The sequence below is a fragment of the Muscardinus avellanarius genome (genome assembly GCF_963383645.1).
Source record: "Muscardinus avellanarius genome assembly, chromosome: 16".
Lineage (NCBI taxonomy): Eukaryota > Metazoa > Chordata > Mammalia > Rodentia > Gliridae > Muscardinus > Muscardinus avellanarius.
Window position 1 is genome coordinate 67741087 of NC_137802.1, and position 69351 is coordinate 67810437.

Genomic DNA, 69351 nt, shown 5'->3' on the forward strand with positions numbered 1-69351 from the left:
GAACCATGAAGGAGCAGCTGGATATAAAAATATCCTCAAGCCAGGCATGTTGGAACACTCCTGTAATCCCTGTACTTGGGAGGCTGAGACAGGAGGATTGCAGGTTTGAGGGCAGCCCTAGCAAGTAGTGAGACTCTCATCAAAAGGTTGAATGCCCAGTACTTAGCGAGATCCTGTTTCAAATTTAAAAAAAAAAATGAAGCCAGGTATGGTGGTGCATGCTTGTAATTCCAGTTCTTGGGAGGCTGAGATAGGATTGAAGATTTGTGACCAGCCTCGGTAACTTAGTGAGGCCCTTCACAACTTAGTGAGACCCTGTGTCAAAATAAAGTAAGGCTGGAGGTATAGCTCAGAAACAGAATTCCTCTGGGTTCAACCCCAATACCAAAAAAAAAAAGTATCCTCACCCCCAGCACACAAGGATCCTGAGGTCTCTGTATCAGCTTTCAAATCATCAGCCAGGCTGCCAGCCCCGGGAGGACCCAAAGGGACCACAACCACTCAGCATCCTCGCCCATGGCTGGAAGAAGGGGCAAGCTGCCCTGGGGCCACTGGCTGCAGAGAAGGCAGGAAGCCAGTGTCCTAGAGACTCTGAGGTGGCCTGCAGGCAGGGCACAGGCTCAGGAAATGCCAGGGAAACAGAGGGGAGACAGGAGCAGACAGACAAGCAGACAGGGACAGAGGGGGGAGGCAGGACTGGATGAGCACAGGCGGGCACTGTGTGGAGTCAGCTTTGGAGGCTGAGATACGGATCCAGGGTAAAGTCCAAGCCTTTGGGGATCAGAGCTTCCAGGGAGCATTGGCCAGGAGCAAAGAGCTCCCCCCATAGAGGTCCTGCCATGACCCAAAGGACCCCACATCCCATAAGTTATGGGGTTAACTCCCCCAAGCCCCATCTAGCCCACTCCCTCACCCTGCACCCCAACAAGGCAGGATCCCTGCCCAAACCCTCTGCCACTCCTACAGGGGAATGGCAAGCCCGCTGACTCTGCCACCAGCCTCTCTGGGGACCCCGGCCTGGCAGAGGGGCCCATGAGCCACTGCACACCACTGCTGACACTAAGGGTCACCTGTCACTCATGCCCAGGCTGCTATCTGCGCCTCCTGATTTATGGGCTTTAATTTCTCCAGATCCTGAGCCGTGCCCCTTCTCTGCCTCCGGCCTGTCAGGGCGTTTGTCTCCAGGCCCCCTTCAGCCCCTCTCCCCCTCCCTGTTTTTTTAATTTGAAGCATCCGTCTGGCGCATCCTTGGAAGGGGGGAGCCTCTGCAGCACTGAATGCATTAGGTCGCTGACAGCTCTATTGATTTCCTCTCTTACACTGCATAATGCAAGATATATACAAGCCGATAGGCTGGCCCCTGTCCCTTACTTTGAAGGGACGATGCCCTTTTCCTCTCTCACTCCACTGTCCCCTCACCCTGGCGCAGGTTGATATATAGGAGGGGTGCCTGTCCCTCTGCACAAGATAGATTCTCCTCTGCCCCAGTATTACTTTCCCTGCTGCTGGTGGACGTGGTCTAATCCATCCTTTTTACCGTAGCAATCGGACACTGAAGAAGCAGCTCATGGGGGGGGGGGGGCGCGAGTTGAAGGCGTCATCTGTCAAGACCAACCCCCCCCCCACGGCGGAGGTCCTGGAGGTCTCCGAGGCGCCAAGGTCTGGACCTGGAAGGGGCCCAACACCCGGCCCGCCTCCTCCTCACGCTCCTGCCTCCCACTCACGTCCCATTACCAGCCAGAGCCACCTGCTGGGCTAAGCACCCCCATTCCTCGAGAAGCCTTCCGGAGTCTCAGAAGCGGGGTGGCTACAGACGATTCTACAGGTTGAGCACGGTTGGCCCCAGTGCCTGGTCCACAGGAGGAATTGATGACACGCCTCCATAGAAGCCAGGGCCCAGAGTTCTCAGGGTATTGAGATCTCCCAGCCACACACAGAACGTGAACTCAAGACTCCAGGAACAGTGCTCCTCTCATTTATTACCACCGCCTCCAGGAAGACCACCTGGATGGAAGCAACCTGCTAAGATGGCTCCTTGGCTCTTGTCCCCCCGGAACTTCTCTGGTGTGAGGGTCTGAGGCTCTGGCAAGTTGCCCTGCAGGGGCTGAGTAGGTTCCCAGGACAAAGCAGCAATCTACTCTTGGGGACTGAACCCAGGGGCATTTGACCTCTGAGCTATGCCTCCAGCCCTCTTTATTTTTTTATTTAAAATAGGATCTTGCTAACTTGCTGAGGCTGGCTTTGAACCTGTGATCCTCCTGTCTCGGCCTCCCAAATACTGGTATTACAAATGTGCACCACCACACCCAGCAAGATAGTCTTTATCATAAAGAATCATCTCCTGGAGCCAGACGTGGTGGCACTTACCTGTGACCCCAGCAACTTGGAAGACTGAGGCAGGAGCATCGCTAGTTTGGAGAACAGCCTGGGCAACTTAGCAAAACCCTGTCTCAAAATAAAAATAAAGGCCGGGCGTGGTGGCACAGGCTTCTAGTTCCCGCGCTTGGGAGGCGGAGACTGGAGGATCACACAGGTTCGAAGCCAGCCGCGCTGGCTTAAGAGACCCTGTTTCCAAATAAAATATAAAATAGGTCTCGGAGTGTAGCCCGGAGGTAGAAGGGTTTCCAGGAACCCCAGTACCACCAAAAAAATAAATTAAATAAATAAAATATAAATAAATAAATAAATAAATAAATAAAACGGCTAGGGGTGCAACTCAGTGGTAGAACGCCCCTGGATTCAATCTCCTATACCACAAAAAGAGTAAAGAAAAAAAATAAAAAGAGCTGGGGATGTGGCTCAGGGGTAGTGCACTCCTGGGTTCAATCCCCAGCGCCACCAAATAATAAAATACCAGTAACAACAACAAATAACAAATTAATAAATACCAGCATATTCTTTTGGTTTGTCCTCCTGTCCCAAACAGGTGGGCAGTGCTGCGTGGAGCGAGCCCACTGCAACCTAACCAGCTCTGCTCCGTGGCTCTAGCGCCACGGCTGGGCAAAAGCAGAGCCCACCTGCCCCTAGCGCCGCCCAAGGGTCTTAAGGACTCTGGGGGCTGGCGAAGGCGGGGTGCCCAGTGCCCCGTTATTCTCACCATCTTGCATTCCAGCGAACCAGAAGCCCCTTTTGCCTGCACGCGCTCCCAGGCAGCCAGGCTCAGCGAGCCAAACCCCAGACTCCGGCCCTCGGGCAGAGCCCGCGAGGATCCTGAACGACTCCCTTCAGAGTTGGCTTAAAGGGCAGTGCTGCTGACGGCCAAAGGCATGGGCCTCCTGGGGCCTCTTGGAGATTAAATGAGATGGTAGATATGAAAGCACTCCGCCAGGTATGAAATACCATACAAATCCCACGTATAATTTATATCCACTATTCAGCTTGGGTGATCAGCTTTGGGGACAGAAGGGCTGCTCTGGGTCCTGTTCTCAGCGCCCCCGTGTGGCGACAGTGGGCACTGCACCTTAGCGAGAGCTTGGGACAGCGTTTTTGTTGTTGTTGTTGTTGTTTGTTTGTTTTGTTTTGTTTTGTTTGGTAGAGGTGATACTGAGGATTGAACCGAAGGGCATTCTACCTTCGACCTACACTCCTCGCCCTATTTTATTTATTTTATTTTATTTATGTATATTTTTTGGAATGTAGGGGCTTTCTACCTCCAAGCGACACTCCCAGCCCTATTTTTTATTCTTTATTTTGAAACAGGGTCTCACTGAGTTGCAGAGGGCCTCACTAAGTAGCTGAGTCTGTCCGCGAACTACGATCCTCCTGTCTCAGCCTCCTGAATGCTGGGATTACAAGCGTGCGCCACCACGCCCGGCTGGGACTGTTTTAAAATAAAGAATAAAAAAATAGGGCTGAGGCTGTAGATCAGAGGTAGAATGCCCCTGGGTTCCATCCTCACAACCACAAAAACAAAACAAGGGTCTCACTAAGTTGCAGAGGGCCTCACTAAGTAGCTGAGGCTGGCCGAAAACCTACGATCCTCCTGTCTCAGCCTCCCAAATGCTGGGATTACAAGCATGTGTCATCACACCTGACTTAAAATATTTTTTTTTTATTTTTTGCAGTACTGGGGACTGAACCCAGGGGTGTTCTACCTCCGAGGTATACCCCCAGCCCTATTTTTTATTTTTATTTTGTTTATTTATTTATTTATTTATTTATTTGGTGGTACTGGGATTCCTGGAAGCCCTTCTACCTCCGGGATACACTCCCAGACCTATTTTTTAACTTTTTAATGTGGAAACAGGGTCTCTTAAATCAGTGAGGCTGGCTCCAAACCAGCGCTATCCTCCTGTCTCTGCCTCCCAAGCTCAGGGATTACAAGTATGTGCCACCATGCCCCGCCTATTTTTTATTTTGAAACAGGCTCTCACTACATCGCCGAGGGCCTCACTAAGTAGCTGAGGCTGTCTGCGAACCACGATCCTCCTGTCTCAGCCCCCCAAATACTGGGATTATAACCATGTGCCAATGCAGCCTGCTCAGGGAAGTCTCTGCTCTCATCCACAGCCCAGCTGTGCCAGGGCAGTGGGTAGGCTGCCCACAGGCCAAAGACAGTGCCCAGAGACAGCATGGGAGCCGCGTGGCGGATAGGGACGGTTTGCAAGACATCAGCGACCGCTCCCCGCAGAGTTCCGTGGTGACAGGCTGAACCAGGAACACTTCACTCCTGATGGTGCCAAGAGGACCTCCGCCCCTCCCAGTGTCTTGTCCAGGGGCAGCCGGCTGGACAAGCGACACATACCCTCTCCACGTGCCCTGGGCTCCACACCTGCCCTGCTCTGTTCACGAGTCAGGGTTTTCTTGGTGTCTGTTGTTAGGCAGTGAGACCAGCAATAGCAGCCTGCTAGGCTTGCCTGTAGGAGCAGCATCCCTGGACCAACCATCCTAAGGAGGAGGGGGGGGGATTGGGAGGAGGGGGAAGAGGAGGGGGAGGAAGAGGAGGAGGCAGAGGGGGAGGAACAGGAGGAGAAGGAAGAGGGGTTGAGGAAAAGGAGGAAAAGGAAGAGGAGGAGAAGAGGAGGGGGAAGAGGGGAGAGAAAGAGGAGGGGGAGGAGGAGGGGGAGGAAGAGGAGGGGGAGGAGAAGGAAGAGGGGAGGAGGAGGGGGAGGAAGAGGAAGGGGAGGAGAAGGAGGAGGGGAGGAGGACAGAGAGGAAGAGGAGAGGGAGGAGAAGGAGAAGGGGAGGAGGACAGAGAGGAAGAGGAGAGGGAAGAAGGGGAGGAGGAGGGGGAGGAAGAGGAGGAGGGGGAGGAAGAGGAGGGGGAAGAAGAGGAGGGGAGAAGGGGGAGGAGGAAGGGGAGGAAGAGGGGGGAGGCGGCCACCAGGACAAACTCATGGACAGGCCCCACCCCCACGCCCTGCTACCCTCCTCCCTGGCCTTTCCCAGCCCCACAGTCCCCAGCCTCCATCTTGTGGAGCCCCCATCTTGCCCTGTGTGGGAATGAAGTGAGCTCCTGTCCCATGCAGCCGCTGGGGCTCCTCTCAGAGGGGGAGGCTGTTGAGGGCAGGCCGGGCTTCGGTCTCTCCTGTGACTCCCCAAGCACACCCCTCCACCCTCTCTTCCCTCGTCCCACCTCACCGCTCAGTAGCTGCGGTTTATTTTGTTATTGCCCCCTCTGGGGAGCTGGAGGGCCTCAGGCACTTGAGCAAATTTGCTTTTGTGTTTGTTACTACACATCCACGTTCTCCTAAATTATACAATTCAAGTAGGTGAACATCTGTCTCCCGGGATCACTGCCAATAGAGGCGCAGCCCCTCCTCCCGTCCCGTCCCTGTCCCGATGGCCCTGCCCTAAGGAGAAGCACCCGTCAGTCACTCAGCAAGTGTGTGCTGAGCACCTACTGTGTATCGGGCATTGCTTTGGGAACATTAGCCCCTACCTCTTTCTGGACTCCACCCACCCCTCTGTCTCTGTCTCCATCCCTCCATTCACTCCTTCATTCAGGGGACACTCTCAGAGGCTGCATCCAGCTTGAGAATCCTCTGATGTTGACATTGAGCACCTACTGTATACATAAGTATTGCATCCTAGCAGTTATCCACAAAATGCCCAGCCTTGTCCTTGTCTTCAAAACAAAAAAGTCAGTGCAGACCCAGCGTGGTGGCACACGCTTGTAATCTCAGTACTTGGGAGGCTGAGACAGGAGAATCACAGGTTCACAGCCAGCCTCAGCTACTTAGTGAGACCCTAAGTAGCAAGATCCCGTTTCAAAATAAAGAATAAAACAGGGCTAGGGGTATAGCTCAGAGGTAGAATGTCCTTGGGTTCAGTCTCCAGTACTAAAAGAAAAGTCAGTACAGATATATGTGAAGTTGAATGCATAGCCTGTCGGCAATGAGCCAGGAGCGATGGGAGTCAGGGTGACAGATCCTCCCAAAGGTGGAGAGGCCGAGCTGAGCTTTGAAGGAGGATTTGGGCAGCATCCCAGCGGGTCAGGACAGCAGGTCTGAAACGCCTGAAAGTGGAGGCCCTTGATTTGGCCGAAGGGGCGGTTGTTTTTAGAAGAGATAGGAAAGACCGGAGAGAAATCTTCCATAGAGGACGGGGCATTGGCCAGGGCTGAGAAATGGGGGCTCTGGTCAGGCGGAAGCACCCAGGAGCCTCTGATCACATCCAGACCTGCAGCTTCTACCAATGAGCTCTTCCCACCTTACAGTCAGACACATTTCTAGTTAAAGAAACATGGTTGTATCTTTAAAAGACTGTCTAGTACCACGAGAGTCCTTTGTGGTCACTCTCCAGCAAGGACTATTGGTTCCTTCCTCCCTGATTCATCAGCTCCCACACAGGGGCCCAACCTGGGCTGTTCACCCGGAGAGAGGGAGCGAGGGAGGCAGGCTAGGAGGAGGCGGAGTTCACAGCAGAGCTCAGTGCAAAGTGAGCCTTCTGCTAGGGAGGGCTGCGGGGTGGTAATAAGCACGCAGCAATTACATTCTGTGGTGTGGTTATTAAATGCGGGGGAAACAAATATAATAAAATGTAGACATGTGTAGAGAGTTTGAAAATAACGGAAAAGTGGAGGATAAAAATAAAATCAAAGCCGGGTGTGGTGGCGCACACTTGTAATCCCAGCATTTGGGAGGCTGAGACATTAGGATCGCGGTTCGCAGACAGCCTCAGCTACTTAGTGAGGCCCTCTGCAACTCAGTGAGACCCTCTTTCCAAATAAAGAATAAAAAATAAAGTTGAGGTGGAACTCAAGAGGTAGAATGCCCCTGGGTTCCATCCCCAGTACCACAAAAATAAAATAAAATAAAGTCGGTAACCTGTAAGGGGTATAGTTGAGAGGTAAAACAACCCTGGGTTCAATTTCCAGTAACACACACACACACACACACACACACACACACACACACACACACACACACACACACAGGAATTCTCTGCCTACGTATCCAATCTACACCGGTCTAGTGAATCTCAAATAAAACCTAGCAAAGCCAGACTGGGTCTTGAGGAGCTTGAGCGTAAAAAAGCAAATAATAGAGTGGAGGGAGTTATCTAAAGAGGACATAGATGCAGAAGGCCGGCGGAGGAGAGGGAAGAAGGCCAGGCGGAGGGTCAGCAAGCAGCGGGGCGGTCCAGGGCTTCATGAGCTGCACTACCAACCTAGACCAGAAGGGGGCAGGGCTGCTGAAACAAGAAGGGCGAACGCATTATATTTCTTGACCCTTGGCGGACACCGTACCCAGTTTCCTCTGTTGGGAAGGTTTAACTGCCCGGAACCGGAAGTCTCGTTCTTTTCCGTTCCTTTCGGTTCTTGGCGCCTGCTGTGAGTGTCTCTGTGGCGGTACTCGGGGGAGAGGGGCAATCCGGGGTAATCCACAGCCAGGTGCGGTGTGGGGACCCCAGGTTTCCATCGAGGGTGCTGGGGAGGAGGACGGAGTGCGATGGGGCTGGTATTTCGGTGCCGGGAGGGGAAGCTGGGTGTGGGCCGCGCCCTGTTAACGCCGAGCTCCGTTTGCCGCAGGTGCCTGCCCGCGCTGCACGCCCGTCGCCATGGTGAGTCCGGCCTCTTCCCGGGGAGGCCCGGGGCGAGGGGGGACGGCCTTCCCAAGGGCGCCGTGCCTTGGCCCTCACCAGGGTCTCTCTGTAGCTTACTTGCCCCCTTTTGCTTTGCAGCCCCGGAAGATTGAAGAAATCAAGGATTTCCTGCTCACGGCCAGGCGGAAGGATGCCAAGTGTAAGTGGAGGGCGAGGCGGGTCAGCACGCGGCGGGAAGCCCGCGGGCCGGTGCGGAGGGGAGCTCAGTGCTCATCCCCTTGTCTGCGGTCGACTGAAGACCCGGCAGGGGCCACATCCCAGTAACCCCAGCTACCGAGGCAGCTGAGCCGGAGGACCCAGCCACAGCAGGGGCGACTTTGCGAGACCCCGGTCTCAAAATGCAAAGGACTGGGGACGTAGCGCTGTGCACAAGGTTCTGCGTTCAGGGCCTAGCATCGGTTTTTTTTTATTATTATTACTATTATCATTTTGTATATGGAATAGGTTTTTCTTTTTTCTTTTTGGTGGTTGCACTGGGGATGGAACCCAGGGGCCTTCTACCTCCGAGCTACACTCCCAGACGTATTTTATATTTTAATTGGAAACAGGGTCTCTTAAGCCAGGTGAGGCTGGCTTCGAACCTGCACCATCCTCTTAGCCTCCCAAGCGCAGGGATTACAAGCGTGCACGCCAGGCTCTTTTTTTTTTTTTTTTTTAATTGTGTGCTTGGTGTCAGTAGAACCCTGTTGGACTGGCCTGTTGGGGTGAATTGAGCACCGGCCGTCTCTGGGGCTGTCAGTGGCAGTAGCAAAAGATGGTAAGCAAGGGAGAGGGAAGTGACAAGGGCAGAGAGAGGGCCAGGTGTGTGTGTGTGTGTGTCCCAGTACACAAAACAGGCTGTTATCTTTGCTCCTCTGGTACTGCATGAACTGGAGATAACCTGTGGCAACAAGTAACATCCAGTGGGAAGAAGAATCCATACCCCTGGACATGGGGACAGCCGGTGATGGTGTGCTTCTGCGTATGGTCATGCTGCAGAGAGACTGTCAGTCAGCTCGACGTTTAACTCAGCTTGTCACTTCACGGCCTGCCAAAGTCCCAGATCTACCAATACTGGGCTATTCTCCTGAGTTAAATATGGTGCCATCTTTAAAACTGGCTGTCAGCCCGGCTTGGTGGTGCACACCTGTGATCTTAGCTACTCCAAAGGCTGCGGCAGGGGGATCATAAGTTAGAGGCCAGCACGGGCGACCTGGTCTCGAAATAAAGAGCTGCTAATGTAGTTCCGTGGTAGAGTGAGCGCCAGCTCATCCGCATTGCCACAGAACTAAATAAATAAATGCAGTGGCGACGGGAGCTGCATCTTGTGTTTGTGCCTGGCAAGATCGGTGCGTGAGTCGGGTTAGATGTGACAGGTTAAGAGTCGGGTTAGATGTGACAGGTTAAGAAATATCAGTTTGGAGCCGGGTGTGGTGGCGCACGCTTGTAATCCCAGCCAGCATTCGGGAGGCTGAAACCAGAGGGTCACAGTTCGCAAACAGCCTCAGCTACTTAGGCCCTCCGCATCTTAGTGAGACCCTGTTTCAAAATAAAGGATAAAGGTAGGGCAGGAAGTGTGGCTCAGAGGTCAAATGCCCCTGGGTTCCAGACCGGGAAAAGAAATATCAGTTTGGGAACCTTGTTTCAGGTAGTGGCTTATGAAAATGGGGTTGTGGTACAAAAGATGTTCAGCCGGTGTTAAATAAACCTTTTTAAATATAAAATACAAGAGAGTTTGCTCTTGGCTCTTTGGTGGGTGGGGGAGCTGGAGATTGAACCCAGGGGCATTCTACCTCCAAGCTACACTAACCACCTCCAGCCCTATTTTACTTGTCTTACAAGGTCTCACCAAGTCGCTCAGGCTGGTTGGAACCTGCAATACTCTTGTCTCTTTAAGCATAGTTTATTGGCATTAGACACATTCACATTGTTGTGCAACCAGCATCCTTGCCCATCTCCAAAAAACTCATCTTTTAAAACTGAAACTTGGTCCCCATTAAACCCTTAACCCCCGTGCCTTCTGTCCTTACCAACCTACTCCCGCTCCCCCGTGCTGGGAGTGAACCTGGGGTGCTCTGACTGCACTACATCTCCAGCCTCGGGGCCTGTGCTCCTCCTGTCTCAACCGTCCAGCTGTGGGGGTTACAGTTGTGCACAGCTACGCCAGGCAGCACTTTCTATACCTGGGTTTGACTGCTCTTGGCCCCATTGGCGGCAGCATTTGGCGTTGGCCTCTGTGGCTTATTTCGCTTGGCATGATGTCCTCGGGGTTCATCCCCGTTGCAGTGTGTGTCGCTGGACGGGTGAGTGGTCAGAGTGGATCGCCAGGCTTTATTCCACATTCACCAGCTGGTGGGCTGGGCTGGCTGCTTCCGGGGTTTGGGTGTTGATCGTGCTGCAGTGGACGTGTGTGCAGATGTTTCTCTGGCCGTTCTTTTCAAGTCTTGGATATATATCTAGAAGTGGAATTGCTGTGTTGGTTCTTCGGCGTGGTGATGCTGAATAGACACTTTGAAGAGAGCCATATGTCTTTAGAAATGGGGTTCAGCTTAGTTTTCAAGAGTGAAACAGCTGCTGGAGGCTATGCATTATGGTAGGATGCTGGAACGAATTGGCTTGAAGGGAATTCCAGGTGTCTGCATTCATTAAAAATATGGGCCAAGGCCACCAATGGTTGGCGGGCTCTGGGCCACGTTTCCGCTTCTTGAAGCGCTGCGCCTTCAGCAGTTACTAGCAGAAGTGGAGTTGCAGGATCGCGGTACAAGTTAATCTGCTTTCATGAGGGTGAGTGCTGTCTGTTGGGTTCTTGGGTTGAAGCACTGTGCACTTCACTGCTTTTATAACACTGCGCTGCCGCCGCGTCTTGAGTGGTTTTTAAGGAAGTTGCAACAAGGGATTTGACAAGTACATAAAATGGCCAGCTCACTCCTGGGAAAGCAGATGTCCCCCAGCAGCCACCTCGCTGCCAGCCGGATAGAGGGAAACGCAGGCTCTGCAACTTCAAGTCCTGTCCCAGGGGCTTGGGGGTGCTTGTCTAAGCTGTGATCCCGTGGCAGGATTGAGAAGCCCTGTGCATGCAGGTCTTCCAGAAGAAGAAGCTCAGTGTTACTGCCCCAAAGTGTCAGGTACCTGCAGACCTTCCGGAGGGGAGTTAGTTATCCCCCCAGAGAACTGGTCTCCTTTCTTTATGAAGTATTCTGTCCCTTATTAAAAAGTAACATTAGATCAGTGTGGAATGTTGCATGATACTGTTTTCAATGTCCCAGGTGCACCTGTTTTGGGGAGTTCTTGTGGGGGTGATACTGAGGATTGAACCCAGGGCCATGCTACCTCTGAGCTACATCCCCAGCATGATTTTATTTATTTGGAAACAGGGTCTCATTAAGTTGTATAGGGCCTTGCTAAATTGCCAGGGCTGGCTTTGAACCTGTGATCTCCTGCTTAGCCTCCCAAGTACTGGGATTACAAGCCAGGGCCACCACGCCCAGCTGTGCCTGTGTGTTTTTGTTTGTTTGTTGTACTAGGGATGGAACCTCTGGGCTACACTCCCAGGCTATCTTATATTTTATTTGGAAACAGGGTCTCACTAAGTAGCTGAGGCTGGCTTCAAACTTGACGGATCCTCCTGTCTCAATCTCCCAAGTACTGGGATTATAAACATGCACCACCACGCCCCGGCTGTGCAAGTGAGTTAAAGTTGAGTGAGCCAGGCGCAGGAGTGTCAGGGGGGGGGGGGAGCGAGACTGGAGGCAGAGGGGCGGGGCAGGTGGGTGGTGCCTGTGACTGGCAGGGGTGTTGGCCAACCAGTTGCCAGCACCAAGTGCTTGCGAAGCCTGTGAGCTGTATCTATTGAAACCTGTCTTCTCTGATAGTTTTTCATTAATTCTGATCTCCTCGATAGCTGTCAAGATAAAGAAGAACAAGGATAATGTGAAGTTCAAAGTCCGCTGCAGCAGGTACCTGTATACCTTGGTCATCACAGACAAGGAGAAGGCAGAGAAACTGAAGCAGTCGCTGCCCCCGGGTGAGTGTCAGGCCCAGGGGTTCTGTGTGGCCGCTGTGGTTTAGTGCGTGCTCTTGTCGACGGTGCAAGGGATGGGTGTTGGTGATCCTCAGGTTAGCCTGGTATCAGAAATGGCTTCCCTTGCTAGAGGAAGTTTATGCCCCATTGAATTCTCCTGGCCAGCTGAGCGTGGTGGTGCACGCCTGCAATCCCAGTACTTGGGAGGCTGAGGCAGGAGGCTCATAGCCTCGGCAATGTAGCAAGACTCCGCAACTAGTGAGACCCTGTTTCAAACCAAAGAGTTGGGATATAGTTCAGAGGTAGAACCCCACCACAAGCAAAGAGATTCGGGGTAATTCTTGTGGCTGCCTTGCACGCGGGGTGCTGGTGCTGGCGGTCCCTAATTGCCAGCTGAGGGAGCCAATTAAATCTGGGCCAGGTCTGGGAGTGTTCTTATCAAACGCCAAGTTAAAGTTCTCTAACGCGCCCCTTTGTGTCTCCCTCTAGGTTTGGCGGTGAAGGAGCTGAAATGAGCTGATTTGAACTGTATTAAAAACTTTATAAAGTGTCGGGTGTCCTTTGTCTTTGGGAATGGGAAGGATGGTGGGTCCTGATTGCTTCCTCCTTGTATCCCTGGATCTTGGGCTGGGATCTCAATTCAATGGACAAATAAAGCTGCTATTTCTCTCCCCCCCCCCCCCCCCCAGTACTGGGGATAGAATGCGGGGCATTCTATCTCCCATCTACACCCCTCAGTCAGTCCTACTTTTATTTTGAGATAGGGCCTCACAAAGTAGATTAGGCTGGCCTGGCCATGAGCTTGTCTCAGCCTCCCAAGTGTTGGGATTACAAGCGTGGCCATCATGCCCAGCTAACAGCCAGCCCTTGGTTAGTCTAAATTTGAAAGTGAGCAGAAGAGCAAATGACCCTGGAAATAAGCCATAAGCACCCCAAGACCTAGAGGTAGTTTAGAGAGGATGAGCTGCCCTCTGGGGCTGCTGAGAGCTCTTGGCGAGCAGCTGCACGCTGAGCTGCTGCCCTTGGCGTCGGGTTGTGTCGAAGCCTCCTGCCCGGTTAGGGGCTGTTGGTTAGAGGCTGGCGATTCTCCTGCAAGATGGGAGTTGTGGGTTCAGTGTGGTGAAGGCAGGGCCGACAGGGAGACTCAGGGCAGCCCACAGCTCGGCTTGAAGGGCGCGGGCTCAGGAGCAGACACACCCCAGGCTGGGGAGTGGAGCTTAGAGCTGAGGGCTCTGCATGCTGGCTCCTGCTCTCGAGTCCCTATGGGGCCCTGGCCACCTGGCTGTGTGGTCCTCTTCCTGCTACTGGCCGATTTGTGTGACTTGGGGTGGTGGTGGTTTTGTGGTGCTGGGGCTCGAACCCAGGGGCATTCTGCCTAGCTGGCCGAGGCTCTCCAACCTGCCATGCCCAGCTTGCGTGGTTTTGAGATCTGCCTTCACCTGTCTCCTCAGGTGGGAGTAGCCATGTTAATACCTTCGTCAGTGGCCTCAAATGAGTTAATAAGTTAATCGTTTTTAAATTTGGGAACTCTAGGTAAAATTCTGATTGAGTTATGGTTTTTGCTTAGGCTGGCCACAAGGTGGCGCCGCGCTACAATAGCCCGCAAAGACTGGGAAATGGTGACTTAGAATTTACCTGAAAGTATACGTGCCTGTGATGGGTTTTTTCTTAGCTCTGATTTTAAAAAGTGCTAACCAGGTATGATGCTGCACCTTTATAATCCGAGGATTTGGGAGCCTGAGTATCAGGTTTGCAGCCAGCCTCTGCAACTTTATGAGACCCTGTTTGAATAAAAATGAAATTGGGCTGGAGGTGTAGCTCAGAGGTAGAATGCCCCCGAGTGTAATCTCCAGAACCACGGGTGATGAGCCATGTACCTGGTATTGTGTTAGGTGTTCAAGCCAGTTGTAACACTAAGGTGCTTCTGTAAGAGCTTCAAGGCTAGGAGGTTTTTTGATCCATTCAGACCTATTAAAAGACACCAGGTTTGGGCAGGGCATGGTTTATAATCCCGGTACTTGGGAGGGCAGAGACAGGTTCAAGGACAGCCCCCACTACTTAGACCCTCCACAACTTAGATCGGGCTGGGATTGTAGCTCAGAGGTAGAATGCCCCTGGGTTCTAGCACCAGAGGAAGACACTGGCTTTGTTTACTCCAGGAGAGGGAGCTCAGTAGTTTACAGGCCAAGATATAGCCAGCCATACCATCGGTAGCCCTCATCCTAAAGCATTTAGGAGTGTGTCCCATCTAGAAAAGGTACCCGTCCGTGCAGTCCTCTACCAGGGCTGTGCCCGCTCACCTGAGGCACTTTCCTGGTGGCCAGGACCGACTCCAGCGGTTCTGGTTAAGTGGGTGTTTTCAAACTCACTGGGCAGCCCTGCTCCAGAAGTCAGCTATGCCACGCCTGCCCCACCCCCAGTCACAGCTGCTACTGTCTCCTAGGGGAATGGCATCCTTGTAGCTCCAGTCTGATGGACTGGGAAGGTTTGTAGCAAGTAGGGCAGCTTTAACCTGTGTAGGCAGTGCTGGGAGGGCAGGGTGGCCTGTGACTGCATCCTCGGGCCCTGGATCAGGTGGTGCCCACTGTGGGCAGTAGTGGGGGTTAAAGGTCAGACCGTTCCCTGGAGCCTTCACTTACCAGTATCTTTACCCATCATTTCTCTTAGAGGTGCTTAATTTGAAAGTGAATCTACAGCTGGGCGTGGTGGCGCACACTTGTAATCCCTGCGCTTGGGAGGCTGAGACAGGATTGCACGGGTTCGAAGCCAGCCTCAGCTACTTAGGCTTTCAGCAACTTAGTGAGACCCTGTTTCCAAATAAAATATAAAAAAGGTCTGGGAGTATAGCCCGGAGGTAGAAAGCCTCTGGGTTCCACCCCCAGTACCACCAAAAAAATAATAATAAAAATAAAGTGAATCTACATGTGAATTCAAACATTTTGACAGGCATTCTATGAATTTTGTGTGTGTGTGTGTGTGTGTGGTACTGGAGTTTGAGCCCAAGGGCTTTTTACCTCTGAGCTATATGTCCCCAACCCTTTTATCCATTTTTGTCTTGTTTTGAAACAGGGTCTTCTTAGGTTGTTGAAAGTCTCACTAGGTTTCTAAAGCTGTCCTCAAACCTTGGGTCCTCCTATCTCAACCTCCCAAGTGCTGGAATTACAGGTGTACACCACCACAGCACAGTTCTATGAATCTTAAACCTTTACAGCTGTATAAACACTTCTCAATCCAAAGAACATTTCCATTACCCCCCAAATCCCTCCCCAATCCCTGACAAGCAGCCAGAGTGGTCAGGGCTGCCCTGCAGTTCAGTGTCCACTCTGAGTCCCCAGACTGGATTTCCCCAGGGTCTTGTTCCTCACTCTGCGAACCCGATCCCAGGATACCCTAGATGACCCCCTCCCCTCGTCAAATCATCTCACGGTGGTTCTTTAGGGAACTTCCCCAACCTCCTCCCCTACATACCAACACAGGGCTCTTCAAAGCACTTACCAGGTTTACAAGATCAGAACAGGCCTCCCTGACCAGACTCTAAACACCAGGTGGACAGGAATGTGTGCTTTATTTATCACCGTACCCCCTAAAACATGCCTCGTAAAATGGTGAATTAGTGAAAGGATCCCCAAGGGGAGAATGAGCCAGTCCTCGGCCTCCTCTGCCCCAGAGTTGATATGTGTGGGTAAGATGGCAGCTGTGCAGCATTAGGAAGACCTGGAGGAGGGGCTCTGACCAGGGCAGGCCTCTTCTGGCTCCAGGAACTATTTGTTTATATTTTATACTGGGGATTGAGCCCTGGGCATTCTACCTCCAAACTACACCCCCCAGCCCTATTTTTAAATTATTTTGAAACAGGATCTCACTGAGTTGCAGAAAGCCTCACTAAGTAGCTGAGGCTGTCCATGAACAGCAAACCTCCTTAGCCTCCCAAATGCTGGGATTACAAGCATGCATCACCTCGCCCTGCAGTATTTATTTTGAAAGGTCTCACTAAATTGCAGAGGGCCTGATTAAGTAGCTACGGCTGTCCGTGAACCGTGATCCTCCTGTCTCAGCCTCTCAAATGCTGAGATTATAAGTGTGCACCACCATGTCCAACTACATATATATATATATATATATATATATATATATATATATATATATTTTTTTCCTTTCTTGGTGGTACTGGGGTTCCTAGAAACTCTTCTACCCTGGGGCTACACTCCCAGACCTATTTTATATTTTTACTTGGAAACAGGGTCTCTTAAGCCAGCGAGGCTGGCTTCGAACAAGTGTCATTCTCCTGTCTCTGCCTCCCAAGCCCGGGTTTTAGAAGCGTGCGCCACCACGCCCTGCTACATATATTGTTTTAAAACAGGGTCTCAGCCAGCGTGGTGGCCCACACTTCTAATCCCAGGCTTCTAATCCCAGCATTTGGGAGGCTGAGACGGAAGGATCAGCTGCTTAATGAGGCCCTCTGCAACTTAGTGAGACCCTGTTTCAAAATAAAGAATAAAAAATAGGGCAGGGGGTGTAGCTCAGAGGTAGAATGCCCCTGGGTTCCATCCCCAGACACCCTCCCCCCCCCAAAAAAAACAGGGTTTCACTGGATTGTTGAGTCTAGGTGCTGAGGCTGGTCTCCACTCTGCAATCTTTCTGACTCAGCCTCTAGTGTACTGGGAAAGGCTACTGCCCCAGATCCCAGGCTCTTTGATGGAGTAGTCTGTGGTCTCCCCCAGCCCCCGCCCCAGCAGCGTTGTTTGCAGGGCACCTTCTTCCACCCAGTCGCCTGAGCTGAAGACCCCGGGGTCCCTCCTGGGTACCCTTTCTCACCGAGTCTGCCACATCTCTACACACCCTGAGGCTGGTTTTCCAGCTTTGCCTCCAAGTCCGATCCAGTTGAGACGCCTTGGCCTGCCCTCACCTGACCTCCAGCCTGAGCTAGCTCCGGTCACTCCAAGCTGTTTGCAGTCTGGGAACTCTGTAAGCAGACTGAAGGCCGAGGGCTCTAGGGGCCCCACTGAGCGTAACTGTCCCGGGAAGCTGCCCCACCCGATTCCGATTTCACCCAAAGCCCCCTCTAACCTAGCACTGACGAAGCCTTCCCGAGTGGGCAAGGTGCGCTGCCAAAAGAATCGAGCAACTTTCCTTGCTCGCCAAAACACCCGGTCCTCACTCCGGATGTCTTGCAGACAGACAGCTGGAGCCCCGAGGGCAGAGACCAAGGCTTATTTCTGAGAATTTAGGAGTGAGCCGGGCTGAAAGCCGCTCCCTCCCCCGTCCCAATCTACTCACCCTCTGACAAGCCCAGGGGACCACCCTGGCCTCTCAGGACTGCGGGGGGCACTCGCTCCCCTCGGCCCTGAGGTGTGAAATCTTAAGCAGCAGCCCCGGGCTCTCCCTCCTCTTCCGCCCATCCCGCCAGGACAGACAGACCCCAGGCTAGAAAGCAGCCGCTAGCTTCTGGGCTCAAGCCCCGCGGCTCAAAGGCGTCTCCGGGGCGGGGCCGGGGCGGGGCTAACTCTCTGGGCTGGGCGTGGCCCGGTCCGGGTGGGCGTGGCCCGGTGGGCGTGGTCTCGCGCGTCCCGGGCCGGCGGCGGCGGCCCCGGCGGGCGGCGGCAGTGGGGCCAGCCATGCCCGCGGCGCGCGTGGAGTACCTCGCGCCCTGGTGGGTCGTGTGGCTGCACGGCGTCCCGCACCTGGGCCTGCGCCTGCAGCCGGTGGACAGCACGTTCAACCCGGGCGACGAGAGTTACCAGGAGGTGAGTGCGCGCCGCGGGGAAGCCGAGCGCGCCCCGGAATCCTCCTTTGGAGGTTCCAGCGCCCCGCGCGCTCCTTCCGGAAGCGGGCGGCCCGGGAGAAGTTTGGGCAGAAAGTGTCTGGAGCCCCTGCTCCCGGCCCCGGCCCGCAGGGTTGGGGGCTCCTGCCCAGACCTCCGCCCCGGCCCCTTCTGGGAGGCTCCAGGGCGGGGGGCGGCGGGGGCCGCCTCCCTGAGAGCGCAGCCAGGCCACAGCCGCTTGGGTTGTGTTTGTGTTAGGGAAGGGAGGGAACGTCCGATCATCCCCATCTCGCGCCGTCGTCCTGAGTTCCCCCTTGGGTCGGCAGCCAGCCTCCTCGCTTTGTCCTCTTTTGGGGGAGCTGCCCGGTCCCTGCTTCCCCCACCCCCAACACACACACCCATAGCTTGGGGGAGCTGGAATTCTGGGGTCTTGGCTTATGGACTCCTTGCACTTTGGCCCTCCCTCTGCCGGTCTCTGCACCCCATAGGCAGGGCCAGGGCTCGGGCTCCTTCACCTCTCTGCTCCCCAGACTGAGCCGCTCCCCTGCCTGTCTCAGGTGTGGTCCAGCCTACCCTGGCCCCTGCTTCCTGCCTGAGTCAGTTCCTTTGATTGGGTCAGAGATATCCAGGGGCTGGGCAGCCCAGGATGAGGCCCATCTGTCCAGAGCTAGGTGTACATCTCAGGACTTTGACCCCAATGGCCTCTGCCTGCAAGGTCACGATAGCCCAGTCCCCTGGTGTCGGGCAGTGGGCCACGCTGGGCCTCCCTGGAGGCTTGCCCGGGAGTCCCCTGCTTGCCTCAGCCACCTCCAGGCCTGCTCCTTAGTGCCCAGGGATCCTAATCCGGCAGGGTGTCCACTGCCCGAGAGCCAGGGCCAGTGACCAGGAGTCTAATAATACCCTTGTGCCCCAGCTGCCTTCGGGCCCTGGCAGTTGGTGCCTGCCCTTCCAGGAGGAGGGTAGAATCGACCTCTTCCTGCTGATGGGAAACTGAGGAGCCTGGAGGCCCTGCAGTGGGCCCGCCCCTCCTCTCCCAGACCCTGCCAGGGGAAGGAGAGGTTCCCTGAGAATGTGGCTGCCTGGGGGTAGCTCCAGGGAATCTTCCTCTCCTGATGAATGCATGAAAAGAGGCGGATATGATTTCAGAGACAGCTGTGTTATGGGGGGGAGTCCCAGATCCTGCAGCCGGGTCCCAGTACTGTTTTTCTCCTCTCTACTGGAAGAAATCTACACTCCCAGCTGGGTCAGGAAGACCCCCGGGTGGGGGAGGGGTGGTAAGGACACTCCTGGCTTCACTACCCCCCAGCACTTGTCTTGCCAGCAGCTGTGGCTGGTGGGACCTGCCCCTGCCCTAGCGACCCTGAAACCCGTGAGTAGGTGGAGCTGAGCCAGAGAGACCCACTCACAGCCAGAGCCCTTGTGCTCCAGGGGGCATCCACTTCCTGTCCTCACTGCACCTGCTCCATCCAGGTCCTGCCCACAGTGGGGGCAGGCGCTGCATGGGCAGTGAGTGCAGTAGACCTGGACAGAAGTCTGGCTCTGGGTGGCTCCTGTCTGGGCCATTTCCCCTGTAGTCTGACCAGGGGTCTCTCCCCAAACGCGGGAGTCTGGAAGCTGGTTGGTTCCGATGCCCATGGAGCGCCTTCTGCTGTCAAGCATACTTGACTGGAGCCAAGACGAGGATAGAACTGGGCAGTGGGGCTGCGGGAGCAGTCGCTCTCCTGGGCACCGGCTGTGGCAGGGCCAAGGGGCTAGGCGCAGGGCTCTGCCATCCCACTGGCTGGATTGAATTCCAGTTCTAGCGCTGTGTAACCGTGGGCAGATGCCTTAACTTCTCTGAGGCTTGCTTCCCTTGTCTACAGTTACTGAGATATTCCACGTCACTTCATACAGAGGCTCTCACAGTGCGTAGGACCCATGGATACAAACCATTGGGTGATGCTGGCCCTGAGGCTGCATGTGTCCAACATAATATCCTGTAGGGAGAGAAACGAAAGAGCTGGGGGAAAAAAAAAAAAACACATGGAAGGGGATTCTGCTCTTGCTCCAAGTGTTCAGATGAACAGGACAGGCTTTTAAGTGTGCAGCAGAGAGTAGAGAAGATGGCGACAGGAGGGCATGGGTCTCACAGGTCGGGTAGTGGCTGCATCGATGGTCCGTGGGAGCACCAGAAGATGCCCTTAGGAGCAGGTGCCCTGGGGGGCTGAAAGGTCCCGACCAGGTTCAGTGGTCTGTAACCGCTTCCCGATCCTACCTCACCTGTGAGTTCGCAGATCACACAGGGGGAGCTGGTGCCTGGCCTGTCCCAAGCCCCTACGACCCCTGCGTGGAAAGGAGACCCCAGCCAGCCGTGTGGCCACTGAGCAGTGTTGGGGACAACAGAAAGGGCACCTGGCACTACACCCAGCTGTGTCTCCAGTGTCCACCTTGACCGGGTATTAGTGCCATGGTCAATCCTCAGCCCCCCAGGGGACTGGACCCCTGAGCTCCTGCACGGGGAGCCTTGGTTGTCCACCCATTCTCCGAGACAAGTGCCAGAAGGTGGAAGGAGATGTTTCTGTTTTGTTTTGGGTACTAGGGATTGAACCCAGGGGCATTCTGCCTCTGAGCTGTGCCCCCAGCCGTGTGTGTGTGTGTATGTATGTGTGTGTGTGTGTGTGTGTGTGTGTGTGTGTGTTTCTGGGGATGGGGATTGAATCCAGAGGCATTCTACCTTTGAGCTACAACTCCCAGCCTGATTTTTATTTCTTATTTGGAAACAGTTACGCATGTTTGCTAAGAGTCTCACTACTTGCTGAGGCTGTTCTTGAACCTGTGGTCCTCCTGTCTCAGCCTCCCAAGTACTGAGATTACAGGTGTGCACCACCATGCCCTGCTCTATATTTTTTATTTTGAAACAGGATCTTGGTAGGTTGATGAGTCTCACTACTTGGCTGAGGCTGCCCTCGAACCTGAGATCCTCCTGTCTCGGCCTCCCAAGTACCAGGATTACAGGCGTGCCCCACCATGCCCCATCTCTTTTCTATTTCTTTCTAGATGTAGTTTTTATACTTGGGCATGTGTTTTCCTGTGCCTCTGTGGGTGGTTCGGTTCATAGACCCTCCTGAGAGTCCCAAGTGTGGGGGCTGGTTGGAGAACTACAGAAGACCCTGCTCTGGCCAGGAAATAGATCTAAAGAGGACAGACCCAACAGCCCAGCTGGGACAGGAGGAAGCCCCATTCATCCAGTTCTGAGCACTGAGTCACCAGTCACCAGACAGTCACGCCAAGACCAGAAGAGGGCCTGGGGGGCGCTCTCTCTGGATGCTCTGGGCTCCCCGCCCCTGATTTCAACCAAGGCTTGCTTTCCCTGGGGCTGGGGCTGGGGCTGTTGTCTGTCTCCATCCAGTACAGAAGCCCATTGTGGTCCAGCTGCAGTGACCCCCGGTTGGTCCTGAGTTGGTGTCCTCCACTCTAGTTTTCTCCTTACGAAGTGACAGACCAGTAAGAACCGATGTAGCTTTGACATGGGGAGAGACAGACCTGAGCATTGATACCTCTGCGCACAGTGCAGGGGCTCTGGGGCCCGGCTGGGAGGTGGCCAGGGCCGCAGGGAGATGGTCTTTCCTGAGCTCTGTCCATCAAAGCAGGAGGGCTGTGAGCAGAGCTCTAGGCTCCCGCTCCCCCTCCGTGAGCATGGGGACTTGGGCGTTAATTAGGAGCCAGAAAATAATTGCCTATTAAAGAGCAGCAGGTGACAGGCACAGTTGGCTGGTCGGTGAGGCTCCCCTCCCTCCTCCTCGCTCCCCTTCCTCCCCAGCTTCAGGCTGGTCCTGGCTCTCCCAGTCAGCACCCTGGGAGGGCAGGGCTCCGGAGGCCCGCAGCTAACCAATTCTGGGTTTCCCTGGGCACTGCTGCACTGGGCCACGCTATCAGCAACCTAACTGAGGCTAGCCGCCCAGCGTGGAAAGGCCCCAGCCCCAGAACCCCAGGGCAGCGGCAGAGGACCAAGGAGGCCGGGCAGCCGGAGGAGGCTTGTGGGAGTCTGAAATAGACCAGCCAGGCGCAGGGACTTTGCAGGGGCGGGTTTGGAGGAGTTGAAATGACACCAACCTGCATCTCATCCTGACCACTTCAGGGAAGATGCTCGCTTGCTGGGTGGGACACGGGGCTTCAGCGGTGTGTCCTGTTGGGGGAGATACCAGAGTGGGGTGGTCCAAGGTGTGGGTGTTAGCAGGGTTGCATTTATTTATTTATTTTTGCATTACTGGGGATGGAGCCCCGGGGACATTCTACCTCCCAGCTACCCACTAAGTAGCTGAGGCTATCCGCAAACCGCAATCCTCCAGTCTCAGCCTCCCAAATGCTGGAATTACAAGTGTGTGCCACCATTCCCGGCAGCCCTTTTTATTTTGAACTAGGGTCTTGTTCAGTTGCCCAAGCTGGCCTGGATTTTTTTTTATCTTCCTGCCTCGGTCTCCTGAAGCACTGGGATTGCAGGAGTGTGCCACCATGCCTGGTTCCGTTTTTAAATTATTAGAGTCAGGTGTGCTGGCACATGCTTGTAGTCCCAGTGCTTGGGAGGCTGAGACAGGAAGATCACAGCTTCAAGGCCAGCTTCAGCTACTTAGTGAGGCCCTCTGTAACTTAGACCTGTTTCAAAATAAGAAAAGATCAGCCGGGCGTGGTGGCGCACGCTTGTAATCCCAGCATTAGGGAGGCTGAGCCCAGAGGATCGCAGTTCACGGACAGCCTCAGCTACTTAGTGAGGCCCTCTGCAACTCAGTGAGACCCTGTTTCAAAATAAAGAATTAAAAAATTGGGCAGGGAGTGTAGTTCGGAGGTCAAATGCCTCTGGGTTCCAGCCTCAGACCTGAAAAAAAATAATAATAAAATAAATAAAAAATAAAAAAAGATGGAACTGGGCCTCATCTTAGTGAGGCCCTTTGCAACTCAGTGAGACCCTGTTTCAAAATAAAGAATAAAAAATAGGGCTGGGGGTGTTTCTCAGAGGTAGAATGCCCCTGGTTTCTATCCCCAGTACTGCATGCAAAAAAAATTAAAATAAAATAATAAAAAATAATAAAAATTGGGGCTGAGAGGGCTCAGAGGTAGAATGCTCCTGAGTTCAATCCCCAGTACTGCAAAAAAAAAAAAAAATTGGGAATTTTTACAGAAAGACACACAATGTTAAGTGTGCAGCTGTGAATTTATTGTGTGTGTGTGTTCACACGCGTGTGTGACACCGTCCTGGTCAAAGCATACTTTCAATCTCCCACCATAGCTGCTGTAGCTCTGTCCGCACCCCTACTGCTACAGGTGACCCCTGACCTCACACAAAATATACTTTGAAACTACAGTCTCTGTGAGCTTGTTGCCCCCTCTTGAGACTCATCTGCCTGGTGTGTAGCTGCTATTCCCTTTTGGTGGCTGAGTAGTATTCCTTTGAGCTACCCCCAGCCCAGTTTTGTTCCTTATTTGGAAACAGGGTCTCCCTAGGTGGATGAGAGTCTCACTACTTGCTGAGGCTGTCCTCGAACCTGCAATCCTGCTGTCGCAGCCTCCCAAGGCTCACAGGCGTGCGCCATCACACCCGGAGCTGTTTCATTTTATGACACACAGCGTATATCTTTGTGTATGTGGGCAGAGAGGGTGCCGAGAGTCAACCCAGAAATGTTCCCTTGCTCTCTAGTTTTTATTTTGAACCACAGCATCTCACTAAGTTACTGTGACGCTGACCTCAGACCTGTGATCCTCCAGCCTCAGCCTCCCAAGTCCTGAGATCACAGACGTGCACCGCTGTACCCGCCTGGCGTGTGTCCAATTGGCGGGCATCCAGGTTGTTTCCGGGGTGTAGTAAAGCTGCTGTGACCTTCACGTGTGGGTCCTGGGGAGGGGGCACGAGCTCCCCTTTCTGTCGAGTGGCATTGCTGGGTTGCATGTACATGTTGCCCTGTACACGTTTGCAAACAGTTGAGGGGATCCCTGAGTTTTAGCAGTGGGGCCATAGGGCCTGGGCAGAGGTGGCCAGGACAAACGGGCCTTTCTACCCACTGAGGCTGTGTCTTGCAGGGCTCTGCAGAGCGACTCCATCTGTAGAAAAATTTAAGCTGCTGGGATACATGAAGAATTAGTGGACACTAATCCCCTGTTTCCAGACCTGAACAGGATCCTTGTCACCCTGCATTGAGACCCTGCATTGCTCCCAGGAGATGCAGGTGCAGGGGTCCCAGGCCAGGTTGCGCAGACCCCCACCCACGCTGGTCTGTCACCTTGGCCTGAGGAGGTGGGCTGGGGACCGGGCAGTGGGCAGCGACTTTCTGCTGTCACAGGGCAGAAGTGTCCTCTGTGGAGACAGGTTGTGCTAATGAGGGTCGGCCGTCCTTGCAGTTGCCCAGAGGCGGGAGCGGGTTCCTGGTGGTGAGAGCCGTATCTTAAGTCGAGTCCATCTGCGTGTTCCCATCTTGCCTGCCCTCTCCTGGGCTGACCTCACATCCCCACTCGTCCCTAACACTGAGCCACCTGTCCTTCCGGGGTGGCCATCATGGGGCTGGGCAGCTGAGCTGGCACAGGGAAGGGCAGGTGGCTCCTGCAGATGTCCCACCGCGTGCCCTGCCCTCCCTGGAAAACAGCCGCCGGCTTCAGAGGCAGCCGCTGGCACGCTCTGTGCTGAGGTCACTCTTGTGCAGTGTCCCTCTTAGGCCCCAGGTCTCCCACCCTGCTGACCGCCACCACCAGCATCCATGTGCCTGACACAGGCTGTCGCGATGGGGATTCTGGGTGGGGAACCGCTCAGGGACACGTGGGAGGTGGCGTGGAGGGGGCTGCCCGCTCAGGAGACTGACCTAAAGCCGGGCCGGCCCTGGCTAGCGGCCACCAATCCTGGGACCATCTGGTGTCCATCTGGCCAAATCAAGAGATTGTAGGATGTGGCGGGGGCTCCCAGGCCCCCTGACAGGCAGCGGCTCCCTCCTCAGGACACTGAGAGTGCTGGTGCTGGGTATCCTGAGGATTGCTGAGCTTGCCGCTGCCACTGGACACAGTGGGAGGGACACCACAGGCCGATCCTGACTCGCTCCCCAAGACAGGGCTGCTCCTCGAGGCTCTGGACACGCCCCAGCACCTACACAGATGGTAACGGGGCACAGCGAGGCCCTTTGCCGGGAGGCAGCAACACATGCACCAGAACAGTCGTCCCCTCCTGGCCCCGTCTCAAGCCCACTGGTGTCCAGGCCCTGCCCAGCTCGTCTCTTCCAGGAGGCCCCTGGTCCTCACAGACATTCTCTTTGTGTGTGTGAGTGTGTGTGTGTGTGTGTGTGTGTGTGTGTGTGTGTGTTACTGGGGTGGGACCCAGGGGCTTTTCTACCTCCGGTCTATATTCCGAGACCTATTTTATACTTTTATTTGGGTGTTTTTTTTTTTTAAGATTTAAAGAAGTTTATTAAAAGATAGAAATACAGAAAATAGAAATACAGCCCCATGCCAAAATAGCATGAGGGGGTGACTTGAAATGAATACACCCATACTTTTATTTGGAAACAGGATCTCACTAAGTTTCTGAGAGCCTCACTAAGTAGCTGAGGTTGGCTTCGAACCTGTGTGATTCTCCTGTCTCAGCCTCCCAAGCGCGGGGATTACATGCGTGCGCCACCACACCCGGCTAACAGACATCCTCTTAACTGTGTGTCGTGGCCCGGTTGCTCATCACCGCAGCCCCGGCTCCAGGGGCAGGTCCTACCTGGTCTCCTGAGCTGTGACTCAGCTTGTCATCAGGCAGGGCCACCCCTGGTCCTGCCCAAGTCCATGTGTGCGAACCAGCAACGTGGGCCAGGCTTGCGAGGCTCTGCTCCCTCCCCAGCCCTCAGGACAACCGAGCCAGCCCACCTGTTCTCCAACACCCCTGCCGAGCACTCTGCTTACAGAGTAGGAGCTGTAGTCATAGAGGACAGAAGGACAGAGGGGTGGGATGGAGGACAGACGTACAGTGCCACCCCTGCTCCCAAGTCCACGTGAGACGTTCAGGGCTGAGAGCAGGGTGCTCCCGTTCCAGGCGCTGCTGTTCCTGGGTCTCCTGGCCGCCGTGTGCCTGGGCCTGAACCTCGCGTTCCTCACGGTGTACTTGGTGTGCGCATGCTGCTGCAGGCGGGACCGACTGGGGCAGACCAAGCTGCATGGCTCCTGCTGTGTCACCTGGACGGCGGTGCTGGCTGGGCTCATCTGCTGGTGAGTGTCTCTCTGGGCATGCTGGGGGCGCAGCTCAGTCTGCGAAGAGACAGGCTGGGAGGGCTGGATTAAGCCACCTGTATTCTATCCACGGTTCACCTGTGGCCATGAACCCCCATGGCCCCCAAGTGTCCCATTACTGGCCACGTTCTCCTGACCGAGCTCCTGCTACCTGGATGAACATGCTTATCCCCAGAAAGAATGCTGTCCCTTTCTGGCCAAACATTGGGAATGAGATGCCTGAGGTGGGGGGGTCTACAGAGTGGTCTCCTGGTGGCCCCAGCACAGAGCCACACCCGGCCGCCATGCTCGCTGCTCTCTGGGTTGATGGGGTGGTGCTTCCCAGTGGGCCTCTCTGCTCCCTGTCCCTGTCCCCTCCCGCCTACTGCCCTGGGTCCATGATGTCAGAAGAAAGTCGGACTTCAGCCCTGATCGACCCATCTCCTTCTGAGATCAGTAGCGTTTGCTATCATTGGGCAGTTCTTACTTGCTTTGAGTAAGGAAGCATGAATTTCTAAGGTGGTGGAAGACACGTGTGCCAGCTGTTTGCAGAAAATACGGTGTGCTTTCCTAGGTGTTTTTTTTTTTTAATCTATAAAGGCTTTTCCAAATGCCTAGTGTTGCCTCAAGATGCTCCTGGGTGGCCCTAGGGCGGGTGCCCAGTCCTTGCACAGGCCGGGAGCCTGCCAAGGAGGACTCCTGGGTCCCGGTCCACAGGGCGCTCTTGAGCCATCCTTGCCCTGAGACAGGCAAGAAAGGCCGGAAGCGCGAGCCCAGGGAGGGGTGGGGCTGGCTGAGAGGGAACTTAGTCCAGGGCAGGAGCACGAAGACCAAAATGAGCCCAGCCGAGAGAGCAGGTGACAGCACAGGGCAGCCCGGGAGAGGCTGGACCCAGAAACAAAACCCTGGTCCCCGGCTTGGGGAACCCAGATAAACATGTGTGCACGCGTACTCGCACACCAGACTACAAAATACAGATCCAGAAAACCACCTAGACTTACGTAGGGTTCTGTCCCAATAAACCCACTCTAAGTTGAAAATACCATTAATGGCAAAATATAATCAAGCTGGGCGTGGTGGCGCACAGTTGTAATCCCAGGTCTTGGGAGGCTGAGACAGGAGAATCACAGGTTTGCAGCCAGCCTCAGCTACTTAGTAAAGTCCTCTGCAACTTAGTGAGACCCTGTTTAAAAAAAAAAAAGATAAAAATAGGACTGGGGCGTAGCTTGGAGGTAGATGCCCCTGGGTTCAATCTCCCCAGTACAGAAAGAAAGAAAGAAAGAAAGAAAGAAAGAGAGAGAAAGAAAGAAAGAAAGAAAGAAAGAAAGAAAGAAAGAAAGAAAGACCAACCTATCAAACATCCTAGCTTATCCCAGCCCACCTTAAACAGGCCCAGAGCTTTTTTTAGCACTGGAGAATTGGACCCAGGGGCTTATCTCTTAGCTACACCCCCAGCCCTTTTTATTTATTTATTGTGTGTGTGTGTGTGGTACTGGAGGTTGGACACAGGGGCATTCTGCCTCTGAGCTACACCTCTAGTCCTATTTTATTATTTGGAAACAGGGTCTCACTAGGTTGAGGGAGTCTCACTGCTTTTTAGACTGTCCTCCAACCCGTGGTTCTCCTGAGCCAGCCTGCAGTGAGATTACAAGCATTCACCGCCACACCCGCCACACCTGGCCTTTTTTTATTTTTAACTTGGGGGCATTCTGCCTCTGAGCTACACCCCTAGCCCCATTTTATTCTTTATTTTGAAACAAGATCTCACTAAGTAGCTGAGGCTGGGCTGAGAACCTTTGATCCTCCTGTCTCAGCCTCCCAAATACTGGGATTACTATCATGCCTGGCTTATTTTTCAATTTTGAAACAGGGCTGAGCCTGACCTTGAACCTTTGATCCTCCTAGCTCAGCCTCCCAGTACTGATTGGATTCCAGGTGAGTGCGCCATGCCCAGCTCCCTCTGAACTTCTGTATTCACCTGTCATTTGACATCTTATGTAATACAAAGCCTGTTCTGTATTGAAGTACAAGTACCTCATGTGATGTATTGACTAGCTTAAGTCAAGTTAACCAGAAGCCAGGCCCTCTGGTTAGCACAGAGGGGCTCCCCGGGTGACAGACGGCTCCGGGCCAGACAGCACAGTGGACACTGAAGTCTGCAGTAGCAGGAGCCGCTACTACTGCAGGCCAGAGGGACAGCACGGGTGGCCCTGACCCATGGCAAGGCTGGAGCCACCACCCAGCGGCTTCTGCAGAGGAGCAAGCACCCTGGCTCCTCCCCCCCTCCAGGCTCCCAGGGCCCCCACTGGCCACACCATGGGGACTAGCTGTCTGGGCAGCCTAGGATTCAGGGGAGGGACAGACTGAAGGTGCACGGCCCGGGACCAGTCTGGCTGGTGTGACTGGTAGGGGGCTGCAGGGCAACATGCAGCCTAGTAGGAGCGCGTGTCCTGGGCGGGGCATCCATGCACAGCTGGAGAAGGAGCTGCTGAAAGTTGGCCCAGGCTCTGGCTTCGTCACCTGGATGGGGGACGAGGTGCCACCACAGAGATGCAGGACATGGGCAGGAAGCCGGGCACAGATAGTCAGGTGCCTTTTGAAACATCCAAAGAGCCTGAGACCCTGTTTCAAGAGTAAAGAAAAAATATGCAGGGTGTGGTGGCTCCTGTTTGTCATCCCAGTACTTGGGAGGCTGAGACAGGAGGATCACAAGTTTGTGATCCTCAGCTACTGGGTGAGGATCCTCCCAGCCTCAGCTGCTCAGTGAGGCCCTCTGGAACTCAGTGAGACCCTGCTTCACTGAGTAAAAAAAAAACCAAAAAGAGGGCTGGGGATGTAGTTCAGAATAAAAATAAAGAATATAAAGAGTTAAAAACAGAGAGAGACAGACAGACAGACAGACAGACAGACCTCAGGATGTAGTTCAGTGGTAGAATGCTCCTGGGCTCAGTCCTCAGAACCATAAAGAAAAAAAAAATTAAGAAATAAAATGAGCTGGGGCTGGGCTGGGCTGGGTGTGGTGGCGCACGCCTATAATATCAGCACTTGGAAGGCTGAGACAGGAGGATCACACAGGTTCAAAGCCAGCCTCAGCTACTTAGTAAGGCTCTTTGAAACTCAGTGAGACCCTGCTTCCAAGTAAAATATTAAATAGGTCCGGGAGTATAGCCCAGAGGTAGAAAGCCCCTGGGTTCCACCCCCAATACCACCAAAAAATAAATTAATTAATTAAAAAATAAAAAGGAAGCCAGATGAGACACACACCTGTGATTCCAGTACCTGGGCAGCTAAGACAGGATGATTGCAGGTTCACGGTCAGCCTCTGCAACTTAATAAGACTCTGCTTTTAAATTTAAAAAAATAAAAGTCTGACCACGCAGCCTCAGTGGGCCGAGTAGGGGCTGCTTGTGTGGGGAGGCAAGCAGAGAGGAACGGAAGAGATGCTGAGGAAGGAGGAGGAGCGGGTGTGGCGGTACAGGCCTTTAGTCCTAGATTAGGGAGGCTGAGACAGGAGGATCACAGGTTCAAGGACAGCCTCAGCAAGCAGTGACCCTCATCCTAGTGAGTTGCTATTTCAAAATAAAAAATTTTTTAAAGTTAGGGCTGGGGTATAGCTTGGAGGTTGGGCTCAATCCCCCAAGAGAGGAGAAGGGATGGGAGGTGAAGCCGGGGACCCAGATGGGCAGAACATGTTGAATTCTGCTCCAAGGATCTGGTGGAGGAGGAGAGTGATCCATAGGGAATGTGAGCTGGGGTCCTGTGCTTGTGGCCCCCTGTTTTGTAGTAACAGTGGTGTTCTGTTTGGGGATCGTGGTGCCGGCACACCGAGGAGGAGGCAGAGTGACGTCATTTATCCTGCCTTTTCCCTTAAGTAGAATTTGTCCCCAGGTGGCCCAGCCAGGAGGGACCCAGAGCCTCTTGTTACTCAAGGCAGGCCAGGTGTGGTGGCACACACCTGTTACCTAGATGCTCGGGAGGTTGAGAGAGGAGGATCGCAAGTTCGAGGCCAGCCTGGGCAGCCGTGTGAGACCCTGTCTGAACATAAAAAAAATCCAGGATTACACACTTCTGTAATCCCAGTACTTGGGAGTCAGAGACAGGATCGCAGGTTCAAAGCCAGCCTCAAATACTTAGTGAGATTCTTAGCAACTTAGTGAGGCTCTGTTTCAAAATAACAAGTAAGCCAGGCGTGTTAGCACATGCTTGTAACCCCAGTACTTGGGAGGCTGAGTCAGGAGGATCACACACCGGAGGACAGTGTGAGACTCAAGTAAGTAGCAAGATTCTCAGCAACCTAGTGAGACTCTGCTTTGAAATAAAAATAAAATAGGGTTAGAGGTGTAGCTCAGAAGTAAAATGCCCCTGGGTTTCAATCCCTAGTGCTATAAAAAAAAAGTAAAAAGGGCTGGAGGTGTAGCTCAGAGGTAGAATGTCCCGGATTCTGTCGCCAGCACCGCAAAAACAAAACGCAACAAAAGACGACGGTACATGTAGGCACGCGTGCACCACCGCCCTGTCTCCCGGATTAGTGTTTGGCATGAAAACTCAGGAGGTACCTAATCAGTCTTGCTGCCTTCGTGAGTAGGGTGGGTCAGATAGAAGGTGATCGATGACAGGAGGCAGGATGTGAAACGATTTGTCCAGGCCGGAATTTTGGACTGAAACCAACCAGATGAAATTTCACAGAGATCGATTTCAAGTTCTGCTTTTGGTTAAAACTAAATAAAAATCAATACAGCAGTATAGGAAGGAGGAGAGCCCGCGCGTAATAGCAATTCCTGCAAAGAAATCCAGGCTCTGTCTGTAGAGCACAAGGTCAGCCGGGTGGGGAGGGGCAGGGCACAAGGTCAAGTCAAGAAGGAGAGGGGCTAGAGCTTTAGCCCCCTGGCTTGAGCTAGGGGAGCTTGAGTGCCCTACCAGAGCCTGCATTAAGAGGGACGCTGACCCTGTAGATATCTGGAGGGCCGCGATGACATACCAGAGTCGGCAGACCTTAGTCCCAAGGACATGTGTCTGGCTGAGGAGAGAGGGTGACCTGGAGACCACGTGGCAGAGGCCGTCGGTGTCCTGAAGAATTGGAGGACGAGCGAGGACCCTGAGGACGGGTGGGTGGAGGCTGCTGGAACCTTGTGGCGAGGTCCTGCCACCTCCTGGCTGCGGGGGGACATCGGGAAGGTGGACAGTGGCCTGAGGGGAAGAGCAGGGGTCAGCCCGGGCGTGTGTTCTCACTAGACCACAGCTCCTAGCCCATGGCAGTCCCCTGGGAGGCTGTGAAAGTGGGGGTGTCTGGGTCCCACCCAGACCTGGGCCTAGGTCCCCTGTCTTTCGTAGTGAAAGCCACAAGACAGCTTTTCCTGTTGCCCCATGAAACGCGCTGTGGAGGCCGGTCTGCTAGGGACAAGCCGCCTCCTGCTCTGTGCCAGTCTGTTTGGGGTCCCTTAACCTTCACTCCCAGACATTATCTCACCCCAACCCCAGAAGGAGTTCCTCGGCTACAGTCAGAGGTGTTTACAGCAGCTTTATTTACAATTGCCAAAACTTGGAAGCCACCAAGAGGTTCTTCAGAGGCAGAGAGGTAGATCCACGGATGCATCCGGTCCACAGCATGCCATTCGGCACGGAAAGGAGCACTGAGTCTTAAAGACCTGGAGAGCGCTGCCATGCCCATTACTAGGGGCAGAAGCCCATTGGGAAAGCACACACTGCATGGCTCCAACTGTGGTGTCCTGGGACTGCCACACCGTGGAGACCATGGAGATGGGAGGGGGCAGAGCACGGGATTTTTTTTTTTTTTTTTTTTTTTGGTGGCACTGGGGTTCCTGGAAACCCTTCTACCTCTGGGCTACACTCCCAGACCTATTTTATACTTTTTATTTGGAAACAGGGTCTCCTAAGCCAGCGAGGCTGGCTTCGAATCTGCGCGATCCTCCTGTCTCCGCCTCCCAAGCGCGGGGATTACAAGCGTGCGCCACCACGCCCGGCAGCCCATGGCATTTATGAGACAGTGAAATACTGTAATGCTGGAGGCCAGTCATTACACATTTACCTGAACCCACAGAATGTGCGACCCCAAGAGTGACCCGCTGCAAGCCGTGGGCTCTGGCTAGAGACATTGCATCCCTCTGGGCTCATCAGTTTAAAAAAAAAACGCACCTGTTGATGGAGGATGTCCGTAGCGGAGGAGGCCCTGCACGTGGGAGAGGAAGTGGTATATGGAAATTGTCCTAACCGCCCAATTTGGCTGTGAACCTGAAACTGCTCTAATAAAACGGTTTATTTTTATTTACTTATTTTCGGGGGTTATTGAGGATTGAACCTGGGGGCATTCTTCCTCCAAGCTACACTCTCACTCCTATTTTATGTATTTATTCATTTTTGGCAGTGGGGATGAACACAGGGGTATTCTACCTCCACGCTGCACCCCCAGCCCTATTTTACTTTTTCTTTTGAAACGGGGGCTTGATAAGTTTCTGGGGCTGGTCTCAAACCTGCAATCCTCCAGTCTCAGCCTCCCAAGTACTGGAATTAACAAGCGGGCACCACCATACCCAGCAGTAGCTTTTATTTTTATGATAAACACGAACGTTGTCCTCTGGGTGACACCTCTAATAACCTTGGGGTCTTGCTTGTAGTGCTGCGGTGGGCGCTGGTTTTTATGGAAATAGTGAGACCCACGACGGAGTGCACCAGCTCATCTACTCCCTGGAGAATGCAAACCACACCTTTGCCGGGATCGATGATCTGGTAAGGCTTCAGGCAGGTGTCTGGGCAGACACAGCCCAGGAAGGAGGTCGGTGTGGCCACAACAAGGGCAGCCCAGCCACGCACTGGGGGCTGTGCTTGTCCCCTCTCTGGGTCATGGCTGGCCCTTCCCTGCCTGGGGCAAATAGGCAATTGTTGCCCAGAAGGGAATTGAGAAGCTGTGGGGCCGGCCCCATTCGCTTTCTAGAGAGCTCAAGGCTTTCCTGTTTGCTGAAGGAGACCTTGAAGGTGGAAAGTAAGCCCTGCCGCGAGTGTGTGTCTGCATTTCTGTGTGTTTGTTTTACTTGAGTTGAACCCAAGGGCATTCTCTCTACCTCTTTGAGTTATACCTTCTGCCCTTTTGTTTTTTTATTTTGAAACCAGGCTCTGGAGAGTCTCACTGAGTTGTTGAGGCTGACCTTAAACCTATAATCCTCCTGCCTCAGCCTCCCAAGTACTGAGATTACAGGCATGTGCCACCTTACCTGGCTCTTTGATTTCGAAACAGGGTCTTTCTGAGTTGCTGCGCCTGGCCTGGAACCCGCACTCCCGGCCCAGTCCCAGTCCCCAGGTGCTGGGATTGCAGGTGTGTCGGTGTGTCGGCTCCTGCCACATTTCTATGTTTACTTTAAGCTCTGCATACAAAGGCCTGGGGCCAAGGAGAGGTGAAGGGAAGCTCTTTTGGAAGAAGGGCCTGGGATATACCACCTAAAACCCAGTCACACGTCCTCAAGGCTCAGCCTCCAGCCTGCGGCCCAGCATGGAGCTCACCAAGCCCACCTGGAGGATGTGCTGGGCTGGCCCCAGAAGGTGTATGTTTAGGAAGGAAAGAGTTTCTGCGTCAGCCCCAGGCACAGGTGACAGGCACTGGGGCGGAGGACCAGGGTTTCTTTTTTTTTTTTTTTTGGTGGTACTGGAAGCCCTTCTACCTCCGGGCTACACTCCCAGACCTATTTTATATTTTATTTAGAAACAGGGTCACCTAAGCCAGCGCGCACGGCTGGCTTCGAACCTGCGCGATCCTCCTGTCTCCGCCTCCCAAGCGCGGGGATTACAAGCGTGCGCCACCACGCCCGGCAAGACCAGGGTTTCATCTGGTTTCCCCCTTGGCCGCCTGCAGAGGCGAGTATGCTTCTGCCGTGAGCGCCCCGTGCTCTTGGCTGATCCAGGCAGTCCTGTGGCAGCCCCGGTGCTTCCTAAGAACGAGGCTGTGATGGAAAAGGCTGGGGGCAGCGGGGCGCAGTGGCACACGCTTGTAACCCCAGGACTTGGGAGGCTGAGACAGGAGGATCACAGGCTCGAGGTCTACTTAGTGAGACCCTGTTTCAAAATTAAAAAATAGGGAAGGAGTGTAACTCAAAGGTAGAATGCTCTTGAGTTCAGTTCCTAGTAACACACACACACACACACACACACGCACGCACGCACCCATGCACACACGCAGGCACAAAGGCTAGGGGCAGCCAGGCACAGTCGCACACACCTGTGACTTGGGAGGCTGAGACAAGAGGACCGCAAGTCAGAGGCCAGCCTCAGCAACTTCGCAAAGCCCTATTTCAAAAGAAAGGGAGGTAGCCAGGCGTGGTGGGCACACTTGTAATCCCCGCGCTTGGGAGGCGGAGACAGGAGGATCGCGCAGGTTCGGAGCCAGCCTCGCTGGCTTAAGAGACTCTGTTTCCAAATAAAAATATAAAAATAGATCTGGGAGTGTAGCCTGGACCCCAGTACCACCAAAAAAAAAAAAAAAAAAAAAAAAAAAAAAAAAAAAAAAAGAAAGAAAGAAAGAAAAAGAGAAAGAAAAGGAAGAAAGAAAGAAAGGTAGTAAAACACCTCTGGGTTCAATCCTCAGTACCACAAAAAAGAAGGAAGGGCCTGCAGACAAAGGGCAACTTTGGGGAAACTGGTCTTGTGCATCTTATCAAGCAACTGCTGCCACAAACCCCAGCACTGATGGAGAACTCGGTCCCTGCCTGGCATCCTGCAGGGGAGGACTGGCCTCATTGGCCCTCCCTCCCCCTTAAGCTCCTCTAAGGCTCTAATCCTGCTGTCCTCCCTGGGGGAGGGGGCTCACCTTAAAGAGGCAGCCTGCTGCTCACTCCTTAGACAGCTGAGCGTCAGGCCCTAGGCCCCTCTTCCCCTGAGCTGGCCATGCCCCCGGTGCCCACTGGGCCCGGTTTCCGGGACCCAGAGGTGATGCCCGCGTGTCTGGATGCTGGGCTGGGGCGGCTCTGTGAGCAGAGGACTCGAGGGACTGCTGCCCACAGCTTGGTCATTTCAGGGGTGCACGAGTGGAGAGGGGCTCCTAAGGCCCTTCCCTCTAGCCTCTGCCCTTTTGAGCTTGGCTTTGCCTCCTTGACTTCCCCATCAGCACCCTCTCCATGGGAGAGGAAGCCAGCCCAGAAATGAGAACCCTGCCCAGAAAAGTCCGGCTGTGCCCCCTGGCTGTGGCCCTCCCTGGTGGGAAGACCGCCCTTGTCCTTGTCCTTATCTGGTGGGGCTGGGGGGGCGCTGGGAGCAGGCCCAGCCTGGCCTGAGAGTACTGGCCAGGTTTGGATGCTTGGCTTAAGTCCCGCTCTAAAGTCCTCCGTGTTCCCCAAGGGAAGGGCTCTGGGGAGGTTTGAAAAACAGGGCTGGAGGTAGAATGCCGGAGTTCCCTCCCCAGTACCACCAAAAAAAAAAATTATTTTTTATTTTGAAACTGGGTCTCCCTGGGTTGCGAAAGGCCTCACTAAAGCTGAGACTGGCCACGAACTGTGATCCTCCTGTCTCAGCCTCCCAAAGGCTGGGATTGCAAGCATGCGCCATCATGTCTAGCTAAAAAAATTTTTTTCTTTAATTAAGATAAAAAAGCAAGTCGGGCATGGTGGCACACACTTATAATCCCCGTGCTTGGGAGGCAGAGACAGGAGGATCACTGCAGGCTCAAAGCCAGCCACGCTGGCTTAAGAGACCCAGTTTCCAAATAAAAATATTTTAAAAAAGGTGTCTGGGAGTATAGCCCAGAGGTAGAAGGGTTTCCAGAAACTCCAGTACCACCAAAAAACAAACAAACAACAACAAAACAAAGATTAAAAAAGAGCCATGGAGTGTGGCCCAGAGGTAGAATGCCTCTGGGTTCCATCCCCAGGAGCCCCCCAATAACAGCGCTTCTGGGGCCGCCCTAACATGAGGCGGGTGGTTCCTCTGTTCCTTTTCCCGGGGTTCAGCAGGCCTGGCAGGTTTGTAGGTCACTCATGCTCTGATGGGGGCCGGGAGGGTCATGTGCGGTGCTGGGTGGCCAGCCAGTGGCCAGGGATCCAGTGCCCTGCACCAGCCACCTGGCGGAGGGGCCTGGATCCCGCGCCTCCCAGGAGCCAGGCACGTTTCCTCGCCCTTTGGGTTTGAGGAAGTTTTACCATAGGCCTTGCACCCCGCAGCTCCGAGGCTCTGCGGATTCGGTGGGTGCCGCGTTCCAGGCGTCAGCGTGGCTCTCGGGCCTGTGGGTGGCCCGAAGGGGAAGACACCGAGTCACAGGAGACGCTGACAGCTGCAGCTTCCCTGTGAGGACCGGATCCGGCCCAGTCTCAGGCTCAGTTCTTTCCTATCCCGGTCTGATCCCAGCCCTCAGCCTCCCGCAGGCGCGGCCGGCCGCCCTCACCCTAGCAGAGGAGCCTCCTCTGCCCAGAGGTTTTCAAAGCTGAGCTTGCAGCGGAAGCCTGAAGGGATGGTTAGGCCCAGCCCGTTTCTGATTCTGGCTGTGGCTGCTGAGAACTTGCATCCATGGTGAGCCCCCACGTGGAGAGCCTGCCTCGCCCGCCCTCTGCTTGAGTCTCCACCTCTGGCCTGTCCCCAGCTGCCGAGCAGGGGGGCGCCAAGCCTCTGCCAACAGGGGAAAAGCCAGGCTCCACCCTGGCGGCTCACCTGCCTCCCTGGCTGGGCGCTCTGTGTCCTGCGCTGCTCAGGAACTGGACGCAGCCTGAGGAAGCACCAAGCTAAGTAGGTCAGCGCTGGGATTTTTTTTTTAGTTTGTAATTTTGTTTTGTTTGGTGGGAAAACAGGAGTTTTGAGGCTTTGACAGATGCTATTGCATTATGTGTTTATTTGGAAACAAGGTCTCACTAAGTTGCTGAGAGTTCCAGAGTTTCTAAAGCAGTCCTCCATCTCAGCCTCCCAAGTACTGGGATTACAAGTGCGCGCCACCGTGCCTGGTATCATTTATTCTTTTTTGTTGTACTAGGGATTAAAGCCAGGGCATTCTACCCTCTGAGCTACACACTCCTATCCCTTTTTTTTTTTTTTTTTGAAACACGGTCTTGCCAAGTTGCTAACAGTCTCACCAAATTGCTGAGGCCGGCCTCGAACCTGTCTTCCTCTTGTCTCAGCCTCCCAGGTACTGAGACCATACAGATTACAGATAACTTTTTAGAGCCCTTTGCTCTAAAATTTGCTTGATATAATACGGAATATAAAAATGACAGATGGTCCTGGCTTTGCTCATACTGCCCCACTTAAGTAGCTGTAGGCTGGATGCGTACCCGGATCCTCCTGTTTCAGCCTCCCAAGCACTAGGATTACAAGCATGCGCCACGACGCCCGGCACTGCCCCCACTCAATAACATTGCCGTTTGTAGAAATGATACAACGCCTTTGTGATTTATCTCGTTAGACTGAACTGGAAAGCTCAGTTCTCAGGCTGCCATTTGGTGACTGGATGTCCTAGGACACGGCTTGGGGTTTTTCTTCTGTATGTGAAGCTACGAGCTGCAGAATCTCTGCTGTGCCGAGTCTGTTTTGGTGTCTCTCGGTCCTCATCAGCTCCTAAACAGCCAGGCACACGCCAAATGAAGCCGTGAAACAAGAGGACCATTCTCTTTTCTGGGACCAGAAAGTCTCAGTGTAGCGCAGACTCTATAGCCCCAGCTCTAGCCCTGCACATGCTGATCCCGCACCGCCGTGCACACTGGGAGCCGGAGCCTGCAGGCTGAGGATTAGCACGCAATGCTTCTGAGGCCAGAGGGACAGCCTCAGAACAACAAAGCCCTTCTTCCCGGGCTGCCAGGGCGCAGGCCCAGAGCAGGCTCAGTGGGGTGAGCTGGGGCTGGCGGCCACCAGGCCTGGGTTGGTCGGAAGCACCTGAGCCCCTGGCTCAGTCCTGGGGCCAGTGACGACCGTCATCCTCCTGTTTCTAACTTCATGCAGACAGATGCTTCCTTAGGGAGGGGCCGCTCCATTGCAGGTATGTAGGGCACAACTGAGGGACAGGAACCTTCCCACCCACCTGGCTGGACAAACAGCCAAGGAAGGACTGAGCACCGAGGAGGCACCGTTGTCCCTCTCTCTTGCCCCCAACCTCTTGTCAGAGACAGGATCAGGATCTGTCTTTGTTTTTTCAAAGTCCTATTGTTCTGCCTTCCCTGGGAGTTCAGAACAATGGCTGGGAGCCCGTTGCTAGCCCCACACAAAACCTCTCTAGTGGGAATAAGGCCAAGGTAGGAACACAGGACCTCTTCCGTTTGAACTTTGTTCTGTTTTTGGTACTAGAGGTTGGATCTAGAGGCATTCGACCTCTGAGCTACAACCCCATTCCTCTTTTATTTATTTATTTTGAAACAGGGTCTTATTAAGTTCCTGAGGCTAGCTTCTAACCTGCAATTCTCCTGTCTTAGCCTCCTAAGTACTGGGGTTACAGGTGTGTACCACCAGGCCTGGCTGATTTGAACAGTTTCTTTTTCTAAAAGAATTCATGATCCACATTGTTCAGGTTCTAAGAGTCTTCAGAAACGAAAAGTGGATTACTTTGTTTTCCCGTTGGGGTCTTTATACGTGTTTAGTATGTCCCTTACCCAAAATGCCTGAGACCAGAAGTGTCTGACATTTCAGATTTTAGAATATTTGCGTAGACTTGATGCTAGAGTTTTAAGTTTTAGGAGCCAGAGCCAGGCATGGTGACACATGTCCTAGTACATGAGAGGCGTCGACAGGAGGATCACAGGCTCAAGGCCATCCTTAGCCACCTAGCAAGGCGTTCAGCAACTTATGAGACTCTGTTTCAAACAAAAAGATAAAATAGGAGCCAGGCGTGGCACACGCTTGTCATCCCAGCATTTGGGAGGCTGAGACCAGAGGATCATGGTTCGCAGACACCTCAGCTACTTAGTGAGGCCCTCTGCAGTTCAGTGAGATCCTGTTTCAAAATAAAGAATAGCCGGGCGTGGTGGCACACCCTCGTAATCCCCGTGCTTGGGAGGCGGAGACAGGAGGATCGCGCAGGTTCGAAGCCAGCCGCGCTGGCTTAAAAAACCCTGTTTCCAAATAAAAATATAAAATAGGTTTGGGAGTGTAGCCTCGAGGTAGAAGGGCTACCAGGAACCCCAGTACCACCAAAAAAAAAAAAAAAAAGAATAAAAAAAAAAATAAGGCAGGGGATGTAGCTCAGAGGTCAAATGCCCCTGGGTTCCATGCCTAGACCCACCAGAAAAAAGAAAGAAAGAAAGAAAGAAAGAAAGAAAGAAAGAAAGAAAGAAAGAAAGAAAGAAAGAAAAAATAGGACTGGAGGTGTATCCCAGAGGTAGAAAGCCCCAGGTTTCACTTCCTAGTATCACAAAGAAAACTATAAACAACAAAAAAAGAAGTTTTTGAATTTTCAGATTAGAGATACCCAACCTGTAAGCACTAGATCTTGGAACCCAGGTCCTAGTTAAGACCAAATCAGAGCCAGGCATGGTGGCGCACACTTGTAATACCAGTAGTTGGGAGGCTGAGACAGGAGGATCACAGGTTTTTGGCCAACTTCAGCTACTTAGTGAGGCCCTCCACACATAAGTGAGACCCTGTTTCAAAATAATGAATGAAAAATAGGACTGGGGGTGTATCTTGGAGGTAGATTGCCCCTGGGTTCCATCCCCAGTATTACACACACAATAAAAGACCAAATCGGGACCTGCCACTGCTTTGAGGGACATGTGGACTAGGTGGTGTGTTAGTCAGTTTTCTGTCACTGTAACAAATACCTAGGGTGATGAGCTTATAAAGAGAAAAGGTTCGCTGTGGCTCACAGTTTGGGAGGTTTCAGGCTGTGGTTGGCTAGCTCCACTGAGTTTGTGGCAAAGCAACACATCGTGGCAGGGGCATGTAATGGAACAGAGCTGCTCTCCCCATGGCTGGGAAGCAAGAGAGAGAGGAAGAGACTGGGACCCCACCATCCTCTTTAAGGGCATGCCTCAAAGACCTCCCTCCAGGCCCCGCCTCTTAAGTTTCCACTGCCTCCCATTTGGACAAGCTGGGAACCCATTCTTTAGTACACGGGCCTTGGGGGAAGATTCTAGATCCAGACTGTAGCATCAGCCTCGTGAACTCTCCAGGGCTGGACCCCGGGGTCTCGTGTCCCTTGGAGCCATCTGCTACAGCTTACAGAAATCTCCTCCAGCTTGAGAATCAAGGACCCCCCCCCCCAGGCCAGGCTCCAAGCCCCGCCTCCCCCCAGGTGTCCGGAAACATCCAGAAGATGGAGGTGGACCTGCAGCAGCACCTGGCTCGGCTCGGCGAGATCTTCGCTTCCCAGGACGACTACATCCAGACCCTGAAGTTCCTGCAGCAGATGGCAGGCAGCATCGTTGTCCAGCTGTCAGGACTGCCCGAGTGGACGGGGGTTACCACGCAGCTGACGGAGCTGTCCGAGCAGACCAGCTACGTGGAGTACTACAGGTGAGGGGCTGAGAGGTGCCGCCCACCTGGCCACCCGCGGAGGCGCCCAGACCCCTCCCTGCGCCCTCCAGCCTTCTGTCTGACTCCAGGTCCCCCAAGCCCCATCCTGGGCGAAGGCCCTGAGCACACATCAGAGCCCAACCCTCACCCCAGGGCAGGGTCTAGGAGAGTGACTGGGAAGAGCTGTGTAGGCTGTGGGGCCCCGACCCGCGGCAGCCCTGGCTCGGGAGCGCGGCATCTGTGAGTGCGGTCAGTAAGTTCCCAGGGCCCAGCGTCCAGCACAGAGGAGGCCCGAGGGCGGAACGGATGTATGAGTGGTGGAAAACAAACGTCGGCTTTGAATCCCCCCCACCCCAGAGCGTGGCTCCTTTGAGCCATGGAGAAACGAAAGTGAAGGGCTCCAGCCCCGCCTTGCGCAATGCCCCAGTTTTCCCAATTTGTCTTCCCTTGGGTCAGAAAGTCCCTCCTATGAGGTCACTGTTGGTCTGAGTCCAGACCAAGTGCACCAGAGACCTCCCGCTCCTGGCCTCCCCTTCCCAAGAGGAAGAGCTGGCGGGGAGCGAGGGGAGCTCTGGATGGTGCTCCGACCCTCGCCCCAGCTGGCCAGCCCCCCTACAATGTCAGAGGCATCCTGGATTGAAGAGGACCTTGGTCCAGCTCCCCACCAGACAGACGCTCGTGAGCAAAATGCCTTCCCACCCCAGCCCCAGGGGTGGCCTTCTAACACTCAGTGGTTGCTGAGGCCCCTTCCTCCCAGCTCCGATTCCTTCCTTTTTTGTGGGTGGGGGCATACTGAGCATTGAACCCAGGGGCACTCTCCCAATGAGCCACACCCTTTTTATATTTTATTTGGAGACAGGATCTTGCCAAGTTGCCCAGATTACCCGTGAACCTGTGTCTTGGCCTCCCAAGTACTAAGGTTATAGTTAGGCAACACTGTACCTGGTCCAGCTCTGGTTTTAAGAAGGCTGGTCTCTGGGTGGCCTTCGGCAAGCAGGGGCATGCTCTGCCCTCTCCCAGAGCCCTGCTGCGGGCTGCCCCTCGCCGTGTGGAGCCAGGGATTGAGGGGCCTGCATCTGGCATTGAGCTTCGATTCACTTGGCTTCAGGACCCCCAGCCTGCTGCCTCCCCTTCGGCCTCAGCACCCTCTCCCAGCTCCAGCCACGCCCTACTCACACCCCAGATGCTCTCACCCTCAGTGGTATCGCGGAGCAGCTCTCCATTGCTAGAAAGGAGGGTCAGTGAATTTATGTGGCCCTTGCATTGAGAGAAATTAGGTCAAAAGACTTCCCACTGGGGACTGCGGAGTGCCCTGTCTCTGCCCCGCCTTCCTCTGCTACCCCCATCTCATCGCCAGACAGATTGGTTTCCCCCCCACCCCCAGCACAGGGAGAGTGAGGGCGGTGCTGGCCAAAGCCAGGGCTGTGTTGTAAGGACCACCTTGGGCCCCAGCCGAAAGGGAAAGGAACAAGGGTACTCTGTAGGATCTTCTTGCTGCCCTTGGACTTAAAGGATGTGGATTCCTGAGCCCCTGGCTCTATAGAAACAGGACAGGGGTCTTCCAACTCCCTGGCTGCCTCTCCTTATGCCCCTGGCAGGAAACTGAGGTTTGAAGGGGTGAGGTGGTTTGCCAGGGTTTCCCAGCGGGTTTGTGACAGGGTTTTCCCATAAGCTCCTCCCTGGGGTGTGGAGAGCCTTGAGGTATCAGGAGCTGGGTGGCCTGGGAGTCAGTGGGTGCCCAGCCCCCCCCCCCAGCTCCCTTGCCATACCCCAGCCCTGCAGCGGTCAAGAACAAGCCCTGTTGTGAGGACGTGCACGGTGTCAAGCTCAGCGGCTCCGAGCAGCTTGTTGTAACAGGGGGTCTGGGGCCTTGGCGCTGCTGTGCAGGCACCTGAGTGGGTGGCAGGTGGGGAATTCTGCTGACCGACCCCTCTGCGTGCAGGTGGCTCTCCTACCTCCTGTTATTTACCCTGGACCTGGTCATCTGCCTCGTCACCTGCCTGGGACTGGCCAAGCGCTCCAAGTGTCTCCTGGCCTGGTAAGTAGCTCTGCGCGGGGGGCCAGGACAAAGAGCTGGGCCAGGCTTCGGTGCAGAGAGCAGCTCCCTGCCCCGGGGAGCAACGGCAGGCAGGCCCCTGCGTGCCTCTCCCGCGTAGGGCTGTGTCTGGAGAACTAGAGGGGCGGGCCAGCCTTGCGCCCAGCTGCCCTCCACACCTGGCTCTCCTGAGCCCGGGTCCTGCCCCGGCTCTGGGTCCCCTGGCCCTCTCCCAGCCTCTCAGGGCTGCCGGCAGGGTAGGGTGGTGGCAGGAGGCGGGATGCCACCATCACCTCTGCGAATCCCTCTGTAGGATGCTGTGCTGTGGGGTGCTGACGCTGCTCCTCAGCTGGGCCTCCTTGGCTGCTGACACCGCCGCGGCTGTGGTGAGTGGGGGACTGGGGGGCCCACTGTCTGGTTCTGTGTCCTGTTCAGAACCCCCAGGCCAGCCGGCTCCCTGCTGTGGCCCTTACCTGGCACCCCAGAATCTCAGATCACCTTGGCCAGCCCTGAGGAGGGAAGGGGCTTGTCCATGGCCACATGGAGGGACAAAGCTAAGACCAGACGCTTCTGTCCCATGAAGAACTGGGGTGGGAGCTTCAGACACTTGCACCTTTGCCGGCTTCTCTGGCACCAGGGATATGGGGTGTGATCTTTATCTTCCCCACAGTGCCAGTACGCTTGGAGTCACACACACACCTATGTGTGCCTGTGTGTGTGTGCGTGCTCGTGTATTACTAGGATTGAACCCAAGGACGTTCTACCTCTGAGCTATACTCCCATCCCTTTTTTTTTTTTTTTTCGGTACTGGGGATGGAACCCAGGGGCATTCTACCTTTGAACTACCCTCCCAGCCCTAGTTTTTTTTTATTCTTTATTTTGAAACAGGGTCTCACTGAGTTGCAAAGGGCCTCACTAAGTAGCTGAGGCTGTCCGCAAACTAATCCTCCTGTCTTAGCCTCCCAAATGCTGGGATTACAAGTGTGCGCCACCACTCCCGGCTGCTGTTTTTTATTTTTATTTTGAAACAGAGAGTCTCATTACTTGCTACTTGCTGAGGCTGTCCTCAAACCTGTGCTCCTTCCATCTCAGTCTCCCAAGTACTAGGATTACATGCATGCACCATCATCCCCAGCTCCATGCACACCTTTAAACGTGCGCATACCTGGGTGTGATGATGCACCTTGGGAGGCTGAGACAGGATCAAGTTGGAGACCAGCTTCCCCAACTTAGCAAAGCCCTTTACAGTTTAGCAAGACTCTGCTTCAAAATGAAAAATAAAAAGCCAAGCGTGGTGGCACACACTTGGAATCCTAGCCTTTGAGAAACCTGGGAGTAAATTTTACAAGAAATGTATAAGACAAGCTGGGCATGCTGGCACACGCTTGTGATCCCAGGACTTAGGGGGCTGAGACAGGAGGATCATAGGTTCGTAGCCAACTTTTCAGCTACTTAGTGAGGCCCATAGAGCTCTCTGTGTGCACGAGTTCAGCTGCGACCTATTTTGCAGCATGGCACTCAGGTGCCAGGGGCATGGGTGTGAATGCCAGGGGAACATGATGTTTGTTGACAGATGCCAGCCAGTGGGCGACAGCACTGTCGGCAGATCATCGAGCCACGGTGCGAGTCGCCGTGGCAGAGGTGCACACTGCGTGTGAGTGTGTTGTGGACACACATGCACGCAGGTGCACAGACACTGGGAACGGTGCCTTTACCAGTGGGCCTCAAGGGGCCTCTGGCTGATTCAGGGGCCACAAAGGACTCTGTGGTCTGCATCCATCCCACGCTCACTCCCTGGGGGTGAAGGCATTGGGGGGTCAAAGTGGCAGCCCCTCCCCATCTCACACTCTGCCCAGTGCTGCGGGGACTGGCCAGTAGCCCCCGCCTTGGCAGTTTGCCTGCGCTTGCCTGCAGTGAGTGTCCCCTGGTGCCGCTTGGCTCTGTAGATTTTGGCCGAGGCTTGTCCAGCAGGGAGAGGAGACGGGCATCTCCATCACCCATACCCCCTTAGTGCCGTGGCTGCGTACCAGGGACTGGTATAGCAGAGAGCAGGGTACGAGTGCCCGGGTCCTGCCTAGAACGCCCCGACAGCCCTGGAGCGAGGAGGCTGTAAACAGCAGCAAGGGGCCTGTGTGCACAGCTGCCCAGCTGGCAGCCTCTGAGCCCACACACGGGCGCAGGGACGCCTCGGGGGCTCTCCCGGGGCCGCCCCTGCCTTCTGGATGCCGCAGCGGCTTCCAGCTGGCCACCATGAGCTGCCCCAGGGAGCCTGCTCCCTCCAGGAAGGGGCTTCTCTGCTCACCGGGCTCCGCACACAGAGAAACCACAGGCGATGGTCCCATAGTGCGGCGGGTGCCCCGAGTGTCCAGAGCTGGAGCCGCGCCATCCTCCTAATTCCTTTAGTCAGGCCCTTGTGCGAGAGAGAAGGAGGGCGAGGGGAGCTGAAAGGGCCTTTGAGAGGACTGGGGACGCTGCCGCATTTTAATAGGGAGAGGAGCCGTGGGGGAGGGGCGCTGTCAAGGGGTCATTGTGCAGAGCCTTTTCTGACCACCCCACCGCCCTGCTCCCCAGGGCTTGTTTTGACAGGCTGGCATGCCCCTCCCCCACCTGTCCCCCAGAAGGGACCTGCATGGGGCAGAGCGCCAGGGAGGCTGAGAGGCCGGAGGCAGGCTCTGTGGAGCCCAGCTCTGAGCTTCCAGGCCCCACCCACCATGCCTCCAGGACCCTGCTGGCCACCCCCCTGGTCAGGGTGTGAGCCACAGAAGAGCTTTAGAGGGGGTGGGAGTCAGGCACAGGAGGGGACACCAAGAGGGGACACAGAGTGAATTCAGCAAGAGCAGGAATTGTCGCAGGGATCTGGCCCCAGAGCAGGTGGGCAGGGCTCTCAGGTGGGCAGGGCTCTCGGCCCAGGACCATGGACGGGAAGAGATGAGTTGGTCCGTCTGTCCACGGGAGGCTCACAGTCAGTATAAATCCACAGTATAAAATCCCTGGCTTCCTACACAGGGATCCTCGTCATGGGAGGGCCGCCCAAGTGGCCCTTTAGATGGTCACGTCATTCTCAGGCACTGCCTGAGGGCTTAACCGTCTCCTAGCCTGGGTGCTGGGCAGCCTCTCCCACAAGCCGGCCATGCTAGGAGCCCCTCCCGCTCCTCTCCTGCCCTCCGCTTCCAGGAGGAAGCTGCAGGAGCAGCTTCCGTGCACACGCAGAGGCTGTGTGCCTGTGTACGTCCATTCGTATACATACGTGCACCCACATCATCCTGACTCCCCTGACCAGGGAGGCCACAGGGCTGAAACACAGGCCTGTCCTGAGATGGAAGGAGGCCGGGAGGCCACAGCACATGACGCCCCACAGGGCCGCTTGCCCTTTCTCCTTAGACCCCAGACTTATGGGGGGGCAGCACAGACCAAGAGGACAGCCTCGCTCCCTATCCATCCAAGGCTCCCCCTCCGCCTCTCAGCCTGGCTGCCTCTCTGCCACTGAAGCCAGGGGCAGGGTGCCCGTGGGCTGCCGGCACTACAGCTGACCGATAGGATAGCTGGGCTGGTGTGTTGTGGATGGTGGCTTATGCACAGAGCGTTCTGCATGGGGCCCTTGGGAAGCAGTGTCTAGAGGGGCCTGTTACTCCCCAGCACCCAAGACCACGGTTATCTGTAGGGCTCTCTGCCCCAGATGAGGCGGCAGAGGAAGGGGTGGCCCCCACTGTTCTGCCTGCTTTGAAAGGCAGGAGAGCCCCTCCCCACACAGCCCTACCACACCCCAGCACCCCAGGCTGGATCCAGGGACCTGGCCCAGAGGAAGACGTCTTGCCACCACCTCTCCCAGGGCCCAGACCTACTCCACACAGCCACACGGGCCTCGCTGGCCACGTGGCCAGGCCGCGCTGCAGGTCCAGGCCCCACACTCGCCCAGCTCCCAGCCCCATGTCCTTCCTGTTGGATGTCCTCTCTCGACGTGAGGACCCGTCCTCAAAAACTGGATGGGTTCATCTCTCACCTCACTTTTTTTTTTTGGTACTAGGGCAATCCGGGCATATTTTTCCTCCAAGATATACCCTTAGCCCTTTTTTGTTTTTTATAAAATAAAAAATGGGTTTTATAAAATAACGAAATACGTTCTCACTAAGTTGCCAGTAGTCTTGCTAAGTTTAGCTGAGGCTGGCCTCAAACCTGTGGTCCTCCTGTCTTAGAGGCCTGCACCACCACGCCCAGCTTTAACCTCACTCTTCAGCACTCAAGTCCAGGGAGCCTTTAGATTGAAGCCAAGCGTGCATGGTTTGATGAAACAGATGAGCAGATGCAGCCGGAGTGCAGGGGACTCCACTTTGCAACTGCCCTTGGGCCCAGGTTTCCCTGTGCATTGAGTCTTCATGCCAGAAGAGGTGTTAGAGAACAAGACTAAGAGTTAGCTGCTCTCTGCTGCAGTCAGATTCTGGAACGCTCAGTGTACACTCACTCATAATTTAAAGAGTTATCATCTCCACGCAGCAGAGAAACAGTGGAGACGTAGAAAGCGCGGATAGCTTGTCTAGGATGTGGACCCGGGGCAGGGACATCTGGCTGCTCCCAGGCCCCGGTGTCTGACCTCCCCCCGCCCCCTGTCTTCCTGTCCCTGACACAGGGCACAAGTGACTTCTGCGTGGCTCCTGACACCTTCATCCTGAACAACACCCGGGGCCGAATCAGCACAGGTGACAGGCCCTTGGGCCTCTGCCCTTGGGGCCACTCTGGACGCACAGGCCAGGCTCCCAGGGCCAGCCACCCTGGGCCTTGCCCTGTCCCTAGACTTCAGGTCCAGCAGGGCCCGGGGCCATTTTCTAGGGCCTGTTTCACTGGGGGCCTGGGTGGGGAGAAGGTGGGGTCTGGTCCCTGGGAGCGGCCTGACTTTGCTGCTGTTACCTTGCAGAGGCAGCCCACTACTACCTGTACTGCAGCCAGAGTGTCGCCAGCCCCTTCCAGCAGGTACAGCTGCCCGTGTGCATCCTCACCCACCCATCAGCTGGCCCTCTCTCCCCAACGCCACTGCCCACCAGGGGGGCGGGGGGCCAGCCCTCGCTCACTCTCAGGCTGCTTCTCTGGGTGGGGGGTGTGTGCTCTTGACCAGTGCCCTCCAGGTCCATGTTCTTCACACTGTCACCCTTGTGGACCTCTCTTGGGGTGCTGGTCACCCTGCAGATGCTGTGTAGGACGTCACGGCAGGTGCGGGGGTGAGGTTGCAGATTCTCACCAGCTCCCAGCAAAGGCCCGGACTGCTGGTCTCAGGACCACACATCTTAGTAGCAAGAAGCCGCAGGGTTGGAGGAGACTTGCTATAAGCAAGAGACTGCAGGCATAATGGGTGGGTTGACCAGATGTCTGGGAACTGCCTCCTATACAGGCTAGAGTCCTCCAACATTGCAGAGCTAACCTGACTCAACTCCTTTTATCCCTATCCCCTGCATTCTCAGTAGCCCCTCCAGTAGACACAGCCCACCAGGCCCTCCTGTGCATTGTGGCCAGTGGGCAGGTGGGGACTACAAGAGCCCCAGGGGCTTCTGGGAAATGAAGCCTCATGGGGGCTGTGGTCTCTACCCAGGCACTGACGGTCTTCCAGCGCTCGCTGACCACCATGCAGATCCATGTGGCCAGGCTGCTGCAGTTTGCTGTACCCTTCTTCCCCACAGCAGAGGTAAGGCATCGGCCTCCCACAGCATCTGTGTGGGCTGCGGCGGGGGGACCCTAAGGACCCTCCCTTGCCCTTGCTGCACTCCCACCTGAGCTCCAGGCCGGCCCCTTTACCTGCAAGCCCCAACCCCATTCATTTCCTGCCTCTCACAGGGCATGGCGGGGCTTGCCTACAATCCCGGTACTCATGGGGCTGAGACAGGAAGCTCACAGGTTTGAGGCCCGCCTCAGCAACTTAGTGATAACCCTAGCAAACTAGCAAGATCCTGTTTCAAAATACAAAGGCCTGGGGGGCGTAGCTCATGAGTAGAATGCTCCAGTATGAACAAATGAACGAATACTCAGTGGTAGAACATTTGCCTTGTATGTGTGAGGCCCTGAATTCAAACCCCAGCACTGCAAAAAAGTCAAATAAAATAGGGCTGGGGTATAGCTCAAAAGTAGAATACCCCTGGGTTCAATCCCTAGAACCACAACAAAAAAGAAAAAGAAAAAAAGGCAACTTTGCCTCTTTTCCTCTTCCGGCTTCAGCAAGATCTCCTTGGAATCCAGCTCCTGCTGAACTCATCCGAGACCAGCCTGCACCAGCTGACTGCCATGTTGGATTGCCGGGGCCTGCACAAGGTGCGCAGGGTGACAGAGGTGGGGGATAGAGGGTATGGGGTGCCCCAGGAGAGTGGTTACCTGGGCTCCCTTCCCGCCCAAGAACAGGGATAGGGCTGGACGGGAAGTGGGGGAGGGTGCCAGCTCCCCGATTCTCTGCAGCACCTGGGGCGGGAGGCTTAGCCAGCCCTCCAGTGCCTTGCACACAGTGTTTGTAGAGGGAACCAGGAAGCCGTGTTGCGTTGTGTCTAGAGCAAGGCCTAGGGTCCTGGGATGGGGAGCACCCAGGAGATCTGGGGTCCAGGCTGGGGACGGGCCTTCAGAGGAGAGCCCAGCCCAGCGTCTGACCCCCACGCCTCCCCAGGACTACCTGGACGCCCTCACCGGCCTCTGCTACGACGGCATCGAGGGCCTGCTCTACCTCGGCCTCTTCTCCCTGCTGGCTGCCTTGGCTTTCTCCACCCTGATCTGTGCGGTACCGCAGGCCTGGAAGCTCTTCACCTCCAGGTGGGCTGCGGGGAAGGAGGCTTCCTGGGGGCAGCGGAGAGCTGGCCACCCAGGACGGGGCGGGCTGCGCAGGGCCAGCTTTCAGCCCAGCAGAGGGGCTGGATTTCCTTGGAAATTTCTCCAGCGTCCTGACAGGCGCTTGGCTTCAGGAGGCCCAGGGCCGGAGGTGGAGCCAGGACGGTGCCCAGCCTCTCTTCCTTGGCAAGACTGCACAGTGGGATGATGGGAGATTTGGGTGCTGGGAGGGACTCCCCAGGGAATACCAGGGAGGATAAACACCAGGTCACTGTTAGGAGAGAATCCAGCGTCACGGGGAGAGGTGGGGTCAGGGTCAGATCCGAGCGCCTCGTGAGTGGGGGCGAAGGCCGGAGGGCTGTGTGTGCAGTCAGCACGGTGGACCGCCCCCAGAGGTGGGCGAGGAGCTGGGAATGGCAGAGCGGTCTGTGAGGCGGGCCGAGAGCAGGCTGGGACAGCGGATCCAGCAGCCCAGGCCGCCCCCTCCCAGCGCAGCCGGCTGAGTCCCTCTCGGTGTTCTAGGGACAGAGACTACGATGACATCGAAGACAACGACCCCTTCAACCCCCAAGCGCGGCGCATGGCAGCCCATCTGCCCCCGAGGGGGCAGCTTCACAGCTTCTGCAGCTACAGCAGCGGCCTGGGCAGCCAGAGTAGCCTGCAGCCGCCGGCGCAGACCATCTCCAATGCCCCCGTCTCTGAGTACATGTACGGACCACCCTCCCTGTCCCTAGGTGGTTGGGCCTGCGGGCGCCAGCCACGGCGCACCTGGTGGGGACCCGGTAGTCACCGCCACGGACGTCCCACCATGGCCTTTGGCCACGGTGCCTGGGTGAATCCCAGGGGGACCTGCCCTGGCACCTGTCCCCCATCTGCTGCGTGGCCCCGCCCCCAGACGGCTCTTTCCCTTCTTCTTCCCATCCCCCACTCCCGAATACACACCTGTGGGACCCTCCCGTAGAGCTCTGCACACGTACCTACTGAGCCCCCCTCTTGGCCCGCAGGAACCAGGCCATGCTCTTTGGCGGGAACCCGCGCTATGAGAACGTGCCTCTCATCGGGAGGGGCTCCCCCCCACCCACGGTAAGTGGCTCTCTGCGGAAGTCACTGCTGCGACCCTCGTTGGGAAGGTAATAAAAAACAAAAACCCTGCCAGCCCAGTGCGTGCTCCCCACAGAGGAGAATAAGACAGTTTTGCTGCCGAATAAATATTAAACCAAGCCAGGTGCAGATGCCCATGCCTGTGGTCCCAGTACATAGGAGGCTGAGACAGGAGGATTACAGGTTCGAGGACAGCCTCAGCAACTTAGCAAGCAAAAAAATAAAAAGTACTGAGGGCGTAGCTGAGAGGTAGAATGCCCCTGGGTTCCATCCCCAAAACCAAAACAATAAAATAAGAATTAAGCCAGATCTCCACACACATCACAGACAAGTTTCTCAAAAGATAACAAAAGCAGGAAGAAGTCCTGCATACCCTGTCGCACACCTGTTCTGTAGAGAGATGGCCTGTCCACGCAGGAGGACAGACAGCATTGCCTTACAAGAGCCCAGCCTGGATCCCCCTTGTACGTGGGGTGCCCATCCTCGTTAGGTGACTGTGTTTTCCCAAGAGAAAACTAGATTTCTCAGATCTCCATGACAGCCAGGGAGCTCCAGCTCGAGGCAGGCACACCTGTGTTAAGGTCCGAAGAGGAGAAGGGCACCATTTTCTGTGATGTGACCTTCCCAAGAGATGGCCCAGACCCTAAGAAGCCAGCCCTGCCCTGCAAGACAAGCAGCTTCACTTGGCATTTTAAAAGGTTGGGGCTGATGAGCATGGTGGCACACACCTGTAATCCCAGTACTTTAAGGAGGATGAGACAGGAGGATTACAAGTTCCAGGCCAGCCTCAGGAACATAGCAAAACTCTGTTTCCAAGTAAAAGTGGAATAGGGCTGGGGGGAATAGCTCAGAGGTAGAACACCTTGGGTTCAGTCTCCAGTACCAAAAAATAAAGTTGGGGCTGGGGGTGACGCTGTGGTAGAGCTCATGTTAGCGTTATAGCAGGCACAGGCCCTGGGCTCCAGCATGAGCAAAGAAATCATTTCCAGTAATTTTTTTAATGTGGGTGTGTAGGGAGGGGGTACTGAGGATTGGATTGAACACAGGGATATTCTACCTCTGAGCTACACCCCCAGCACTATTTTTATTTTATGTTTTTGGAAACAGGGTCTTGCTAGGTTGACGAGAGTCTAACCACTTGCTGAGGCTGTCCTCGAACCTGCAATCCTGTCTCAGCCTCCCAGGTACTGGGATGACAGGCTTGCACCACCATTCCTGGCTTTTTTTTTATATATATTTTTAAGCAGTCTTGCTGGGTATTCTCCCCAGATTCACAGAAACAGGATCTCTGGAGGAAGGGGTCTGGAAGAGTTAACAGGCTTATTGAACATGTTTGGGAAATACTGCTTTAAGGAGGGGAGCCATGCCCAGGAACATCAGAATCACCAGGGACTTGTTAAAACACAGCTTCGGAGGCCACCTGCTTCTGGTTCAGGAAATCCGGGCGGGATCCTGGGATTTGCAGCTCTGACATGTTCCCAGGCAAAGCTGATGTGGCCACGCTGGAAACCGCAGTGGGAAACTTCTGCCCCCCGGGCAGCCTTGCTCAGTCTCAGGCGTTCGTGGGCAGGATCATCCTTTGTGCTGGGGCTGTCCTGCTCATCGGGGGGTGTGTAGCAACACCCCTGGCCTCTACCCACTAGGTGCCAGTAACATCCCAACACCCAACCCCGTGGTGATGACCAGAATGTCTCCAGACATTGTCAGTATCCCTGGGAGGCAAAACCACCTCCCTTGGAGCCCCGCTGGGCTAAGAACCTCATGCCCCACCCCAGCTCCATGGTCGGGGCTTGGGCTACCTCTCAACGTGGCCTGGGCCCCCGAAACTTCCGTGGGGCCAGGAGACAGCTGGGGTATGGCGGCCCTTGCTGCTCAGGCCCTAGGGACCTTTTGTCACCTGGACACCAGGTTGGCATGCGAAGCCTGTCTCTTCCATCTCGGGAGCCGCCAGGGTCTGGGCAGGTCACTGCTCCTCTGTGCTGGAATGGCCTGAGGACTCTTATGATCGCTCGATCTATCTGTCACAGTACTGGGGATCGTACCCAGGGCCTCACACAGTCTAGACAAGCACTCCACCACTGAGTTACAGCCCAGTTCACCAGTAGCACTATTTTTTTTTTTTTTTTTGCATTACTGGGGATGGAATCCAGGGGTATTTCATCTCCGAGCTATGCCCTCAGCCCTATTTTTTATTCTTCATTTTGAAACAGGGTCTCACTGAGTTGTAAAGGGCCTCACTAAGTAGGTGAGGCTGTCCTCAAACTGTGATCCTCCTGTCTCAGCCTCCCAAATGCTGAAATTACAAGTGTGCGTCACCATGCCCGGCCACTAATAGCACTTTAAAGTGCCTAGTTTTAGTACAGAAGGATCATAGGTTCCCAGCCAGTCTGAGCTACTTAGTGAGGCCTTCCACAACTTAGTGAGACCTTGTTTCAAAATTAAAAAAAAAAAAAAAAAATAGGACTGTGGCTGTAGCTTGGAGGTAAAATACCCCTGGGTTCAATCCCCAATACTGGGGAAAAAAAAACAAAAACAAACAAACAAAAAAAAAAAAACAGTGTTTAATTTCAGCCAGGCACATGCCTGTGGTCCCAGCAGTTGGGAGACGGAGCGGGAGGATCGCAGGCATGTGGCCAGCCTCAGCTACTTGTATTGCCTCGTGTATGACACATGTATTTTACCTCCACAAGCAAAAATCCCCTAGAGGGTTTGGCCCAGCTTTAGGGCTATTTTACATTCCCCAGGGGTTTGGAAACAATTATGCGAGGGGTCTCGCCCACCTCGTCGTCAAATCTGAGTGCTCGTTGTCAAATCTGAGTGCCCTAGGTTCGCTTACAGGTGGGGAAACTGAGGCTAGAAGTCAGAACCTCAGCCAAGGTCAGGACAGGGAAGACGCCGGCTGGGATGCTGGCCTGGCTCTCGGGTGTGGGACCCATGCCCTCAGCCTGCGGCGGCTAACTGGCACATCCCGATGCTGCTCCGAGCAGCAGGTTCGTGCGGGTGCTGGCAGTGTGCTCTGGGCGGATGTGGAGGGAGGACGGCTGGTCTGTGAGTGCATGTCGTGTTTGAGATTGGAGCCAGACACCTTAATGGATGTGGGCTAAAACATCCCTGGACGCAAAGCCTGCCCTAGCCCCCATGATGCCTTGTGATCAAAGCTCCACTCCTTGCCGGTCTGGCTTCTCCCACTGCTGAGCCCCTAGTACCTTTGCTAGTTTATCCAGCCCTCTGTTCCAGGACCCCCAAGGGTACCAGAGTCTGAGGATGCTCAAGTCCCTTATATTAAATGATATAGAGCTGGGTGTGTGGCGCACGCTTGTAATCCCAGTACTTGGGAGGCTGAGACAGGAGGATCACAGGTTCACGACCAGCCTCAGCTACTTAGTGAGGCCTCTGCAACTTAGTGAGACCAACCCTGTTTCAAAATAAAGAATAAAAAAAATAGGGCTGGGGGTGTATCTTGGAGGTTGAATGCCTCTGAGTTCAATCCCTAGTACCATAAAATATAAATAAATAAGTAAATAAATAAATATAAAATGATATAGTATGCCACACACACAAAAAAAGTGATTTAGTAAGCCAGGTGTGGTGGCCCATACTTGTAATCCCAGTACTTGGAAGGCTAAGACAGGAGATCGCAGGAAAGAATTAAAAATAGGGCTGGGAGCCAGGCGTGGTAGCGCACACTTTTAATCCCAGCATTTGGGAGGCTGAGACAGGATTGCGCAGGTTCAAAGCCAGCCTCAGCTACTTAGTGAGGCCCTTTGCAGCTCAGTGAGACCCTGTTTCAAAATAAAGAATAAAAAATAGGGCTGGGAGTGTCACTCGGAGGTAGAATGCCCCTGGGTTCCAACCGCAAAAAATAAATAAATTAATTAATTAATTAATTAATAAATAGTAAAATACGGCTGGGGTTGTAGCTTGGAGGTAGAATGACCCTGGGTTCCATCCCCAATACCACACACATGCACAAAATGATGTAGTGTTGGCATAAAACTAGCACATCCTCCTCTATACTTAAATAATCTCCAGATGACTTACAGTATCTAACAGTTAACAGTATAACTGTCGTGTTGATAGCTGTTGTACTGTATTAAAAACTATGAGTTCAGTGCAGTCAGTTTTTGGTTTCTTTTGTGTGTGGGGGTACTGGACGATGAACTCAGGGGTATTAATCTTTATTTTGAAACAGGGTCTCACTAGGTTGCAGAGGGCCTTACTGAGTTGCTGAGGCTGTCCTTGAACCTGTGATCCTCTTGTCTCAGCCTCCCAAGTACTGGGATTACAAGTGTGTACCTCTGGCTTTCAGAGATTATTTTAGAAAATGGGTCCTCAGTCACCCTTAAAGCAGAGAAAGAACCCAGCCAAGCCCCTTCTCTATCTCACATTCTCAATCTCTCTCTCTCTCTCTCTCTCTCTCTCTCTCTCTCTCTCTCTCTCTCTCTCTCTCCCTCTCTCTCTCCCTCTCTCTCTCTCTCTCTCTCTCTCTCTCCCCCTCCCTCCCTCCCTCCCCTGCGGGATGGGGAGCCCCAGTGTATCCCCATTTTGAAATGTATCTTTGGGCTGCTCGAACCCTGGGGGCTGTACGAGGTGGGGCTTGCCTGGCGACCATGTGTGCCCTGCTCTGACCACTCCCCTCTCCCCACAGTACTCGCCCAGCATGTGGGCCACCTACATGTCCGTGTCAAACGAGCACCTGAGGCACTACGGGAGCGAGTTTCCGGCCTAATGCGCTTCGGGAGTGAGCGCCAGCCTCCTCTCTGGTTTGGTTTTAATGAATAGAAATGCACGCTGCATTTTTTAAATAGAAACCAAAGGTTCCTGGAGTCCCGCAGACTCCTGAGGCTGAGTCCTGACCAATGCCCCAGGTGGACAGAAGGCCCATCTCCTGTCCCGCTCAATACCAGATGCCCCTGGGGCTGGGCCACCATCCCTATGGCAGACGCCTGGCTCATCCCACCCTGCTGTCCTGCCCTTGCCAGGGGGAGGCATGGCCATAGGAGGGACCGTAGCCGGTGCCGCCATGTTGGCACGGCCCACGGTCCACGTGACCACTGCTGAGTCACCTCCGCTCTCCACCTCCCGGCAAGTGACAGTGGAAGGGCTGGTCGGGCGGTGCAGCAATGTCCCTGACACCAGAAAACTGCCCAAGTCCGAGTGCCCAGGCCACGTGTCAGGAGAGCTCTGCAGGGGGAGGAAGCCTGCCATGTCCTGCCGTCTCTAACCGCCACCCCCACCTCTGCAAATCTATGGCTGCCTGCGGATAGGGTTGGTCTTGGGGACAGAAGACACTCTGAAAGCAACTTCCTCCATTTTCTCAGTGTGGCAGGCGTTTTGATGATCCAAAGAATTGGCACACAAGCACATCCTGTTTCTACAGTGGACTTGGGCTTGTCCTTACACACAGACTTCTCCAGCTCCAGCTGCGCCTTCACAGACCTGGCGGGAGGGGGATCCCTGAGCTGCCCAGGCCACACTGCTGCAGCAGGGGCTACAGGAAGGCCCCAGAGGAGGGAGAGAGCTGACTAAGGGAGGCTGAGCGGAGCCCTTCCAGGAACAGCACATGCCCAAGATGACTGTCACTTACCCTTGGTCTCCAAGCAAGTTTGCCATCAAAAGTTCTAGCAAATCGTACAGTTCTGGCTTAATGTGAGGACAGGCCTCTTCACCAGTCCACTGCTCTGTCCCCGGTGTCTGGGGCCCCTGACCTGCCCAGCGAGAAGGAAGGAAATGGTGTTGACCAGAGGCAAACGATGACCCCCCTGCTCACCCTGCCAGCCACAGGGCTGGGCCAGGATCTTCGGTGCTTCGCCCTCCTGTGACCCAGAGTGCACCGCGCTGAGGCCTCCTGTGCTGGGCAGGGCCCTGGGCCATGGCTCAGGGTGGGGCTCTGTTTCCATTTTGGAAGAGCCACTTTGTCATCACACAGGACAGCAGAGTGGTCCTCAGCCCCAGGCCATGCCTCCAGAGCAGCCGGAACTCACTGTGACTCACCTAACCTGCGGTCTGAGAGCAGCGCGCCTCCGGTCTCACCTGCAGACAGGAGCTCTATGACCTCAAGGGGTCGCGTCTAACGTTTCATTAGTGGCAACTTACGGGTTGTTTTTAATGCATGTAAACTAAACTAAAATTCCTTGGGGAGGGGGAGCAAACCTCTGCTTGACACCTGTACACCTCCCCCAGAAGGGAAATAAACCACTTGTACTAAAATGGGCAGTCGCCTCTGCTTCCCCAACTGGGTGGAAGGAGGAGGACATTCGACAGGCCCTTCTGCAGGGTCATGAGGGAGGGCGCACAAGCAGATCCCATAGTGATTTCAGTGAGGGGCTTGAAAGGGGCTGGACATGGTGGTACACACCAACAATCCCAGTACTTGGGAAGCTGAGACAGGAGCATCACAGGTTCAAAGACAGCCTTAGCAAATAGTGAGACTTGCATCAACCTAGCAAGACCCTGTTTCACAGTAAAAATAAAATATGGCTAGGGATGTAGTTTGGAGGTAGAATGTCCCTGGGTTCAATCCTTAGTGCCACCAAAAAAAAGGGAAAGAAAAAAAACCTCATTAAAAAAAGGGCATGGTGGCTCAGGCCTGTAATCTTAGTAGTTGGGAGGCGAGACAGGAAGATAGCAGGTTCAAGGCCAATCTAGGCAACTTAGCAAGACCCTGTCTCAAAATAAGAAATAAAAAAAGAGCTAGGGCAGACTGAGCATGCAGCTCAGTGGTGGAGCATTGCCTGGCGTGCTAGAGGCCCGAGTGCAGTCCCTAGCACAGCATAAGGGGGGCGGTGGCTTGGAGGTAGAATGCCTCTGGGCGTTCAACCCCTAGTACACATTCGCTCCATTGGTGCACTGGGGATAAAGGAGCTGGTTGAAGGATGTACAGAGCCAGGAGCCTGAGCCCTGGACTGGCTGCTGCCAGCCCTCCGGATGTCCCCTGGGCGTGGGGGTGCGGCTCCTCCTCCCCGCCTCACTGGGGACCCTAGCTCTACACTCTCCCTAGACACTACCTACTGGAGGCAGGAGCACCTGCACACCCTTCCTGCTGGCTTTGAGGTGCCTCTGGGGAGGCACTGAGCCTGCAGGGCCGCCTCCAGCTCCCCTCTGCGCTCCCAGGCTGCATTTCCAGGAACTGCAGAGGTGAGCAGCTGGCGCGTCCCGGGGGCGTGAGCACTGGGGTTGAGTGCAGAGCCCTGTGCAGCCGGTTTCAGAGCTCAGAACTGGGCTCCATCCAGGGGCAATGTCCCCATCCCTCCTTTCTTCCTGGTTTCAGGTACCAAGAGCACAGGAAACCTGAGCTGCAGACAGGTCTTGGTGAGCTAGGACAGCGGCACGGGAACGCACAGGCCCGGAGGTGCGTGGATCTGTACGCGTGTCCCCTTCCTTCCCTACCTTGCATGCAGTGGGTGCTCACCCTTGGGCAGCTTGACCTGCCGGGAAAGGGAGAGTGCCAACCCCAGCCATCCAGCCACCGGCCGCTGTGCAGAGCCCCAGCCAGGAGCAGGCGGGGGCGCCAGGCTGTGGCTCAGCCCTCTGAACGACCGACCGAGGCTCCTTTCCCAAAGCCATGAGGCCTCCCGGCTGCCTTCACCCACCTCCAGAGCTGCCAGGTCTTAGAACGAGGAGCCACTGGAGTTACCACTGTCTCTTAACTCCAGACGTGGTTGATCAAGAGGGCAGTGTACCCAAATAAGAATGAAATCCTTCCCTGTTCGTTCATTTACCCAAACCTGTGTCTATTGTTTATCACAGGAGCCAGCAAACTATAGCCCTGGCCCCAGCACGACCTGTTGCCAGGGGCATTCTACCTCTGAGCTACCCCTTCCCAGCTGTTTTTATTTTGAAATAGGATGTCCCTAAGTTGCTAAGGGCTTTCCTAAATTGCTGAGACAGGCCTCAAGGCTGCAGTCCTCCTGTCTCAGCCTCCCAAGTATAGATTTTACCTTTTTAAGTCAATGAAAAATACATAGATTGCCAGGCGTGGTGGCGCACGCTTGTAATCCCAGCATTTGGGATGCTGAGACAGGAGGATCATGATTCGCTAACAGCCTCAGTTACTTAGGGAACCCTTTGCAACTCAGTGAGACCTTGTTTCAAAATAAAAGATAAAAAATAGGACTGGGGTATAGCTCGGAGCTAGAATGCCCCTGGGTTCCATCCCTAGTACCGCAAAAGTAAAATAAAATAAAATAATAAATAAATAGATCTTTGCAACCCATCTTGATGGTAAAGAATCCTGTAAACTGTAATGAGAAAAATGGCATTCCTCCCCCAAGGAATAACATTCTTCTCATTAGTATCATTAGTAGACCTGTATTACCAAAAAAACCCCAAAAAACTCAGTAATTATATTTTAACTTCATCAGTCAAGTGTGTGAACCTGTTTTGTTTTTTTGTGAGGGTGTGTGTGTGTGTGTGTGTCCTGGGGATTGAACCCAGAGGCATTTTATCTCTGAGCTATACCCCCAGACTGATTTTATTCTTATTTGGAAACAGTGTCTCCCTAGGTTGATGAGAGTCTCACTACTTGCTAAGGCTGTCCTCAAGCCTGCAATCCTCCTATCTCAGCCTCCCAAGCACTAGTTTTGCAATCATGCTCCACCACACCCAGCTTTGTTGTTGTTTGTTTGGGCACTGGGGATTGAACCCACAGGCATGGTATCTCCAGCCCTTTTTATCTTTAAACAGGATCTGAGTCTCCACCACAATCAATTTAGTGAGACTACATTTCTAAGTAAAAATAAAATAAAAATAAAATAGTAAAAATAAAATAAAATAATATATAATAATAATATAATTATTATTATTAATTATACCTCAGAGGTAGAATGCCAGTACTGAAGATGATAGATAGATAGATAGATAGATAGATAGATAAGAAAATAAATAGAAAACCCATCCTGGCTAAGGGTGTAGCTCAGTGATTGAGCGCTTGCCTAAACTGGGTGTGTGGCTGGTACACACCTGCAATCCCAGTACTTGGGAGGCCGAGACAGGAGGATTGCAAGTTCCAAGTCAGCTTCAGCAACTTAGTGAGGCTCTCCGCAAGTTAGCAAGACCCTGTTTCTAAATAAAACATGAAACAGGGCTGAGAGTATAGCTCAAAATTAGAAGGTCCCTGAGTTCCATCCCCAGTACCACACACACACACACACACAAAGAGCACTGGCCCTGGGTCTGATTCCCAGCCTTGAAAAAAAAAAAAAAAAGAAGAAGAAAATTCATCCCAGAATTCATATAGGATCTCAAGGGACTCCAAAGAGAAAAAAAAAAAAAATTAAGAACAAATCTGGAAGATTCCCACTCCCTGATTTCCAAACTTCCTCCAAAGCTATAGTAATCAAGAGTATGGTTCTTATATAAAGACAGACATACAGCCCAATGGAATGAAAAAATCCAGAAATAAACCCTCAAATATTTAAATTGTTTTCAGCATAGAAACCAAGACAATGGTTTCATTGTTGGTTTTGTTCTTTGATGGTGCCGGGGATGAATCTCGGGGCCTTGTACAAGAACTCGACCTCTGAGCTACACCCCGGCCCCCAGAAGTACAATCTTTTTAACAAATGGTGCTGGGAAAACTGGTTATCCACACGCAAAAAATGAATCTGTGACCTAAATGTAAGACATAAAACTGCCACAAGGAAACATAGGGAAAAAGTTGCGCAGCACCGGATTTGGCAGCGATTTCTTGGACATGACACCAAATGCACAGACAGCAAAGGAAAAAGAAGACAAGCTGGATCTTGTAAACATTTAAATTTTTGTGCATCAAAAGATACTATTAAGCTGGGCGTGGTGGCGCACGCTTGTAATCCCCGCGCTTGGGAGGCAGAGACAGGAGGAACAGGCTGGTTCGAAGCCAGCCTCGCTGGCTTAAGAGACCCTGTTTCCAAATAAAAAATATTAAAAATAGGTCTGGGAGTGTAGCCCGGAGGTAGAAGGGCTTCCAGGAACCCAGTACCACCAAAAAAAAAAAAAAAAAAAAAAGATACTATTAAGCCAGGTGTGCTAGTGCACACTTGAAATTCTAGTACTTGGGAGGCTAAGACAAGAGGACCACAAGTAGCCTTAGCAACGTAGTGAGGCCCTCCGCAACTTAGTGAGACCCTGTTTCAAAATAAAAAAATAAGCCGGGCATGGTGGCGCACACTTGTAATCCCCGTGCTTGGGAGGCGGAGACAGGAGGATCGCGCTGGTTCGAAGCCAGCCGCGCTGGCTTAAGAGACCCTTTTTCCAAATAAAAATATATAATAGGTCTGGGAGTATAGCCCGGAGGTAGAAGGGTTTCCAGGAACCCCAGTACCACCCAAAATAAATAAATAAATTAATTAAATTAAATAGGGATGAGGGTGTAGCCCGGAGGTAGAATGCCCCTGAGTTCAATCCTCAGTACCGCCAAAAAGGGAGAGGGAGAGAGGGGGAGGGAGGATGGATCACAGGTTCGAGGACTGCTTTAGCAATGTAGTGAGACTCTCAGCTACCTAGTGAGACCCTGTTTTAAAACAAAAAATTGAAAGGGCTGTGAGTGTAGCTTGGAGGTACAGTGCCTGACTTCAATCCCCAGTACCAAAAAGAGAAAGAAAGATTTCAAGAAGACCCAAACCAAAAAAAAAAAAAAAAAAAAACTGTTTCTATTTATGAGATGCTTAGAATAGATGAATTCATAGAAACGGAATGGAGAATGAAGGCCGCCAGGGGCTGAGAAGGGAGAGTGGGGGTGTTTCACGGGGACCATGATGAGGTTATGGAGACAGCGGTGGGGGGGGGCAGCTGCCCAACCACGTGAACCACTCGGTGCCATCGGACTGCCCACTACAAAATGGTCGAGATGGTCGATTTTATGCTCGGCACATCTAACCACTGTAAAAAGAACATTGCAAAAGAAAAGAGGGTCAGTGCCGCCCTGGGCTGCGGGCCGGCCTGGAGAATGGCCAGGACTGGGGCGCCCTCAGCAAAGAGTTCCTGTTGCCAATTAGAATGTGACTGGGTGGAGCTCTGAGAGATAGCACCATCATAATCATAAAAAGACCGAGTCCCTTGTGAATACTCCCGATTCTCTGACCTCATGCTGCCCGGGAGGCCGTAGTGAGCGCTTCCGGTGGGGGCGGCCGCAGGCCAGCCTTCCGAGGGTGGGGGTGGGGAGCCCATATGTCTTTGCACGAGGGAAGAGCAGGCTGCAGTTTCTTTCAACTTTTTCCATTTCTCCTTTCTCATCGACCCACCCACGGAATAGCATGTCGTCAGAGAATCCTGGGCTTCCCAGAGCTGGGGGTGGGACGGGGCAGTGCAGTCCCAGCCAGCCACCGTTGCTGCGGCGAGGCCGCTCTGACTTTGCTACCGCTCTGCCCACACAAGACCCTCTCAGTGGGGCTTCGGACCCCTCCCCATACCCACTCCAGGGGAGCCCGAGACACGGGGAGGGCTCGGTGACTGGAGCCAATGGCAGAATGCCACCTCCTGGGGGATTTCCTCGCGACTTCTCTGCTCAAGGCCGGCGGGAAGTGACGGACCATAGGTGGACGAGAGGCTTGCTGCTTGCTGAGACTGTCCTGGAACCTGCGGTCCTCCCCTCTCAGCTTCCCAAGTCCTGAGCTGGCAGGCGTGCGCCACCACTCCGGGCCACAAATTGTATTGCTGGAGAGCTTAGGAAGCGGGGAAGGAATACGGGTTTCCTCCCTGTGCTTTCGCAGCTCCAAGACTCATATGGTGCTTCCCACAGGAAGCCATCCAGGACCTTAGTCTGTCTCTTGGGACCCCTCACGAGCTGGCTGCAACTGACCCTTGCAAACCCCCTCCCCCCCGGGCCTGTCAGCCCAGCCAGCTTGACCCCCTCACCACCACCCCACACGCCTTTCTTCTGGGAGAGCTAACCCCCTCACATCCTGTCCCCCCACCCTGGAATGCGCTCCCCACCCCTTCCCCCTGCAATAACCATTCTCCAAGGCTCCGTTCCAACCCCAAATCCCATTTCTTGGCTGACTCATAGCTTGTCTGCCCCAGTCCAAATCTCCAGCATCCTCCCCTGAACTCAAGTGAAACTATTTCTCCTGGGTGGTGAGTAAAGAGCCGGGGGTCCTTCAGGCCCCCACCCCCACCTCGGCCTTCAGTGCAGGGCTGGGCCCTCCCTTCAGCACAGGATCTGCATCTCTGTGTCCTCTCCACCCTCCCAATTAGCCTATAAGAGCTCCCACTATCCCACTTTGCAGATGAGGAAAGTTGAGTCTTAGAAAAGGAAAAGTAGCTGGGCATGGTGGCGCACACCTGTAATCCCAATGCTCAGGAGGCTAAGACAGCAGGTTAGAGGCCAGCCTCAGCAATTTAGTAAGACCCTCGGCAACTAAGCAAGACCCTGTTTCAAAATAAAATAAATAAATCTGGGCGTGGTGGCGCACGTTTGTAATCCCAGCACTTGGGAGGCTGAGACAGGAGGATCACACAGGTTCAAAGCCAGCCTCGGCTATTTAGTGAGGATCTCAGCAACTTAGTGAGACCCTGTTTCTGAATACAATATAAAAATGAATATGGGAGTATAGCCCGGAGGTAGAAAGCCCCTGGGTTCCATCCCCAGTACCACCAAAAAAAGAATAAAAAAATAGGGCTGGGGTATCGCTCAGAGGTAGAATGCCCCTGGGTTCCATCCCCAGTACCACAAAAAATAATACACACACACACACACACACACACACACACACACACACACACATATATATATATATATATATATATATATATATATATATATATAACCTCAATTCAGGCATGGTGGGGCACGCTTGTAATCCCAGTACTTGGGAGGCTGAGATAGAAGGATTGCACAAGTTCGAAGTCAGCCTTAGCAACTTAGTGAGACCCTGTTTCCAAATAAAGTATAAAATAGGTCTGAGAGTATAGCCCAGAGGTAGAAAAGCCCCTGTGTTTCACCCCCAGTACCACCAAATAAAATAAATAGCCAGGCATGGTGGTACAAGCTTGTAACCCCAGCATTTGGGAGGCTGAGACAGGAGGATTCCCCCCCCAGGGCCCCCCCACGAACCAGGAGGATCGTGGTCTGTGTCCAGCCTCAGCCACTTAGTGAGACCCTTTGCAATTCAGTGAGACCCTGTTTCAAAATAAAGAATAATAAAAAAAAAATAGGGCTAGGGGTGTAGCTTGGAGATAGAATGCCCCTGGATTCCATCCCCAGTACCTCAAAAAAATTAATTAATTAACTAAATAAATAGGGCTGGGGAAGTAACTAGGAGATAGGATGCCTCTGGGTTCAATTTCCAGTACAAAAAAAAAAAAAAAAAAAGCCAATCCGAGACTCACAGCTTCAAGGTACACTCGGGGATACCCATGGGAGCCATCCGGGACCTTAGACGTGGTTTCGAACCCCAGCCTCCCTTAGCCTACATCATCTCATTCCTGGCTCGCGAGCAACGCGACTCATTCATCCACTCGGTGAACGCTGAATGCGTGTTTGCAACGTGCCGGCCGGCTACACGCCTAAACTTTCCTCGCGGGCGGCCTGGCCCCACATGTTTATTATACAATGTGCAGGGGATGGGGTAGCAGAGGGGACAGGGAATTGCAGGAAGGGGTGGCGACATGGTCTGCCAAGATCGCAAGCAAATCGCAGAGCCCTCCTCCATCCCCGGCCAGGGCTCTGGGCTTCCCAAGCGGGTTTCTACTTTTGCAATTTTCTCGGGACCTCGACGACTTGGAAAAGCGCCTCCGAGAGGCCCCTGCAAACGTTTATTAACCCTACGGGTATTGTACTAACTTGGTTAACTCTGCACCCTCTCCACAGACACCTGACGAGGCAGGAGCGGCGCCGAGCATCCTGGGGCGTCCCGGGAGTCACGTGCTCCGTCCCGAGTCCAGCCCGGCTGGGGTTGCCAGGCAACCGGTAAACTCCGCGGCTCTGAGCGGTTTGAGAGGCTGGGACCAGACTGTGGCTTCCGCGCTGCCCTCTCGGGGGCCACAGGAGGAGCCGGCCGGGGGCAAGGAAGGACATCCACGCCTGAAGAGCAGAGTGGAGGCTGAAGGAGACAGCCCTCGAGGGTAATAGCCCCGTTAGCGCAAAAAAAAAAAAAAAAAAAAAACTCGCGGGGGGATTCTGGAATAGCTCTGCCTGATGGTGGACCCAGGACCGGCGCTCCTCGGCCCCTTTAGTCCTCGCTGCCCTGAACCTCCCAAAGTTTTGAGACGCTTACACCTCTGACGCGTTGCCTACGTCCTGCACCCCAGCAGTCCTGACCCAGGCTGAGCCTGGAGGGGCCTGGAGACCTCTAGAGGTTACAGCTGAATGGATGTCATTCGGTCCTTGGGAGCTGAGACGGAAGGAGCACAGGTTTGGAGACCAGTCTCCACCACTTAGCAAGACTCCCAGCAACCTAGCAGACCCTGTTTTGTTTGTTTTTTAATTTTTATTTATTTTATTTTTGGTGGTACCAGGAATGAAACCCAGGGGCATTTGACCTCCGAGCTACACCCCCAGCCCTATTTTTTTCTTTATTTTGAAACAGGGTCTCACTGAGTTGCAGAGGGCCTAAGTAGCTGAGGCTGTCCATGGACTGGGATCCTCTGGTCTCAGCCCTCTGAATGCTGGGATTACCAGCGTGCGCCACCACGCCCGGCTCCTAGCCTTATTTTACTTCTACTTTGAAGCAGGATCTCACTAGGTTGATGACAGTCTCACTACTTACTGAGGCTGGGGTATAACTGGGAGGTAGAATGCTTCTGGGTATAATCCTCAGTACAGAAAGAGGAAGAGAGAGGAGGAGGAGGAAGAGGAGGAGGAGGAGGAGGAGGAAGAGGAGGAGGAGGAGGAGATGGAGGAGGAGGAGAATAATTATTATAATAAACGAGAGCCGTTCTATAGAGAGCGCCTGGTGGAGGATCAGTATCGTTGCCACACTTGGCAGATGACCCAGAGCGTCTCGGCTCCTCTGTGTGGGGACCTGGGGACGGGGGCTGAACAAAGTCAGCCAGGAGGCAGCAGTGCTTCGGGGAGCAGAACCCCAGACCCCATCCCCCTCCAGTTCTGGGCCCTCCCCACCTCTCCGGCCCTCACTCTGCCTTCCTACTGTGGCCCACGATGCTTATGTGGCCCCGGGTGAGGGCGTCTGGAGGGAGATTCCTAGGGAGGCCAGCCTCTTTTGAAGACCGAGTGAATCTCTTAGGTCCTCAGAATCCCAGACGGTGCAGCACAAGGACATGAGAAAGGAGGGAGGAAGCCCTTCCCCTGCGTCCCTGACCACAGAGGGAGGCGCATGGACTGGGACTCCCTGCAGGAACCAGGGGGAAGAGGAACATGCTGTCGTCTTACAGCACAGAGTCCAAGCAGAGGGCAGCCCCAGCCCCACTCCCCTCCCTCCAGCCATCCCTCGGCCTCCCTCCCTCCCAGCTCGGGGGTATCTCACCATGCAAGGAGAACGTTTTTTGTTTTCTTTGTTGTTTGTTTGTTTGGGCACTGGGGATGGAACCCAGGGGGATTCTACCTCTGAGCTCCACCCCCAAGTCCTATTTTATGTTTATTTTGAAACAGGGTCTCACTGAGTTGCTGTGGCTGGCCTCGAACCTGCGATCCTCCTGTCTCGGCCTCCCAAGGACTGAAATTCCAAGCCCGTGCCACCATGCCCGGCTGAGAGTTTTGTTTTTATGGTAGGTGAAGGGGAAGGCGCTGGTTCCCTCTGCCAGGATGCCAGGACAAGAGGGGCTGTTGTATTTCTGGCGTCCCCACCGGAGCATTCCAGTTCTGAGCATCTTATGTCTGAGACCTGTCGCATGTTTGTCTCTAGGTTCCCACAGGGTCTGATTCCCATCCTCCACTGCACCCAGGCAACCGCAACACTGTCCAGCCCCCGGTATCTCGCTTGCAGACAACCCTGCTCACGCCTTGCTTGGGGAAGCCCACCCCATAGCCCTTGCCTCCCAAGGAAGGGAGAGACCCCGAGACCCCGTGGGACCACCCCACTGCTGGTGAGAAAAGGGCCTCCCTGGGCTTTTTTTTTTTTTTTTTTTTTTTTTTTTTTTTTGTGGTACTGGGGTTCCTGGAAGCCCTTCTACCTCCGGGCTACACTCCCAGACCTAGTTTTTACATTTTCATTTTGGAAACAGGGTCTCCTAAACCAGCGCGCGCGGCTGGCTTCGAACCTGCGCCATCCTCCTGTCTCCGCCTCCCAAGCGCGGGGATGACAAGCGTGCGCCACCGCGCCCGGCCTCCCTGGGCTTTTGAATGAGCCATCCCTTCTCTCTCCCCAGCCAGCTTTTAAAAGTTCCCTCTGTCTGCCTCCAGATGCAAGACAATGCCTCTGTTCTCGCTGGGCTCGGCCTTGGGAAGCCCGCGGTACCGAGCAAAGCCGTCAGACGTCCATCTTGGATGCAGAGGCGTCTTTGTCTTTGGGCATGCGTTTCCTCCTCTCCAGCCTGCTCGTGTCCCCAGGGAGGTCGCTGCGTGCAGCAGTTGTCTTTGGGGAGGGGGCCAACCGTTAATTGCCGGCTCCAGCGGCCCCATCCAGGGGCACAAAGTGGTTTCCAGTGTGGTGGAAGAGGGGGAGAATTTAGTTGAGTCTTCATTCTTCTTCCCGAGGTCCCCTCTTTGTCCCCGTGGAAAACACAGACCTAGTAGCGTGCGGCGTGAGTTTCTCCCCCCAGAGCCATTGCGTCCCCCCAGGACAGTTTCCAAAAAGACTTATTTTTTATTTTATTTTATTGGTGCACTATAGTCGCACATCATAGTGCGGGTCGTGTTGACAGTGGCATTTATTCACACAGTACTTGGTGCCCCCCCCATTCCCCTCTCCCCTCCCCCAGTACTGAGAGTCCAGGTTAAGTATGTTATATTCACATGTATGCACAGATTCAAATATAGCTCCTCCCTTAATAAACCTCGGCCTTCTTCCTCCCCTACCCCTCCTTCCTGGCTCTGCTGAGGTTTCCCCTGCCTTATCTGGAGTCCCTCTGGTATCCCTAGTACTCCCTAGCTTGGACATATTAGAGAAAACATATGCACCTTCTCTCTGTGCTTGGCTGATCTCACTTAACATAATGTTCTCCAGGTCTTTCCATCCTCTTAAGAATGACATGATTTTGTTCTTTATTGCCGAGTAGAATTCCATTGTGTGGATTTCCCATAATTTTGCAATCCATCCATCTCCATTCATCTGTTGATGGACACCTAGGTTGGTTCCATATTTTCCAAACTACCCCTCTCCCTCTGTCTCTTTCTCCCTCTCTCCCTCCACCCTCCCCGTCTCTCTCTCTCTCTCTGGTGCTGAGGATAAAACTCAGGAGTCTTCAACCTCTGAGCTACGCTACCAACCTGTTTTTCTTTTCTTTTTCAGTTTTGAAACCAGGTCTTACTAGGTTGCTGAGGGCCTCACTAAGTTGCTAAGACTGGCCTCAAGCCTGTGATTCTCCTTTCTCAGCCTCCCAAGTACTAGGATTACAGGCGGGCACCCCACGCACAGCTTTTATTTTTATTTTGAAACAGGGTCTAAGTTGCTAAGGCTAGACTCAAACCTAAGATCCTCCTGTCTCAGCCTCCCACATACTAGACTTACAGGCGTAGGCGACCATGCCTGGCTTGCCGGCTGCGTTCGTTTACTTATTTTTATTTTATTTTTTTGCAGTACTTGGGATGGAACCCAGGGACATTCTACCTACAAGCTACACCTCCAGCCCTATTTTTTTATTCGTTATTTTGAAACTGAGTCTCAAAGGGCCTCACCAAGTAGTTGAGGCTGTCCGCAAACTGCAATCCTCCTGTCTCGGCCTCCCAAGTACTGGGATTACAAGCGTGTACCACGCCAGTTGTGTTTTTGTTTATTTTGGGTTTTGTTTGTTTGTTTGTTTGTATTAGGGATGGAACCTAGGAGCATTCTACCTCCAAGCTACACCCCCAACCCTACTTTTTATTCTTTATTTTGAAACCGGGTCTCACTGAGTTGCACAGGGCCTCACTAAGTAGCTAGGCTGTTGGCGAACCGCGATCCTCCTGGCTCAGCCTCCCGAATGCTGAGATCACAAGCGCACCCCCACGCCGGTGTGTTTTCAGCTCCATCGCTGGAGGAATCCCTGTCTTATGTTGTGCTGTGACACCAGCTCTGTGTCTCCCCGTGGGAGCACTGTTCTCTTTTTCAGAATTTCCCCTTCCCGGCCTCCCGAGGGCCAGCCACTGTCCTGCAGCCAGGAAGGCAGGGCCAGGGCTTGAGGTCAGGCCCTGTCCAGCCTTCTTTTCAGTGCTCACCTTTCATGGCCCGTTGTGCAGACCAGAGGCTTTCCGGAGGCCCCACTGTCCTCCCTTCTGAGGAAGCAGCTGGCTGTGTACTTTCTCAGTTATGTCGCTCAGCTCAGCCTGATGGAGTAACGCAAAGGGAAGAGATTCCCAATGGGCCCCGCACAGCCACCGGGGAGGCTCTGGAGTGCTCCAGCCAGCCAGCTAGCTACGTAGCTTGCTGGCTTGCTTTCTGGTACTGGGGATGGAACCAGGGGCATTCTACCTCTGAGCTACACCCTCAGCCCTATTTTATTATTTATTTATTTATTTATTTATTTATTTATTTATTTATCGGTGGTACTGGGGTTCTTGGAAACCATTTTACCTCTGGGCTACACTTCCAGACCTATTTTATACTTTTTTATTTGGAAACAGGGTCTCTTAAGCCAGCGCGGCTGGCTTTGAACCTGCACGATCCTCCCATCTCCGCCTCCCAAGTGTGGGGATGACAAGCGTGCGCCACCACACCCAGCCCCCCTCAGCCCTATATTTTATTCTTTATTTTGAAACAGGGTCTCACTGAGTTTCAGAGAGCCTCACTAAGTAACTGAGGCTGTCCTCGAACCTGGATCCTCCTGTCTCAGCCTCCCAGATACTGGGATTACAAGCGTGTGCCTCCATGCCTGGCTTGCTCCAGCCATCTTGACAATACAGTAGACAAGTTAAGTAATTGGGTAGAGGCTTCTAGAAAGGACCAGGGCTGTCAAATCATTGTGCAGTGTGGTTTC

At 54.1% G+C, this 69351-nt stretch overlaps 2 protein-coding genes across 3 annotated transcripts; both read left to right on the forward strand.

Moving 5' to 3' along the window:
• The first annotated feature begins 7767 nt into the window (after positions 1–7767).
• On the forward strand, positions 7768–12596 carry RPL38 (ribosomal protein L38). Its single transcript, XM_080712419.1, has 5 exons — positions 7768–7834; positions 7973–8004; positions 8125–8185; positions 11927–12049; positions 12536–12596. Exons 2-5 carry the CDS (start codon positions 8002–8004, stop codon positions 12559–12561), a joined length of 213 nt encoding a protein of 70 aa, XP_080568545.1. The 5' UTR covers positions 7768–7834; positions 7973–8001; the 3' UTR covers positions 12562–12596.
• A 5065-nt stretch (positions 12597–17661) lies between these two features.
• TTYH2 (tweety family member 2) lies at positions 17662–55090 on the forward strand (the record flags this gene model as incomplete). Of its 2 annotated transcripts, none has more annotated exons than XM_080712616.1 (14): positions 17662–17790; positions 25837–26009; positions 32642–32753; positions 40189–40433; positions 42376–42471; positions 42782–42854; positions 47093–47162; positions 47378–47433; positions 48047–48139; positions 48667–48759; positions 49103–49245; positions 49783–49968; positions 50265–50343; positions 55010–55090. In XM_080712616.1, the coding sequence occupies 14 exons, from the start codon at positions 17662–17664 to the stop codon at positions 55088–55090; spliced, it is 1629 nt and encodes a 542-aa protein (XP_080568742.1). The 2 variants fall into 2 exon arrangements, with proteins under 2 accessions (XP_080568742.1, XP_080568743.1); XM_080712617.1 differs by having other exon boundaries at positions 40213–40433.
• Positions 55091–69351: the final 14261 nt, after the last annotated feature.

Bases quoted from the DNA above. Each gene is read 5' to 3' on its own strand.
- RPL38 (XM_080712419.1), top strand. The intron at 8,186-11,926 runs GTAAGTGGAGGG...TCTCCTCGATAG, and splicing joins CAGGCGGAAGGATGCCAAGT to CTGTCAAGATAAAGAAGAAC. The intron at 12,050-12,535 runs GTGAGTGTCAGG...GTCTCCCTCTAG, and splicing joins GAAGCAGTCGCTGCCCCCGG to GTTTGGCGGTGAAGGAGCTG.